The 69,203-nt window shown below is 50.4% G+C and overlaps 4 protein-coding genes, 2 long non-coding RNA genes and 1 other non-coding gene across 13 annotated transcripts in view; 5 read left to right on the forward strand and 2 right to left on the reverse strand.

The window, feature by feature from the left end:
* Window positions 1-5,626: 5,626 nt before the first annotated feature.
* On the reverse strand, window positions 5,627-16,198 carry RAB11B (RAB11B, member RAS oncogene family). The gene is made up of 5 exons (XM_033854444.2): window positions 16,021-16,198; window positions 8,821-9,016; window positions 7,763-7,956; window positions 7,331-7,411; window positions 5,627-6,672 (listed from the first exon to the last, which is right to left on the reverse strand). The coding sequence occupies exons 1-5, from the start codon at window positions 16,058-16,060 to the stop codon at window positions 6,527-6,529; spliced, it is 657 nt and encodes a 218-aa protein (XP_033710335.1). The 5' UTR covers window positions 16,061-16,198; the 3' UTR covers window positions 5,627-6,526.
* Window positions 16,199-20,922: 4,724 nt separating this feature from the next.
* On the forward strand, window positions 20,923-25,138 carry LOC141278391 (uncharacterized). Its single transcript, XR_012331101.1, has 3 exons — window positions 20,923-21,105; window positions 22,456-22,610; window positions 24,640-25,138. It is a non-coding gene; the product is annotated as an uncharacterized lncRNA (long non-coding RNA).
* Window positions 25,139-25,294: 156 nt separating this feature from the next.
* Window positions 25,295-30,881, reverse strand: ANGPTL4 (angiopoietin like 4). The gene is made up of 7 exons (XM_033854445.2): window positions 30,357-30,881; window positions 30,071-30,181; window positions 29,827-29,944; window positions 27,475-27,588; window positions 27,052-27,147; window positions 26,682-26,963; window positions 25,295-25,960 (listed from the first exon to the last, which is right to left on the reverse strand). The coding sequence occupies exons 1-7, from the start codon at window positions 30,690-30,692 to the stop codon at window positions 25,779-25,781; spliced, it is 1,239 nt and encodes a 412-aa protein (XP_033710336.1). The 5' UTR covers window positions 30,693-30,881; the 3' UTR covers window positions 25,295-25,778.
* Window positions 28,848-40,241, forward strand: LOC117311770 (uncharacterized). 2 transcript variants are annotated; one of them, XR_012331099.1, is made up of 4 exons: window positions 28,848-29,015; window positions 33,488-33,758; window positions 34,662-39,120; window positions 39,871-40,241. It is a non-coding gene; the product is annotated as an uncharacterized lncRNA (long non-coding RNA). The 2 variants fall into 2 exon arrangements; XR_012331100.1 differs by lacking the exon at window positions 34,662-39,120 and having other exon boundaries at window positions 28,861-29,015.
* A 2,699-nt stretch (window positions 40,242-42,940) lies between these two features.
* LOC101316448 (large ribosomal subunit protein eL20) lies at window positions 42,941-43,580 on the forward strand. Its single transcript, XM_019933030.3, has one exon. It carries the CDS (start codon window positions 42,975-42,977, stop codon window positions 43,503-43,505), a length of 531 nt encoding a protein of 176 aa, XP_019788589.1. The 5' UTR covers window positions 42,941-42,974; the 3' UTR covers window positions 43,506-43,580.
* Window positions 43,581-50,919: 7,339 nt separating this feature from the next.
* LOC117312024 (small nucleolar RNA SNORA40) lies at window positions 50,920-51,036 on the forward strand. The gene has a single exon (XR_004526202.1). It is a non-coding gene; the product is annotated as a small nucleolar RNA SNORA40 (small nucleolar RNA).
* A 9,947-nt stretch (window positions 51,037-60,983) lies between these two features.
* KANK3 (KN motif and ankyrin repeat domains 3) overlaps window positions 60,984-69,203 on the forward strand; it is a 13,256-nt gene continuing 5,036 nt past the window's right edge. For 2 of the 6 annotated variants that reach the window (XR_012331097.1, XM_073803296.1), the window contains exons 1-6: window positions 64,819-64,935; window positions 65,726-67,018; window positions 67,103-67,202; window positions 67,406-67,603; window positions 67,712-67,799; window positions 68,280-68,496. Coding sequence is in view for 5 of the 6 variants with exons in the window: in XM_073803296.1 (XP_073659397.1) it covers window positions 64,902-64,935; window positions 65,726-67,018; window positions 67,103-67,202; window positions 67,406-67,603; window positions 67,712-67,799; window positions 68,280-68,496 (1,930 nt within the window). In the remaining variant the exon portion in view is untranslated. Of the gene's footprint in view, window positions 61,122-61,206; window positions 64,312-64,818; window positions 64,936-65,725; window positions 67,019-67,102; window positions 67,203-67,405; window positions 67,604-67,711; window positions 67,800-68,279; window positions 68,497-68,784 lie in introns of those variants that run through there. The other 4 variants (XM_033854448.2, XM_073803297.1, XM_073803298.1 and 1 more) reach the window with 4 other exon arrangements.

Below are 69,203 nucleotides of genomic sequence, written 5' to 3' on the forward strand. Positions count from 1 at the left end.
ACAGTTTTTAAAAGGTTACCTATAGAGGGAAGGGGTAAAATAGAAGGGACAAAGATAGAAGCTAGACTTTTAAAACTGTACCTTGTTTTGGATATCTGACTTTACAACCATGTAAATATTTTATATAACTTTAAAACAAAATTTTAAATATAAGATATCCCTAAAAACAAAAATAAGATAAAACAAATTAACCTGTGTATCCAGTTGGTGACAAAACAACGCAGAGATGAACTAATGACTTTAAAACTCCACAGTTTGATTGTACATACCACTATATTGGTGGTGGTGGTGTTAAAATTGTTATTCTGAGCTTGTTGCACATTTAGTCTGGGATAAAGAAAAGGAGTGATTATGTTGGTGTCAAGAACTGAGCTTTTCAGAGGGAGTGAAGGAGGTACAGATGTAAGATTGATCACATTAAAGAAAAATCCTGTGGTCTTGAATTTGAATTGGGAGTATCATGATATATTTTATCTTTATAAAAAGCAAACATTTCCTACCTCTGTCCACTGAAAAAAAGTCTGAAACAAAGACCAACCTTCTTAATAAGCACCCCATAAGCCCAGATCGTGGTCTCTAAATACCATTTCCAGTTGAAAGAAGCCAGGAACACTGAGGAAAAATCTGATTCTGAGTCAGGGGCAGGAAATGTACAGGCAAAAATGGCACATCTTGATGTACCAGAAAGGGAGTTATCAAAGACATTACCTGGTGAGATAATGTCAATGGGAGCCAATAAGAAGCTTCCATTGGCCACAAACTGGACAATTTGATCCTCAATAAGGATAATGATTGCAGATCAAAATGCATCAAATGTTCAACTTTGTGCATTTGGGTTTTTAATTTTTTATCTTAAAATAATGTCAAATTTACATGAAAGTTGCAGAAAGAATGCAAGAGCTCCCATAAACACTTTGCCCAGATTCCCCAATTGTTAACATTTTTGAATCCTTTGAGTAAAAGATACACACATGGTGTCTCATTAACCCTTAATTCTTCAGTGTTTCTTTCTTTCTTTGAGGCAGGCGGGCTTCTCTCTAGTTGTGGCAAGTGGGCTCAGTAGTTGAGGTGCACGGGCTTAGTTGCCCCAAGGCATGTGGGATCTTAGTTCCCTGACCAGCGATCGAACCCGCATCCCCTGCATTGGAAGGCCGATTCTTAATCACTGGACCACCAGTGAAGTCCCTAGTGTTTCTTTCTTTTTTTTTTTTAACCGATTGGTTTTCTTAACTTTTTAAAATTTATTAATTAATTAATTTTTATTTTTGGCTGCGTCGTGTCTTCATTGCTCCCCTTGGGCTTTCTCTAGTTGTGGCGAGCAGGGGCTACTCTTCGTTGCGGTGCACGGGCTTCTCATTGCAGTGGCTTCTCTTGTTGCAGAGCACACAGGCTTCAGTAGTTGTGGCACGTGGGCTCAGTAGTTGTAGCTCGCAGACTGTAGAACGCAGGCTCAGTAGCTGTGGCGCACAGGCTTAGTTGCTCCACAGCATGGGGGAATCTTCCCAGACCAGGGCTTGAACCTGTTTCCCCTGCATTGGCAGGCGTATTCTTAACCACTGCACCACCAGAGAAGTCCCAGTTTATTCCTTTTTTTTTTTTTTTGCGGTACTCGGGCCTCTCACTGTTGTGGCCTCTCCCGCTGCAGAGCACAGGCTCCGGACGCGCAGGCTCAACGGCCATGGCTCACAGGCCCAGCTGCTCTGCGGCATGTGGGATCTTCCCGGACCGGAGCACGAACCGTGTCCCCTGCATCGGCAGGCGGACTCTCAACCACCGTGCCACCAGGGAAGCCCCCCAGTTTATTTCTTAAGTAAAGCACATTCTTCCACATAATCACAGTATGATCTTCAAAATCAGGAAATTAATATGGATCCAACATCACCAGGTAATTCCCAAATCCCATTCAGAGTTTCAGTAAAGTTCTTTAAATCTCCAGCATCCGTCCCAGGATCACATGTTGTATTTTGCTGTCTAATTCAGTCTCCTGCAGTCTGGAACAATTCCTCATTCTTTCCTTGTCTTTTATGACCTTGATATTTTTGGAGATTACTGGCTAGTTATTTTGTAGAAAGCCTCTCAATTTGCTTTTCTTTAATATTTCCTCATGACATGCATTTAGGACAGAAACCACAGAAGTGATGTTGTGTTCTCAGTGCATGTATCAGGAGGCAAAGAATGTTGATTTCTTCCACTACTTATAACCTACCCTAATTATATTAACCTGATTATGTTAAAACGGTGTCTTCCAGGGACTTCCCCTGAGGTCCAGTTGTTAAGACTTTCCCTTCCAATGCAGGGGGTGTGGGTTCCATCCCTGGTCAGGGAGCTAAGATCTCACATGCCTGGCGGCCAAAAAATCAAAACATAAAACGAAGCAATATTGTAACAAATTCAATAACGGCTTTAAAAATGGTCCACATCTGCAGTGGTTAAGAATCCACCTGCCAATGCAGAGGACAAGGGTTCAAGCCCTGGTCCGGGAAGTTCCCACATGCCACGGAGCAACAAAGCCCGTGCGCCACAGCTACTGAGCCTGCGCTCTAGAGCCCACGAGCCACAGCGACTGAAGCCCGCGTGCCTAGAGCCCGTGCTCAGCCAACGCACTGAGAAGCCCACGCACTGCAACGAAGAGTAGACCCCGCTCGCCGCAGCTAGAGAAAGTGCGCACGCAACAAGGAAGACCCAGCGCAGCCAAAAATAAATAAATAAATAAAATAAAAATGGTCCACATCAAAAATATATATATATTTTTAAATTAATTAATTAAATGGTGTCTTCCAGGTTTCTCCAGCATGAGTTCATGTTGCACTTATCGGTAAGTGCCTTATTGGAAGATACCATGAAACTGATTAAATATCTGCTCCTCAACAGACCTTCACCCACCAGATTTAATATTCATTGATGATTCTTGCCTGAATTAAATTTTGTTGCTGTTGTTAGCAAAGAGGGTTTTATTTTTATTTACAAGAATTCTGGAGGAGGATGGCTGCTGGCATTGATTTGGTCAAATGATATTAGATTACTAGATACTAGATTCTCTTGGCCTTTTTCTCATGTAGCTAGATGGCTGCTGTGGCTCCAGGCAGCACATCCTCAATGAAGGCAGGAAAAAGGGAGTGGCACGGAGGTGTCCACCATGTCTGTCTCTTCTATCAGATAATGGTTGCTAAATGATGATTGTTTTCTAATTCCATCTTTGGCACTTCCTTCCTTATTGGCTCAACAAGATGTTCCAGAGTGGTTTTTTCTTGAAATTTTACCGGCCCCAGTTCTGGACTCCACCCTTTCTCCAAGGAGCTTTCCTTCTGTTTAGTGGGGAATAATATTTAGAAACCAAGATCTGGGTGCCAGGTGGGCTCATTCCTACCACAGTATCATTATTTCTTTTTTTTTAAAGTTTTTTTTTTTTAAACAAATTTATTTATTTAATTTTGGCTGCTTGGGTCTTCGTTGCTGCGCGCAGGCTTTCTCTAGTTGCGGCTAGCGGGGACTACTCTTCTTTGTGGTGCGCGGGCTTCTCATTGCGGTGGCTTCTCTTGTTGCTCTAGGCACGGGCTCTAGGCATGCAGGCTTCAGTAGTTGTGCCTCACGGGGCTCTAGAGCGCAGGCTCAGCAGTTGTGGCGCACGGGCCTAGTTGCTCCGTGTCATGTGGGATCTTCCCGGACCAGGGCTCGAACCCGTGTCCCCTGCATTGGCAGGCGGATTCCTAACCTCTGCACCACCAGGGAAGGCCAGTGTCATTATTTCTTGCTTCTCTCATTGTAATATGTTACAATATGTCCCTATATTATCTTATGTCTTTAAACCCATGAGTGCACACCAATATCTCTAATTCGAATTCAACACCAAGGTTTATTTCAGCCCCTTTACATGTTTCTAAAGTCCTTCTGTGATGGTGAAAAACCTGGTTCCCGGGACTTCTCTGGTGGCGGGATCCAAGGAAGATCCCACATGCCGTGGAGCAACTAAGCCCGTGCGCCACAGCTACTGAGTCTGCGCTGTAGAGCCCACGAGCCACAACTACTGAAGCCCGCGCGCCTAGAGTCCGTGCTCCGCAACAAGAGAAGCCACTGCGATGAGAAGCCCCCACTCACCGCAACAAGAGAAAGCCCGTGTGCAGCAATGAAGACCCAACGCAGCCAAAAGTAAATAAAATAAATTTATATTAAAAAAAAAAGTGCCTGGCACAGAGAGAACACGCTGTGCTTAGTAAATCACTGAATGTAGAGTAATTGAAACAACATCGCTGTACTGTGACACCCAAGGGCACAGGGTCACATCATTCTTGTTCTCAGGTATGTGCCCCAGGGCTGGCCAATCACAGAGGCTCAAGAAAGGTTTGATTTTTTTTTTTTTTTTTTTTTTTTTTTGGCTACGCTGCAGGGCATCCGGGATCTTAGTTCCCCTAACCAGGGATGAACCCGTGCCCCCTGCAGTGGAAGCGCGGAGTCCTAACCACCGGACTACCAGGGAAGTCCCAGATTTCATCTTCTGGCTGCTTGAAACCCTTCAGGGTGCCTCACCACTTTTCCTGGCCCTCCCGACCTCTCCTTCCACCACCCACCCTCTCCAGGCCCTGCCCTGTCCAAACCCAGGGGAGTCAGCGCCCCCAAGGGCTGTTACGAACGGCTCCCGCCAGACCCCCAGCTCTCCCACCAACGTCCTTGGCCCAGGATACCCCTTTGGCCTGGACCACACACCCTGACTTACTCCACCCCCCTTTTCGGAACATTCCCTGTGGCTCTGAGCTCCTCGGGAGAGATGTATCTGGGCTCGCCCATCCCTCCAGGCAGGGCAGCCAGTGCCTGGAGGGCGTGCATCCCCCTCTCTGGTGGCTCTCCTAGGGGTCAAGGTCACAAGTGGCTTTAGCCAGAGGCTGGAGCTTCTAGAACAGCTGCCGGAACTCAGGTGAGAGGAAACACACATTGGGTCATGTGATCAGTGCAGGGTAGGGTGGAGGGCCCATATAGGCCTGGGGGGATGGCTATAAGCCTCCTCGGCAGTGGCAAGTGGCCCTCAAGCCAGCCCTGCCACCCGGACCAGCGGGAGAAGCTGGGTCCTGAGGAGGGGCAGAGCAACAGTTGCCCCCCGGCCTGTGCGCTTCTCCTCTATCACCAGTGTCCCCCCCCCCCCCCCCCCCCGCCACCGTGGGCCCTCCTCATAGGTCAGTCTGGGATGGAGGGAGCAGGGGTGGGACTGGCATCGCCAACCTCCCTGGGCAAGGTGACAGGTGAGGTGGTGGCTAGGTGGGTGGGCAGTGGATGAAAGCAGTGAACCCAACCGGGGGGGGCTGAGAACAGGGAGCAGCGGGCACAGCCCACCCCTTCCCAAGGGGCACCCTCTGGTCTTAGGGCTGGCTGTCCTAGGGCCAGGGAGTTTACCTGCCCAAGCCCTCGCCTTTCCTTCCTCCCTGCCACACGGGTAGCAAGAAGAAGGTCCACCCAACAACACCCTCACCCACCCCAGGACCCCCGTGGTCAGCTCAGGGTGCTCCGCGTTGTCCGCGGGGCGGGGGTGGGGGGTGGGGGGTGGGGCTGAGCCAGGGCTGCTGGAGCTTGCAGCGACGGACCCTGGCTCGGGAGCGCCGCCTGGTGGAGAGAAAGAAGACAAAGGCGCAGCGGCAGGTTTCTGTACAGGAAGTCGGATTATACATTTTAGTAACCGGGCGAGAGAAACGAGGCATCGGGGCAACAGTGCAGGGGCCACAGGAAGAATAAGAGATCGAGAGCTAGGGTTTGGCATAAATCTTACAAAGTGTATAAAGAATCTGTGTTTCTCTACAATAACAAAAAAACCAAAGGCTACAAGAGCGGTTGTATATACAAAACACGGAGATATTGCTTCACTTGCAAACAGGTTCCTGACCAGACAGGGAGACAAGACAGAGAGAAGGGCACAGGGAGGGGGTGGTGGGTGGAGAGCGCGCCGCGTGCAAAAAGGAGGGTAAGGTGGGGAGAGGGTCTTCTCCCAGCATAAATCTACAGGCAGGAGCTGGAGTTGCGCACGCACGGGAGAGGTCGAAGGCATGTGCGCTGCTGGCTGCGCGCGGGGGAGCGGGATGCCAAGAGCCAAGAGTGTCCGTCTGCCTGGCCCCTGGCGCCTTGCTCTTCGGGCTTCAGCCTGGAATGGGGCTCTGGGTGGGGACCAGGGGCCAGCTGGGCCAGCTGGCCAGAGAGGGAGGGCGGCGATGGCTCCCCGGAGGCTACCGTGGAAAACTGGAGAAGCCTGCTCGGTGTGCCCATCCTCTTGGCCTCTGGCCAGCCCGGTCCATCCTGCCACCCTCCCCTCCCCGCCCCGCTGAGATGCCCACTGGGACCCAAGGACAGCAGGTGCAGCAGCCGGGGCTTCTAGCTTTCCTTGGGCAGGACAGGAGATGCCGCTCAACTCCTGTTCTTCGTGCGGAGCTCGATGGGAGGGCAGGAGCCAGTCACAGAGGGGCGGAGGGGGTGGGCAGGGAGGACAGGGCAGTGAGGGGTGGGCAGAGGATGAGGACGTGCACGCACGCTGAGACCAGGCGCGGGGCGGTCACAGGTTCTGGCAGCACTGCAGCTTGTTGGGTTTCTGTCCGTCGGTGGTGGGTGGCACGCTGATGTCCACCACGTTGTTTCCGGGGGACTCGTCGTGCGCTGCGCGGTCCGCAATCTGCTTCTGTGACACGATGCGGTAGATCTCTGCGGTGGGCGGGGGCGGGGAGAACGACACAGGGTGAATGCACTGTGTGCCCCCAATCTCGGTTACCTCCCCCTCCCACAGGACTCATCTGGATGTCACCTCCTCACGGTAGCGCCCTGGATGCTGAGTTGGAACCCCTTCCAAAGGCTCCCACTGTGCCCTGTGCGCCCCCATCACGTCAGGGGGAGCCATGCCATGGGCTGGGCTCCTGGAGGCTCCCTGCCCATCCCCAATGCTGGCTGTGTACTCAGCAAGGGAAGGACCCATATCTGTTTGCAGATGTAAGTCCCAGCACAGGTATCGCATTCTTTAAGATCAGAGGCCCTCCTCCCTCAGGAGAAACTCCCAGAAGCCCAGCGGCTCTGGGACCCTGAGGCCACCTGCCTCCCCAGCTGACCCTGTGGGCTGTTCTCTAGTGAAGCCATGGCAGGGCCCATCTACGGGAGCTGGGCTGAGAGGGTCTCTGTGCCCTGAGTGCCAGCAGGGGTGGGATCTGGCCTCACGCTGTGGAAGGTGCCCTGTCTGTCCTCGTGTCCAGACTGAACAGCAGTTTTAAGGAAGGAAGGTTCAGGGGCTGCGTTCTGGAGCACGTGACCCGTGTGGCTGGTGCCCTTCCCACGCCCACCCTCTGTGATCCCAGCTGGGCCCTGTGACCACCTGTGAGAATGTTCTTGAAAGCTTCCTCTACGTTGGTGGAATCCAAGGCTGAGGTCTCAATGAAGGACAAGTTGTTCTTTTCTGAAAGAGAGAATATTTGCCCAGGTGAGTCAGCTGGTGGAAGCGGGGGAGGGTGGTCCCCTATACCCTCCTCTTGGGGACCGTGGCTGCCTGTCCGCTCACCTGGCCCAGGAAATGAAGGGCTGGGGCCGAAGGGGTAGGATGGAGATGCCCACCCCTGCAGCCATGGGCACGGCCAGGGAAGATGCACCTGGTGCAGGGGAGCTGCCTGCATTCCAGATGCTTCTCGGATGCTTCAGTCAGAGTCTTGCTCTCAGAAGTGTGGCACCTAGAGGCCCTGGCCAGAGCAGATGGCCCGGACTGACACCTAGCAGCCCTCTGGCCATGCCCTCTGGCCCGGCGTGCGCTCACCTGCGAAGGCGCGGGCCTCATCCGTGGGCACGGCCCGCAAGTGGCGCAGGTCGCTCTTGTTGCCCACCAGCATGATGACGATGTTGCTGTCGGCGTGGTCCCGCAGCTCCTTCAGCCAGCGCTCCACGTTCTCGTAAGTCAGGTGCTTGGCGATGTCATACACCAGCAGCGCACCCACGGCACCACGGTAGTACCTGCAGGGATGGGGGCAGGGCCCAGGCGTGAGCTGAGCCCGCGTCCCTGGGGGCCCCCCAGGCTCTGTGGGCAGTGGCTCCTTGGCCCGAGGGGTGGCCATCAGGGCCTCGAGGGAGGGGTGCGTGTCCTGAGGCCCCGGCTCCACTCCCCAGATTCAGCTCAGGAATGGGGAGGCCTAAGGAGGGAGGTTTGGGATCTGGGATCAGAAGACACCCACGGGATCAGCCATCAAAAGGGGAGGAGGAAAACAGTGACTATGCAGGGAAAGGGCAGAAGCTCTAATGCCTGCCGTGGCCCTGCCCGCCCAGAGCACCAAGGAAATGGATGGACGCACATCCACTCCAAGGGATCGAGGAGCCGAGAAGGTGACCAGGCCTTGGTGGAGGGATTCCAGAAGACAGCAAGTGACTGACAGGGAAGGGTCAGGAGTTGGGAGGGTCAGGGAAGAGGCAGTCGAGGGGGTCCTGATGGTGGGGTGGCACAGGAGGGCCAGGGGTGCCAGGGCTGCACCTGGAAAAGGCAGGCTGGGAACACGGCTGGGCAGGGCGGGCCGAGCAGGCAGGCTGGGGAGCGGGCAGAGCCTGATAACAGCCCTCACCGTGTAGCCAGCACCCGGCAACGCTGCAGTGCCTCAGTGGGACGCCAGGGGTCAGAGGGGCTGTGGGACATGCCCACCTGGGGTCACAGCCTGACCAAGCCTGGGCACTGGCCTTTCAGAGGGTCCCACAGCTCCTGGGGGTCTTGTCCCTCCACCCTGCGCCCCCTGCTCTCAGGTCTGTGCTCTCCCCTTCCCCCGCCCCCCCCCCCAGCCCAACTCCTACCCATCTTTTGGGGCCCTCGGCCTTCCCGGCCCCGCCACTCACGCCGAGGTGATGGCGCGGTAGCGCTCCTGGCCAGCGGTGTCCCAGATCTGTGCCTTAATGGTCTTGCCGTCCACCTGGATGCTGCGGGTGGCGAACTCCACGCCGATCGTGCTCTTGCTCTCCAGGTTGAACTCGTTGCGGGTGAAGCGCGACAGCAGGTTGCTCTTCCCCACGCCCGAGTCCCCGATGAGCACCACTGTGGGGGCGGGGAGGGATACGAGTGAGCCTCCCTGGGTCAGAGGGGGGCAGCGCCCCCGAGCCAAGACCCCACGCGCTGCCCACGTCCACCCACAGAACCTTCACAGTGGCGCTCCGGGTGCTGCAGACACGCGACAGCCAGTGACGGGGCAGACTTGGAGCTGTCCTGGGGCCACTGGCCCGAGGAACCACGCTTCCTGGTACAGAAGCGAATAGGGTCCTTCAGAGCAGGGTTGCCCCTGCTCTGATGGGACACAGGGATCCAGGCATCCCGGCAGAAGGCAGCTTGGGGATCCATCAACTCCCAAACCTCCAGAGTGCCCTGGTGACCTGGGCAGCCAGGCATGCCTGAGAAAGCCCCAGGGCTGGGTGACCTTGGGCAAGTCACTTAACGTCTCTGGGCTGCCTTTTCCACAGGTGTGAAAAGGGAGACAGTAACAAGAGCCACCTCAGGGAGGGGGACACGGGAATGCCTGGGATCAGAACTCAGCCAGCATCTCGTACGCTAAGACGGGGCGGGGGTGGGGGGGTCAGATCGTCCTGCAGGGAGGTGGGAACAAGGGCCCTCCTGAGCAGCGCAGGGCAGAGCAGGGCAGGCATAGGCGGGTCTTTCCCTCCATCCCTCCCTTTATTGAGCTTCCCGCCCCCACCTGAAGAAGCCCTGCCTCTAGCGGCCCAGCCGCTCCAAGCTCTAGGCTGGAGGGTCCTGGAGGGGCCCGGGCCTGGAGGGCTGTGCTCAGACCCAGGACACAATGGGGACTCGTGTCAGTGTGTGCATAGGTGTGTGTGCGGTGCAGAAGAAACAGCCTTTCTTTCCGACGTCCCAGCTGGAAACCACAGGGACCCCCAAGTGTGGGCCTTAGGCTCTGGTACCCCAGGGTGGCTCTGGCTCGTGGGGAGCCACGGGGGCTGCAGACTTGGTCACCCAAGGCCCCGATGTAAAGTTTTTCCTTGATGAGAACTTCTACGTGTACGTGTTCAGATTCCTGCTGCTTCTTACCACTTTCACTGCTCCCTGACCCCAGGCCATCATCACTCCCGTCACTCCCTGTTGCTGTGACAGCCTCCTCCCTGGTGCCCGCCCTTACATTTACTCTCAGCTTCAGCCAACAGGCTGTTTTCCTCTTGGCCGCCAGAGGGTGCCTGTGAGCACCCTGCGTGGGTCCCATCCCTCCTCTGCCTACAGCCTTCCAGGGCTCCCACCTCCAAAGTCCTTCTGGCAGCCCACAGGGCCGTGCATGACCTGCCCCGTCCCCTCCCTGCCCTCACCTCCTGCCTCTCTCTCCCTCGCTCACTCTGCTCCAGACACACAGGCCTCCCTGCAACGCTACCCTTTGCCTGGAGTGTTCTTCCCTGGGTACCCACCAGGTTCCTGCCCTCATCTACTCTGTGTGGCCCCTCGGATGGCACTTGATCGAGGAGGCTCCCTGCAGCCATCCTCTTAAAACCCCCCTCCCAGGACTTCGCTGGCGGTCCAGTGGTTAAGACTCCACACTTCCACCGCAGGGGGCCCAGGTTCGATCCCTGGTCGGGGAACTAGATCCCGCGCGCTGCAACTATGAGCTGGCATGCCGCAACTAAAGATCCCGAGATCCCGCACGCCGCAACTAAAACCCGGCACAGCCAAATAAATAAATATATTTTTAAAAACCCCAAAACCCACTCCCCCCAACACTCCCCATTCCCCTCCCCTACCTTTCCCCCATAGCTCTCCCTACCCTCTCACACTCACCAGGTTTCCCTTATAGATTTTTTTTTTGTCATTCTGCCTCGAGGGCAGCCATCTCAGACAGTCTGGTTCCCTGCTGTATCCCCAGGACCTGGTGCACTGCCCGGCGCACGGGACGCACCTGAGCAATGCCTGTCGAATGAACAAACGCCAAAGTGGCTGGCGGAGCTTCCCAGGCCCACCTCCCCCGACACTGGAAGATGGCCAGGACACCATCCTTGGGCCACAAGTAAGGAGGGGGCGGGCCAGGCAGCCCCCAGGACCCAGCACCCTCTCTGGACAGGCTGCTTTAGAGCCAAGAACAACAAGAACAGGAAGAACGTCCCGTGCCATCATCTCACATATGCATCACATGACCCATTTTACAGATGAGAAACTGAGGTGCAGACGGGGGAATGACCAGCTTAAGGCACGTGGTCACCAAAGGCAGAGCTGGGCTCTGAGTCCATGCATGACTGCAGGCTCACTCCCATCCCCCAACCAAGCGCAGCGACCAGCAGTTTGCCCAGGGCCACCCAGCTGGAGAGTGGTCCAGCCGGATGTGAACGCAGGTTTTCTGGATCCAGGGCTGAGCTCAGGGGTCTGGGTTCAGCTTCCTCCTCTCCCACCATCTGGGGTATCCTGAACCCCTAGAGTAGCTAGCAAACTCCTATTTGTCCTTCAAAATCCCTGGGTGCAGGCTTCTCCTCTTCTCCCAAACCACCACGTGGCCTAGCCCACAACATCTGTGATGACAGTGTCAGCGTCCTCCCCTGACACTGGGGGCACCCAGCATAAGAATGCCAAGTTGACTTCAGAGAAAGGTGGAAAGAGGTGAATGGACATGGGCCTGGGGCTGAGGGTCAAGGGCGCCCAGCCATGCCAGTGGGGCCATGACTGGACTGACTGTCCACACTCTCACCCTGTCACCTCGTGCCCATGGCAGCTGCAGGAAGCTGGCCAAAGCCAGGGAGGTCTGTACATACTTCTCATATCCTCAGGAACAGAACAGGAAATGAGGAGGAGGGTCCTTTTGGGCCCTTGCCTGTATCCTCCCCACCCTCTCACTCCCTTCCCAGCCCTGTCCAGCTGTCCAGCCTCGGGATCCCCTTTGCCACATCGGGGTTCTGCCCCGGCCCAGCCAACCATCTCCTCAGCCCTCAGGCCGGGCCCAGCCCTAAAGGCTTTGTTACGGAGCTCTCAGGGCCACCCCAGCGACAGATGTTCATGTTATCGTGTACAGCTGGAGACGCTCAATACAGAGTGACCAAGTTCCCTGGCCCAAGGTCACCCAGTGAGAACAGTGGAGGCCAGAGCAGAACAACGGCCACCAGCCGCTGCCCGGACAAATGGCGGGGAGGCGGGGCTGCCCCCGCGGTCCCTGGCACGCGGTGCCCAATGCAGAAGTGGCCAGCAGGGCAGCGGCCGGGCTGGTCCCGTGTGCAGGCTGGGAATGAGAATGGCATTGTCGAAGATACAAGTCATCTGTTGTCTCCGGGAAAGAAAGGGCCCTTGAGGACGCAGCCCCCAGCATTTCCACAGGAGTTGGTGGCATCACTGGCCGGGACACGGTCCCCCTGGGCACACCAGTTGGCTGGCAGAGCAGGCAAGCCCAGTTGGCAAAAACAAAGAGCTGGCAGCTCCTGGAAGCCCTTGGTCCTCGGGCCCGCCCCACGACAGCGTGGCACATCTGGGGCCCCCATTCTGACACTCAGGTCACCGAGTGGCCATTGGGGGCGCTCGGCTCCCCGACTCCAGGCAGAGCAGGGCTCCACCCCTCCCCCCAGGAGCTATTCCCCGGGGGAATCAGAGAGCAGAGGACAGGTGCCCCAAACCGGGGCACAGGCAGGGCCACCATTCATAATGGGGGGAGCTGGTGTGCTCGGGTCCCAGACCAGCCGGCCAGGTGTGAGGTCTGCTCAGGCTAGAGAGCCAGGAGGCTGCCTCGGGAGCACCTGGTGAGCACTGGGGCCGGCCTGTTCCCTGGGAGTGAGTGAGTGGTGGGAGCTCTGGGAAGGCCTTGGTGGCCCTTGGGGACCTAGCTGCTCGCACTGTGGCCCCTGCCGCCCAGTCCATCAGAGGAGAGTTTGGGGCGCCCCCGGGGATTGATCGGCAGGCTGGGAAAATGGCCCCTCGCTGAAAAGGATAAAATGTTAGCAGGATAAATGTGAGGATCTATAATTAGGTACAAATAAACAGCCTCACTCCTGGCGGGGGCGGGGGATGAGCAGGGAGGAAAACAAGCCACACGGGGACTGGGGGGGGGGTGGAACACCCACAGGGATCTGCTGGCCTCTGCTGGGGGGTCAGGAGAGCCAACCTGTGACGTGGCTGCCAAAAAAAGCAAGTCAGTGGTGGGAAGGCTAGAGAGGGGGCAGCCAGCGTCCCACGTGAGAGGTGTGGTCCCTCTGTGCCCAGGGCAGGGCCTGGGGAAGGTGACTGAAGCCTGGGGGAGGCTGGGCACGGGATGGGGGATGAGAGGATCACAGCCCCCCTCCACTCCTGAAGGACTCCCCGCACCAGGCAGCAGGGCTGGGGAGATGTACGGTGAGAGTACCGGTCCTTGTCAACCCTTCTGGTCCTTGTCAACCCTTCTGGCACAGCTGTGTCCTGGACACCTCTGTACTGCCTAGGCCTGACCCTCTGCAGGCCACGGGGTCTCAGGAGGGTCTGTGGGGTGCAGTGTATTCACGTTTCAGTCTACCTGCCATATTTATGGCCAGTGATGCCATGGTGGCGGCCTGCCTACCTGCTGGCTTCCTTCCTTCCTTCTATGAGTCAGAAAGAATTTCCTTTTCCTATTTAAGTGAGACAAAAACTGAGTGGATTTAAAAACAAATATTAGGGGACTTCCCTGGTGGCGCAGTGGTTAAGAATCCACCTGCCAATGCAGGGGACACAGGTTCAAGCCCTGGTCTGGGAAGATCCCACATGCCGCAGAGCAACTAAGCCCATGCACCACAACTACTGAGCCTGTGTGCCACAACTACTGAAGCCCATGCACCTAGAGCCTGTGCTCCACAACAAAAGAAGCCACTGCAATGAGAAGCACGCGCACTGTATCGAAGAGTAGCCCCCGCTCGCCACAACTAAAGAAAGCCCGCATGTGCACAGCAACAAAGACGCAACACAGACAAAAATTAAAAATAAATTTATAAAAACAAACAAACAAATATTAAAAGATAATAGAGGGTCCTCCAACAAGGCGTTACGTGTGAAAGTGAGTCAGAGGACCCGTTTGGTAAACACTGACCTTGTGAATTACACTTTCGCTTCTGACCTGGCTTGAGACAGTCAGCAGGGCACCTGCTCTACTCAGAAAAGGAGCCCAGTGGGAGAGGGCAGCGGGGCAGGCAGGCACCGCCCCCGCCCCCCCCCCCACACCAGCTGTGGTACTAGTGTTTCCAGGAAGAGGACTCCGGAGATGAATCCTGAGAAGCGCACAGCCTGCTCCCTTGCCCCTGACCCAATAACTGGACTTCTGGGAACATACTTCAAGGAAATAACCCAAAGGGCAAACGATGACTCGTGCAAACACTTGGAGCTGGGTTATTTACAACAGCAAACGGCTGAAAATAACAAGTGGGGAATGACCACGGAAACACTAGGAGGAACGCCCCCTGCCCTTGTAGTAACACATCCAGGTGGGTGCCAGCCAGGACCTGGGGAGCAGCTGCCTCAGGGTGGGCTGGGTAGAGACAGGCACCAGCTGCAGCAGGACTGGCGTCCAGTCCACCTATCATCCGTCCCCAAGGCCCTGACAGAGCTTCCTCTGCCTCTAAAGTGAGACCCCAAGGTTCAGTCGGCACAAGGGCCTGGGCCCAATGCCTGCCGACCACACAGCCTCACTTGGCAGCAACCTATCAGCCTGCAGGCAGCTCCTCGAGCCCATGGTGCTGTGTGACAACTCCAGACCTTTGCATGGGGACTCGTTCTGCCCAGAAACCTTTTACCATGTGGATATCCCAGGTAGGAAGTGCTCCATCCCATTTTCTACATTCCCAAGGTCCCCAGAACCCCAGACCCAACCAGGGATAATACCATAGACACACAGTGTCACACAGGCCACACTCCCAGGGATGGCCAAGCTCCCCCAACGAGGGAAAGATGTCAATGGCTGGCATGGGAAGCACACCCTCACGCAGCAGGCAGCATGGCAAAGGTGTCCTGTGTGCATCCAGGGGTTAGCTCTCAAGGGTGACCAATGCCAGCCAGGGAGCCCAGCACAGCAGCACAAGACCTGGCCAAAGCCTAGGGTGGCACAGAAGGTACTGGAAAGTCAGTGACCCCTAAGCTGCCTGACCTTCCTAGGCCTTACTTGAGGCTCCTAGAGTCCTCTGTTGCCTTGGCAGGGAAGATCCTCCAGCAGGTTGGAGGAGACCGTCTGACAACCCCAGTCCCAGATCTTGGCCACAAGCCCCCCCAGATACACTCCTTAAGTGGTCTGGGTTCAAATCTTGCTTTAATACTTAAACTGTCCCTCCAGTTTCCAGGTCCATAAAGAGAGATGCTGGATAATATAGATCTCACAGGGTTGTGCTGAGGATTTCAATGAATTCATGTGTGTAAAGTGCTTAGAAAAGTGCAGGTGCTTTGACAGCGCTCTCAAGAGCTCTAAGAGTTAAGACAATTATTGCTGTTAACCACCAGGCCTGGGTTCAGCACACACAGTCCCCCGCCACCACCCCAGGTGCCCCTACACGCAATTCCGACTCTGCTCCCCAATCCAGGGTAAACACCCCCACCCCTGCCACACACGCACCTCAACCCCCATTGTCCGCCCCTCCCTTCCAGGGCTCCGCCCCCAGATGCACTGCCACCAATCAAGACTGGCCCCTCCTACTCCATGAGAGCACCACCCCCACCCGCCCACCCTAGCCCACTTATTGGACACGCCCACCACATCCTAGCCCCGCCTCTAACGGACACGCCCCCATCACGAAGGGAGCTTTCCACCCAGCCCGGCCCGCCAAATGCTGGGGAGGCCCCGCCCCCTCTGAATGCCCCGCCCCTAACGGCCTCTCCCACTGCCCCGGGCCCCACCCCCCTGGGCCCTGGCCCCGCCTCGGAGCATCCCGGGCCCCCAAACCTCTCTGGACAGCCTGCCCCGCATGGCTGCGCATCTCGGCCCGAACTTGACCAAGCCCGGCCTGCACTGGCCATCCCGGCTGCCTGGCCTGCCAGGCCCCAAGTCTCGGGCTCCGGCCTGGGCCCAGAGGCCTGGAGCGCAGCCTGGGTGCTTGTCCGGCGCCTCGCCGCCGCCCGCTCGCCCGTCTGTGCCCCACCAACCGCACCTTTGAATAGGTAGTCGTACTCGTCGTCCCGAGTCCCCATTGTCCTGGCGCTTCCGGCGGGATTGGCGACTTCGCAGCCCCACCACAAACACCCGACGGGGGCGGAGCCGGCGCCGCGCAGAGTGGCGGCCGGATGGCCAATCAGCGATGGATGGCGTAGCGACCGGCACCCAGAGAAGCCAATAAGAGGCGGAATCAGAGCCCCCGGGGTGGGCGCCGCCGGAGATCCACCTTCTTCTCTCTCGGTCTCCTGGAGAAAGGCGGAAGGAATGCGGACCTTTATGAAGTGACGGCCTCGCCAGCCTATCACAGGCGAGATCTGGAAGGCGGGGCGGAAAAACTGGAAGAATGAAACGGATTGACGGAGAGAGTAGCCAATGAGGGGTTTGATTCAGGCAGTACCGGACCAGCAGAGGACCTGTCCGGGAGGGGAAATGGGGCTACGTCCAGGTAGTGTTACGCTATTTACCGTCCCGATGACGTCATAGGTCAATGCGCGCTGCTCTGCGGGCCGCCCACCCCCACCCCCACGCCCGCTGCCCCCAGAAATGGCAGTTTCTGGGGGAACATCTGAGTGGGGACTTTTTTAGCTTAGAGGTCTCCTCTCCTCTCTGGGTTGCAGTTTTCTCCCTCTGTAAAACGGGAGAAACTCACCTTATGGAATCTTTGGAGTATGACTAGATCGTTGACCTAAACACATACTAAATCAACCACCCACTGTCTGTCATTAAGTCTTTAACAAATATTTGTAAATCCTTACTCGGTGTCAGACTGTCTCCCCTTCTCTGTCCCCTTATCCTGTTTTATTCCACCCCCACCCCAAGGATTTATCCCTACTTGACATTAAAGTATGCATTTCTTTCTCGATCCTGTTAAAAAACAAACTTCTACTAAGTGTGAAGGTCTAATTGCCTTTATTAAAAGATTCATGAATCAAGCAGCATCTCATCTGTCAAGCAGAGATACTCCCAGAGGTTGTACAAAATGGAAGTCTTTTATAGAAAAGACGGTGAGACAAGAAGTCATGGACAATAGTGAAATGAAAGTTAATTCGGAGGAAAGTAAGCGTTCAGGTGAGGGCAGCTTCTCATTGGCTAAGCTGTGGTGTTTCCATTGGCTGGGCTTGTTGCTGGGAGGGAAGAAAATCTCTTCTCCAGTTTTAGTAAAGTAATTGCAGTTACTGTTTGGGAGTGCAAGGTACGTACATCTCTTCTGGTTGGGGTCTGTAATTGATGTCTTCCTGTTTGGGGTAACTGAGGAGTGGCAGAGCATAAGAGCTCCCTCTGCAAGACTTCCTGACTCCAGTTTTAGTTAAGGTTTCTTCTTTTAAATTTTCACAATCCTATTTAGTTTCTGTCCCCCACCAACAGAACATCAGCCGTGTGAGGGCAGGGGCTGTGTCTGTGGCAGTCGCTGCTGTGTCCTCAGTGGGCAATAAACGTTGTGTTTTGTTTTAAATTATTTATTTATTTATTTGGCCGCGCGGGTCTTAGTGTGGCACGTGGGATCTTCGTTGCGGCATGAGGGATCTAGTTTCCTGAACAGGGATCAGACCCAGGCCCCCTGCATTGGGAGTGCGGAGTCTTGACCACTGGACTACCAGGAAAGTCACAGAAATGTTTGATTAGTGATCATGTAAGTATAGCTCATGTGCTAATTATAATAATAATAATTATTGCCTCCTGGACCTCATCCTTGGGATGTCCATCAGGCATCCCAAACACAAATTTGGCCTCTTTTTCCCATATCCTCTCCTCCTCCTGTGACTCCATCCATTCACCCACATCATCAAAGCCAGAGGTGGTGGACTCCCCTCTCCTCCTCGTCCTTTACTCCCCTGCCCCTCTCTCCCAACCCCTCACTCAGTTGCCTTACTCTGTCCCTCCTCCCTCTTAAATTTCTGACCACTTCTCACCCTCACCACTGCCACCACCCCTATACTGGCCCTGTCATCACTTCACGGACCTGTGTAGTTTCCTGCTCCCAAAGCTCCCTGATCTGAGCTCACCTCACACAGTCTGTTCTTCCCATAGCAGCCACATGGAGTCTTTTATTTATTTATTTTTAAAATTAAATTAAAATTTTTTTGGCCACGCCGCATGGCTTGTGGGATTTTAGCTCCCCAGCGAGGGACTGAACCTGGGCCCTCAGCAATGAAAGAGCTGCATCCTAACCACTGGACCCCAGGCAATTCCTATTTATGTATTTTTAAATTGAAGTATAGGAACTTCCCTGGTGGCGCAGTGGTTAAGACTCTGCTCTCCCAGTGCGGGGGGCCCAAGTTTGATCCCTGGTCAGGGAGCTAGATCCCACATGCATGTCACAACCAAGAGTTTGTGTGCCACAACTGAGGAGCCTGTATGCTGCAACTAAGGAGCCCACATGCCACGACTAAGGAGCCTGCCTGCCTGCTGCAACTAAGACCCGGCATAACCAAATAAATAAATATATATTTTTAAATTGGGGGTGCTTCCCTGGTGGCACAGTGGTTAAGAATCCATCTGCCAATGCAGGGGACGCGGGTTCAAGTCCTGGTCTGGGAAGATCCCACATGCTGCGGAGCAACTAAGCCCGTGCGCCACAGCTACTGAGCCTGCGTACCACAGCTACTGAAGCCCGCGCACCTAGATCCTGTGCTGTGCAACAAGAGAAGCCACACAATGAGAAGCCCGTGCAGCACAACGAAGAGTAGCCCCCGCTCACTGAAACTAAAGAAAGCCCGTGCGCAGCAACGAAGACCCAACACAGCCAAAAATAAATAAATAATTTTTTTTTAAATTGAAGTATAGTTGATTTACAATGTGTTAGTTTCAGATGTACAGCAAAGTGATTCAGTGGCATATATATTCTTTTTCAGATTCTTTTCCATTATAGGTTATTACAAGATATTAAATATAGTTCCCTGTGCTATACAGTGGGCCCTTGTTGGCTATCTATTTTATTTATTTATATACTTTTAAAATTATTTATTTATTTATTTGACTACACCGGGTCTTAGTTGCGGTGTGCAGGATCTTCTTTGAGGCATGCGGGCTTTTAGTTGCGGCATGCGGGATCTAGTTTCCTGACCAGGGATCGAACCTGGGCCCCCTGCATTGGGAGCGCAGAGTCTTAACCACTGGACCACCAGGGAAGTCCCTGGTTATCTATTTTATATATAGTAGTGTGTATATGTTAATACCAAACTCCTAATTTATCCCCCCCACCCCCGAGAGTCTTTTAAAACATAAGTCAGGCCAGGCAATGCTCTATGGGCTGGAGATGCAGAGTTGAAGGAGACAAGTCCCAGCCCTTGGGGAGCTGACGTCTAGTGGAACAGGCAGACAAGAAGCAAGTAAACAACAGCACGCACAAGAAATTTCAGAGTGCAGTGAGCCCAGGAATAAACTGGGCTATGTGACAGCGGATCTACTTAGTTAAGGAGGCAGGGAAGGCATCCCGGAGGAGGTGGCATTTACACTGAGTCCGAGGGAGGGGGAGGAGGTGGTGGGAACAGCATTTTAGACAGACAAAACAAAGAAGTGAGAGAGAGCCCAATGGCTCTGAACAGCCAGGAGGCCACAGTGGCTGGAGAGTTGAGTCCAAGGGCCCAGAGATGAGCTTAGGGGAAAAGTTGAGGCAGTCTGGAAGCCAGTCCAGGGAGGACCCTAGTGGCCTTTGCACACTCCTGGGCTGTTGGCTTGAAGCCCAGCACATTCCCACCCAAACCCCCTCCCCACCCCACCCGCATTCACCACCCAAGCTTCTTGCCTCTCGCTGCAGCCAGGTGGGGCAATGCACTGGTTCTCCAGACAGGAGCCGTGCTTCCTTCCAAGGCAGCCAGGCTTTTGCTCTCAAACAGTGCTCTCCTGCTGCGGTGCCACACCCCTCCCCCATCTTTGTAGAATTTTTATCCTTTGAAAACTGACTCATGCGGGAGGGATGGATCGGGAGTTTGGGATTAGTAGATGCAAACTATCATACATAGAATGGATAAACAAGAAGGTCGGGGCTTCCCTGGTGGTCCAGTGGTTAAGACTTCGCCTTCCAATGCAGTGGGTGTGGGTTCCAACCCTGGTCAGGGAGCTAAGATCCCACATGCCTTGGGGCCAAAAAAACAAAACATAAAACAAGTAATATTGTAACAAATTCAATAAAGGCCTTAAAAAAACAACAAAAAAAAAAAACAAGAAGGTTCTACTATATAGCACAGGGAACTATATTCAATATCCTGTGATAAACCATAATGGAAAGAATACGAAAAAGAATTTATATATATGTATATATATATAAATTATACATATATATGTATAACTGAATCACTGTGCTGTACAGTAGAAATTAACACAACATTGTAGGGAATTCCCTGGCGGTCTAGCGGTTAGAACTTCGTGTTTTCATTGCCGAGGGCCTGGGTCCAATCGCTGGTCGGGTAACTAGGATCCCACAAGCCATATGGCCAAAAAAAACAAAACAAAAAGCCCCACAACATTGTAAATCAACTATACTTCAATAAAATAAATATTTTTTAAAAAAGTAAACCTTCTTAATAAACATTTTAAATAAGAAGAAAAAAAAAAAAACTGACTCAAAAGTGACCTCCACCATGAAGGCATTTCTCCTGTCTAGGTCATGTTGTTCCAGCGCCCATCCAGCATGGCTCACAGTAATGATAGTGTTAGTAATGATGGCTCACGTTTATGTTGTGTGCTCACCATGAGTCAGACACTACTCAGACTGCTTTTCATGTAATGCTACATGAAATCCTCACAGTACCTGGAGAACAGGAAGGGGTGGTGCGGATGGGAGGGTGGGGTACCAGACCATCCCTATTTTCCAGATGCAGGAGCTGAGGCCACAGAGCTTGAGTGTCCTGTCCTGGCCCCTCCGCAGGAGAGTGATATGGTTAAGGGCGCCAGCTCTGAAGTTGGCTGGGTCAGGATTCACTTCCTGGCTCTTGTTTGGTTCCCAGCCATGGTGGTTACTCTTTCTGTCATTCCCAGTGATGGAGGGGCAGGAAATGCTGTGTTGGAGGAGGAGGAGATAGCAGAAGAAGCAGCAGCATTGGAGCAATCAGCCCTGTTTGGCCGAACCTGAGAATAAAGAGTACGTAACTGGGAGGGCTCTGCCCCCACCTCAACAGACTGGACTCCCCACCAGTTCAGCCACAGTGGTCTCAAGGGAGACTCTCCAAGCCTGCCCGATACAGGACACCCCCAAACAAGGATCCTGGAGAGGGTCTGGCCTCCAAGTGTTGAGGAGATCGTCACCCATGCTCAGCCAGGGCCCCAGGGAAGCTAGTGTGTCCCCAACACAGAGGCTCTCCTCTAGTGAAAGAGGCCCCCACTACCTTCCCAAGGAACCCCTAGGAATATTGGAAAAATAGGTTCTCTATTAAAACAGCAGCTGGGGCTCAGGGCACAGGCAAACGTCCCAAACGTGCCCTATGATAATGCGCCATATGATAGGGGTGATAATCGTAAGCAGTGCATTAAATAACATTGAACCACATACTGTGAAAGTCCTACCTTTTTTCAATTCCTTTTTTCAATTTTTTTAAAATTATTTATTTATTTTTGGCTGCATTGGGTCTTTGTTGCCGTGCGCGGGCTTTCTCTAGTTGCGGCGAGAGGGGGCTACTCTTCGTTGCGGTGTGCAGGCTTCTCATTGCGGTGGCTTCTCTTGTTGTGGAGCACAGGCTCTAGGCGCGCGGGCTTCAGCAGCTGTGGCACACGGGCTCAGTAGTTGTGGCTCGCGGGCTCTAGAGTGCAGGGTCAATAGATGTGGCGCAGGGACTTAGTTGCTGTGTGGCATGTGGGATCTTCCCGGACCAGGGCTCGAACCCGTGTCTCCTGCATTGCCAGGCGGATTCTTAACCACTGTGCCACCAGGGAAGCCCTCAATTCCTTTTTTTTAATGAATTAAATTTTTTATTGAACTATAGTTGATTTACAATTTTGTGTTAGTTCCAGGTGTACAGCAAAGTAATTCAGTTATACACGCACACACACACACATATATATTCTTTTTCAGATTCTTTTCCTTTATAGTTTATTACAAAATATTGAGTAGAGTTCCCTGTGCTACACAGTACGTCCTTGTAGTTTATCTATTTTATATATACTTGTATGTATATGCAAATCCCAAACTCCTAATTTATCCCTCTCCCTTTTTTTTCAATTCTTGAAGACCTTTATTACCCATCAAGGAGAGAGGCTCACTCTCTCTTGCTCATATCTCTTCAACAATTATCTAATCCTCATCTCCCTTTTTGAGCTCAGACGAAGGATGAGAGCCTTTAGAAGGCAACAGGATCTCGTTAGGATTTTCTTCCCTACATACATTTCATTGTGAAATTTTTTAAACATTTAGAAAAATGGAAAGAATTGTACAGAGAATACCCAGACCCAGATCGCACTATTAACATTTTGCTTTATTGCATATCCATTCCTCTAGCCACCCGTCATCTAATTTTTTGATGCATTTCAAAGGAAGTTGAAGATTTAGGGGATCTAATGGACAGCATGGTGATTACAAGTAACACTGTATTGTGTACCTGAAAGCTGCTAAGAGGGTAGATCTTCAATGTTCTCACCACCAAAAAGGAAAAGGTAATTGTGTGATGTGATGGAGGCATTGGCTAATGCTAGGGTGCTTATCGTTTCACAGTATATGTGTATCAAGTCAACATGTCATACACCTTAAACTTACACAATGTTTTATTTTTTTTTAATTAATTTATTTTTGGCTGCATTGGGTCTTTGTTGCTGCACGCGGGCGTTCTCTAGTTGCAGTGAGCAGGGGCTACTCTTCGTTGCAGTGTGCAGGCTTCTCACTGCAGTGGCTTCTCTTGTTGTGGAACACGGGCTCTAGGTGCGTGGGCTTCAGTAGCTGTGGCTCGTGGGCTCTAGAACACAGGCTCAGTACGGGCTTAGTTGCTCCGCGGCATGTGGGATCTTCCCGGACCAATGATCCAACCCGTGTCCCCTGCATTGGCAGGCGGATTCTTAACCACTGCGCCATCAGAGAAGTCCTATTGTGTGTTAATCACATCTCAATAAAGCTGGAAAAAATTTAAAAAAACAAAATTGAAGACATCAGTTCACTGCACCTCTAAAACACTTCAGCATGCATACCATTAACTAGAATTCCATGTCTTTTTATGACTGTTGTAGCTTTTTTTTTAGGTGAAATTTACATACAATGAAATGCACAAATCTTAAGTGTATACTCACCTAGGCAAAGGTGAACACGGGAGTAACCCACCTCTACTGAGGTTCAGAACATCACCGTCACTTGGGAAAGTTCCCTTATATCCCTTCCGAGTCAATCCCTATCCCACCTCCCACCCTTCCAGAGGCAACCACTATTCGTTTATTGTGGGGTTTTTTTTTCACCATAGATCAGTTTTCTAGCTGGATTTTTTTTGGCCAGGTGGCGGGGCTTGTGGGATCTTAGTTGCCCCACCAGAGATTGAACCCACACTGACAGCAGTGAAAGCCATGGAGTCCTAACCACTGGACGGCCAGGGAATTCCCTCTAGCTGGAATTTGAAAGCATTTACATTGTTTTGTTTTCACCGAGTTTAGTTTTACTAACCTATTTATGGCAGGGTTTTCCACACACTGTAAGATATATGACTACATTTTTAGAAACTGGGTCAGTAAGTCCCTATATGCCTGGGGGTGAGCTGCTTTACATCTGTCATCTGGCGTAATTATTAACAACACCCCGCCTTTCACTCTCAACAGTGTCTCCAGTTTGGACCATCAATTATAGGTCACCTTCTCTGTAATGGGAGGGGCTTTGAAGGCAAGCTTGGTGCAGGCAGGGATCTTTCTGTTCACTAGAGTAGCCCAAGCACTTGGGACAGGGCCTGACCTGTAGTAGGTGCTCAAGAAATATTAGCTGAATTTTAGATACATATATATATATATATATTTTAATATCTATTTATTTTTGGCTGCGTCAGGTCTTAGTTGCGTCATGTGGGACCTTTCGTTGCAGCCAGCAGGCTTCTCTGTAGTTGTGTCACGCAGGCTCCAGAGTGCGCGGGCTCAGTAGTTGCAGCACACAGGCTCTCTAGTTGTGGCTCTCGGGCTTAGTTGCCCTGTGGCATGTGCAATCTTAGCTCCCTGACCAGGGATGGAACCTGCGTTCCCTGCATTGGAAGGTGGATTCTTAACCACTGGATCACCAGGGAAGTCCCAAGATACATATATATATATATACATACATATATATATATTTTAAAGCCAATTTAAAGGGAAACTTCTGCAGACATGGCCAAAAATGGGAAGAATTTACCCAAAACACTGCATTAATGTCACACAGTAGAGCTGGGTTGTCCAAGATGGTGGCCATTGGCCACTGTGGCTACTAAGCCCTTAAATACGGCCAGTCCAAACTGAGATGCGCCATAAGTGTGAAATCCATACTGAATTTGGAAGACTCAGTACAAAAAGCCACGTCAAATATCTCATCAATAACTTTTTTTTATCAATAACTTTTATATTGACCACATGTTGAAACAGTAATATTTTGGAAATATTGGGTTCAATGAAGTATATTCCTAAATTTTTTTTTTACTTTCTTGTAAAACTTTTCTTTTTTTTTTCTTTTTTAAAAATGTGGCTACAGGGCTTCCCTGGTGGCGCAGTGGTGGAGGGTCTGCCTGCCAATGCAGGGGACACGGGTTTGAGCCCTGGTCTGGGAAGATCCCACATGCCGCGGAGCAACTAGGCCCATGAGCCACAACTACTGAGCCTGCGCGTCTGGAGCCTGTGCTCCGTAACAAGGGAGGCCGCAACAGTGAGAGGCCCACGCACTGCGATGAAGAGTGGCCCCCGCTCGCCGCCAACTAGAGAAAGCCCTCGCACAGAAACGAAGACCCAACACAGCCAAAAATAAATAAATATTTAAAAAAATGTGGCTACAAAAAAAATTAAACACACAACTCACATCATATTTCTATCAGATGGCAGGACACTAAAAAGTTAATAGTGATTCATATGCCTAAGTATGGTCAGGAAGAGCTTCTTATTTTCTCTATTACCTGCTTCCAGAAGGACTGAATGAGGGTTTTATTTTGTAACTTTGAAAGTAAAAAATGAGATACACATCATGAAATCATAAGTGAAGGAAATTGAAATCAGCTGTCGGAGGTGGTAGGGATAACCAGCATTGCCCTCAAGAGCCCCGGAAGCATTCACCCTCCACCCTGGGAACATGTTTATGTGGACTTTGAAAACTGTCCACTTTTTAAAACAAAAACAAAGGACGAAAAGGAACGAAATGTTCTGAGGTTGTTTTTATTCCAAGAATTCCGTGGGCTCAGCCCAGATGCCGTCGGCGTGGGCTCGCCTATAGCACCCACACGCTACAGCACCACAAGGGCGCCCGGGGTCTACGGGAGTCCTGGTCCCCCAGCCAGTCAACGTGACTGAATCCGCCATCAAGGGCCGGCCTGGCTGCCCCCGAGTGGTCCCTCTGCGTCCCATACTCCTCGGGCGGGCGAGGAGTGGGCTTCAATGCCCCCATGTCCCACGCTTTCGGGGTCTGTGCCCTGCAGCCCTGCAGCTCTGTTCTTCTCAGAGGGCATTTCCTGCAGCCCCCCCACTCATCGCGGGGGCATCTCCAGTCGTGGACATCTTCTCTGTCCATGAGGTTTCAGGTGGCCCCTGCTTGGAGCCCCTGCCCAGGCAGGGAGTGGCCACATGCTGGGCCAGAATCAGAGTCCCTGTCCTCCAGGAGCCTGGGACCAGGCCCCAGCGAGGAGGCTAGGAGGCTGCTTCGGCCGCTGTGGGCTGGATCAGCATGGTGGTGGCCTGCAGCGGGTAGTAGCGGCCCCGCCAGGTCTTCCAGAAGATGCCCTTCTTAAGCTGCTGCCGCTGCCGCGGGATGGAATGGAAATACTGGCCATTAAGATTGGAGTGGCCGCAGGTACCGAACCACCAGCCACCTGCCGGGGTCAGAAAAAAGGGGACTTGGTTAGGCCCATGGGTCCTTGGGCCTCCACTGGGCCCGGGATGGGGATGAGGCTGGGTGTTGGATGTCACACACTTTAGATGAGATGTCTTTGGCAGTGGTTGTCAAACTGTGTTCTGAGGAACCCCAGGTTGTGACAAAGGCACCCCAGGGGCTCTGGGTACCCCCCTTCCTGGTAACTGCAGCTTTTATGTCTGTGACCCTGGCGAGTGACTTCTCCGCACCTGGCACATGGCAAACATTTATCAAAGCCTCTCTATGACTGTCATGCATCTCACTAGTTTATATTAGATTGAACCATATGAAATTAACCACTATTCCATCCTTCTTTGACCCACCAAAAGGCAGTTTCATATATTTCACTTCACAGGGCCCGGGCTCTGCCTCCGATTTCATTAGAACAAGATGGGGTCTGTCTCGATGGCTTTGCCACACACCAGCCACCATCCCACAAACGTCAACTCATCATATGTTCATAATAATCCTATGGCGTGGACGGTATGGTTATACCCATTTTGAAGATGGAGTAAGTGAGTGTTAAGTCAGTTGCCCAAGGGTATGCTGCACGTAAGGAGAAAAGTGGGGAGGGAATAGATGGAGTTGAAGGCAGGGGACGGATGCAGAAAGGTAGGGAGGGGAGGTCCCAGCTGTGTGGCAAAGGGCAAGACAAGGAGGGACAGAGCTTGCTTGCTCACCAGAGAGGCTCTTTGCACAGTTCTTGTCTCCGCGGAGGTCGTGGTCTTGGTCCCAAGTGGAGAAAGGCAGGGAGAGGCCGCTGGGTGAGAAGGCGGTGGCACCCAGTTTGCTGGCCACGGGCGCCGTGAGCTGCAGGCTGTAGGCTGTGTCTTCGCCACCCAGGTGGACAGGGAACTGCAATGACTCGGCATTGCCCTCCCAGTCCTGCAGCTGCACAGCCAGGCGGCTGCCACGCTCCCCCATGATGCGGTGCACCTTCTCCAGGCCCAGCCAGAACTCACCTACAGTGGGAAAGGCCCATCTGTGAGAACGACCCACCTCCGTGGCCCCCTCCTCCCCCTGTGCCTCTGGCCTGCAGGAAACACCCACCTTGGGGGTCTCCGAAGCCATCCTTGTAGGCGTCCCAGGGCTGGTTAAAGTCGACTGAGCCATCCTGGCGCCTCTGAATTACAGTCCAGCCTCCATCTGCCCAGAAAGGTGCAAAGTCACCAGGAGGATTTTTTTTACAAGAGACCCTGACTCCCCCATCTGGCTCCCAAACCCCAAACCACGTCTAAACCAAGGGAGAGCAATGTTCCTCTCATCCATCCCAGCAGGACTGGAGGAAGATGGTTAAAGGAGGAAGATGGGCTGGTCAGCAGGCGGAGGGCTCTGCCTGGATCTTTGTCCCAAGGATCCAGCAGGGAAGGAGAAAGCGGGGAGCAAGGGAGGGAGGGGGGGTGAGCTGCATTTGACAGAAAGACAACCGGGCCCATGATATTTGGGGTACCTGGGGGGCCAGAGCAGCCCTACCTGAGGTCATCTTGCAGTTAACCAGGAATGAGGAGGACCCCCGGGGCTGGATCTGGAACAATCCACTTTGCCTCTCTCCCTCTTCAAACAGCTCTTGGCAGTCCCTGGGCAGTCCTGCAGGGCAGACAAGGGTGGGGGGATTGAAGCAGAGAGCAGTCCTGGGGGTTCCAGGAAACAGGCATGTCTGGGGGCTGGGCAGCGGGTGACAGGGACGGGACGGGGCAATCTAGAGCTCATGACACACCCCCCACTTGCCTAAAGTCTTCCATAGCACCCCATGCCTTTCCTCGACACAGTCTACAAGGCACCCCAGGACTGGTTGCTATACCCATCCTCCCTCTCCTGCACTGCACACCCACCCTCTGGCCACATAGCCTTCCTGGTACCACACCCCCCTCCTGCCACAGGGACTTTGCACGTGCTACTGTTCTGAGACCCACTTCCCTCATGCCTTTCCTTGCCTCATATTAAAGGTCCCAGCTTCTGAAAGGGATCATGTCCCTGACCATCCCACCCAGACCAGGTTAGGGGCACTGAGGACTTCCTACTCCCCAACACTGGGGTCATCTGATGGTCTCTCTCCAACTCCCCACACTGAAGGAGGTCCATGAGGCTAGGGACAATGAATGGCTCTTTGCCCACCATCTGGCACCGGTGCCCAGGCTGATCCCAGCCCACAGCAGGTGTTTACTAAAGATGCCATGAAGGAATGACTGAAGGAGCTGGACCAGAGTGGGGATGGGGCAAGAACTGCGATAAACAGGAGGGGGTCTGCTTTGTCCAGTGGCGGGAGGGGAATCAGGCCTGGATGGGGCTTGGGGACACCACAGAGGCCCTGCCTGGGGTCCCAGGTATCAGAGAGGGAGGGGGAAGGATTGAGGAGGGAAGGAGGGAGGAGGGAGGAAAAAACGGAAGGATGGCCAGGGCACATCGGCAGACCGGGGAAGTCCCCGCCCCCAGCCCGTCCCATGCCCAGCCCAGCCCCAGCCCAGCCCCAGCCCAGCCCGGAAAGTAGGGGAAAGGTCGCAGGGGGAGGGGAAGGCTCAGGTCGCGGGGTGAATGTGTCCACACTGTGGGAGTGAGGGCGGGCCCGGATGACTGGAGGCATTTTCTGGGCCCTGAAGCAGCTCCCCTTTCCCCTACTTTCCTCTCTTCCAATCACAACAGGCAGCCCGCCAAACCACCAATGTGGCTTCCATTAACACCAGCTGTTTGTCTCCACAGCTCTGAACTTTCCCATACTTGGCAGGGGCGAGCCTGGAGTCCCCAGACCTACGCATGACCCCCCCCCCCCTCCCCATCACATTCCCCAGCCTGGATCTATGCCTGCGGGCCCCACCCAGAAGCCACTCATACCAGGGCTACGGTTTGGGAGGGTGTAATGGACCCTTCCTGGTTGGGGAGGGGAGGGAAAGTGGTGGGATGGGGAGGTGCCAGAGCCCTCAAGACTAGAGGGCGTGAAGCCAGCAACCAGCCCGAGGGTGTGAAGAGGGAGATCTGAACTTTCACCCAGTTGGCTGCAGACTGCTGCTGATGCCAAGGTGGGTGATGGGGTAGGAGGACCACAAGGAAGCCAGCCAGCTCTGGAGCAGTAGGACAGAGACACCGGGAGCTGGGAATCTGTGTCAGATACCTACAGACATGTTAGGAGATCTGGGGTGCATGGGGCATACACAATAAAGGAACCAGAACTTGGGGGGGGGCGTGGGAAGGGCTGATCTGGGACTTCCGGGCCAATAGAAGGTTGAGGGACGGAAGAGGTGTGTGAGTCAGGAGGCCTGGATTTGTAAGAGTTGCAAGAGTGATGCGTCTGGCCAAGGAGATGGGGGTTCCCTGCCCTAGCCTCCCCTCCTAGATCCACACTCTAAAAGCCCATGGTGGGTGGGTGTTGGCCAAACATCAGAACCTCTTCTCCCAGGCCGCCATTCTCTCTTCACCCAACGAGAGCTCCAGCCTCCAGCCTCCCTAGCTGGCACCCTTTCGTCCCCCATCCTGTCCCTCCTAGAAGGTTCCAACCTCCAGGAAGGTGACCCTGAGCTGTACCACCCCTTTTCCCACACCCCTGCAGCTCAAGTCCCCCTTGGACCCTGTTTCCCAGCCACCTGCTGCTCCACTTAGTGGCCCGTGGGAAATCCCAGTGGCTTGCTGGGAAGAAGGGTGGGGTGGCCCCGTGGGGCAGGGAGAGGACTGAGGAGGGGGTGTCCCAGTCATCCCTTCACCAGAGCCCCGTCAGCCCACAGGGACGCAGGGCCGGGGCCTCTCTCCTTCTCAGTAAGGTGGACCTGACAAGGGTGGGGGGCAAGAATAGTGGGGGTGTGGTTTCCGGAGAACAGCAAAGGTCTGGACACTCACTGTGCAAGCGGCTGATATTTTGAGCTGGGCCAGCAAGTTGGGCCATCTTGGGTAGCCTCTTCCTCCTGGCACGCTTGGCCACCCCGTGGCCCAGGTGCATGGGGGCCAAATGGCCCATCTGGGACAGGACAGGAGGAGGGGGTCAGGTCTGGCTGGCTCAGGCTGCTCGACCTGCTTAGCTCCACGTCCAGACCCATAGGTCCAACTTCAACCTCCCTCCCCACCTGGGGCAAGCATCGGGCACCTGGCTCTGCAGATTCTGGATTCTCAGGTGCTGCTTCTCCAGGTGCCGCTGCTGCTGGGCCACCTTCTGGAAGAGTTGCTGGATCCTGCTGTTCTGAGCCTTGAGCTGAGTCTGGGGAGAGTATAAAACCCTGGTGAGGATCTGGCCTTCCGCCGCCAACTTCTCCATTCATCCCCGGTCCTACTCCCAACTCTCCATCCTTTGAGGCCTGGGCAGAAGAGCCCAGGGAGTCCGGGATGCGCCCCCTCCCGTCCACACACTTCCAGGGCAGTAGGAGCGTACGTACCTGAAAGCTGCGGAGGGTCTCCGGGACTGCATCGCCGCCGGGAGGGACCAGATTCTCCGGGGCGAACGGAGGTGCGGCTGACCCCTCAGGATCCTTGCAGGCGGCCCCGCACGAGCCCAGACGCCGCTCCAGCTCGCCCAGCTGCCCACGGGTGCGCTCCACGTGCTCGCGTAGCCCGTTGCCGAGCTGCAGGAGCCCGTGCGCCAGCACATTCACCTCGTCCCAGGAGGCGAAGCGCGGCTTCTCGGGAGGCTCCGGGCGGCCCTGCGCGCTCAGCAGCCCGGCGGTGGCAGCGCACAGCACCAGGGCTGCTCCGGCTGTTGGCGCACAGCGCATCCTTCCGGGTGGTGTGGACGCCGGGACGCGGAGATCGGAGAGGCAGGGGTGAGGGGGCGCAAGGGGGACTCGGAGGTCGAGATGAGAGGGGTGGAGACGCGGGGGCCCTGGTGGAGACTCGCTTGGGTGCAGAAGCCAGAGAGCAAAGACTCGAATCACAGCTTGGCTTGTGCCCGCTACGCCCTCTATTATAAGCACAGTGCGGGAGTAGAAGGCGGAGCCTGGGAGGCGGGGCGCGTGGAGTTCCGGGGACGGGGCGTGGGGCCGGGGGTGGGGTTCAGTTGCTGGAGGCCGGGTAGTTTTGGGGGTGAGGGGTGCCCTGGGAGGTGCAAAACTCTGGCTCCTCCCACCAGGCCCGGACGTGCGTGGTCAGCCGTGCCTTCTCTGCTGACCGTGGGAGACGTGACTTCCTCTCCCCGCGGTCCCTTTCCAAGCGCCGGAATTTCGAGCCCCCCCCCCCCCAGCCCCCGCCGCGCCCAGTGGGGAAAAGGCGCTGGTGTCAGCGGGGACGGGGCGTGCGGGCTGCATTCCTGACCCCCTCCCCAAGTCAAAAGCTGGGGAAGAGGGTCCTGGTACGCTCAGTCCAGCAGAGCTAGGCGGAAACCCGGGACCCCTCAAACATCCCCGCCTCCGGAACGCCTCCCGGAGAGCATCCCAAGACCAGGCTGGTCTCCCGGGGAGACATCTCGGGCTTTCGCGCTCCTTCCCGCTCAAGGCTTGGTCGTTGCAGATGCGTTTGTGGGATTCTTTAACGTCCCTCATCCCACTCCGCACAACTTAGTGCCCAGGTGGCAGGGACCAGATTTGTCTTGTTCAGTCTCCAGCGGGTGCCTCTCTCCCCACTGCCCACTCTCTACCCTCAGGGTCTTCAGAGTGTTTGCCTGAATCAAAGCAGGAACCTTGGAACAGAAAGAGGGGATACATGGAAGGAAGGTCTCCCCATTCTCCCTCATTCATTCATTCATTCAATAAACAGTCCTCTGCTCTCCTACATGGAGTTCCCAGGCTGGTGGAGAGACCCTCGGGTAGGGAAAGAGTTGGGACAGAGGAAGAACTGAGTGAGGCTGTGAGGTGGACCACTTTCATTTCACAAGGCTAAGCATTTATTCAACAAACTTTTACCAAAGTTCTCCCCCTCCATTCCCACCAACTTCCCTATACCTTGCCTGAAAATTGAGGCTGGCATAGAAAACCTGCCTGCCAGGAAAAACCCAGGGCACGATGGCTCAGAGAACAGGCAAGAAAAACAGAGTTGACTCAGCAGGGCTCCGAGCCAGCTCAGCCTCTGGAATCCAACACTGTGTGCCCCATACACTTGGCTGGGCCAGATGCCAGGATAGCAGATCCCGGCAGCAGTGACAGGCAGGTGGGAAGGGCACAGAGGAAAACCTTGGCAAGGAATAGATCCAGATAGCCACCATCTGACCTGGCAGCCGGCCTGTCCAGCCCCCAGCCCCTGGCCTCCTTCTGAGTGGGGGACATAGCTATCCAAGAGTGAGCTCTCCTCCTCCCTGGCTTCTTGCACTGAGAAAAATGATCAATTACCTTCCCAACCTGAAGGCCTCTTTCTGATCCACTCTGAAGGAGCTTCTACCTCTGTGCTGTGTTTCAGAGGGCACAAAGTACACCCAAGCCTCTTAGAGGCACCTGCAGTGAGCAGGCTACAAAAGAATTTGTCCAGGGACCCAGAGCTGGCCCTGGATTATATCTTAAAAAACTGCTCTGTGGAATATATTTCTGACCCAGCAATAACATATCACCATGATCAATTGTTTCTTTGGTACCTGCTGTGTGCTGGTTACTATGCTGGGTCCATAATGGTGGGCAAGATGCCCCCTCCACCCAATGTAGGCTACTCTGGGTGAAGTAAATGGTATTAGAAAGGTGACATGCGGGCTGGAGTCTCTCATCAGAAAGCGAAGCAGTAAAATTGACTTTTTTTTTTTTGTCTGTCTGTGGGCAGCTGAAAGGAAAATCCCTGCCTTTGGGAAATTTCAGTCTGGAGCAGGACACAGTCTCATGAACAGTGTCTTTCCATCTGTATGTATCTCTAGGACCTAATTACTGGGGACCCCTCAGTCCCTCTCTACTAGTCTTCAATCATTGGGGCTTCTGGTGGGTTGTATGGGAGGAGCTGATCTGTCATTGGAGGGGCTGTGTATAAAAAAGTAGCAGCAGAGACTTCCCTGGTGGTGCAGTGGTTAAGACTCCATGCTCCCAATGCAGGGGGCCCGGGTTTGATCCCTGGTCCGGGAACTAGATCCCACATGCATGCCGCAACTAGGAGTTTGCGTGCCATAACTAAGGAGCCACGTGCCACAACTAAGATCTGACACAACCAAATAAATAAATAAATAATAAATAAATAATGAAGTGTACAACTCAAGTAAAAAAAAAAGTTGTGCACTATTGTGTACTTGTTATATGCCAGGAATTGTTCTAAAGTGATTATATATTCCCTTAATCCCAATAACAACTGCAAATGAAGCAGATACTGTTATTCTATCTTATAAATGAGGATGCAGTGAAAGACAGGTTAAGTACTTGTCCAAGTTCTCACAGTTATCTAGAAAGAGCTAGGATTTGAAACCAGCCTGCCTGACTCACAGCTCTGCTCTTAGCAGCCATGCTACCTTTATTCATAATAGCGCAGTGATCCTTGCTTCCTGATATTTGCACTCTTGTGTAGTTCCTCTCCATCATATAACCAAGAGGATATTGTTGAAATGACAATGTGTGTGACTTCTGAGGTTAGGTTATAAAAAACATGTGACTTCCTTCTTGTTCTTGATTAGCTCACTTGCTCCGGGAGAAGCCAGCCACCATACTGTGAGGACACTCAAGCAACGCTTTGGAGAGATCTGCAAGGTGAGGAACTGAGGCCTCCACCCAACAACCAGCATCAGCTTGTCTGCCACACAAGGGAGCTATCTTGGAAGCAGATCCTCCAGCCCCAGTCAAGCTTTCAGATGATGTAGCCTCACTTGGCATCTGTTAGCAACCTCATGAGACTCCAAGCCAGAACCACCCAGCTAAGCTGCTCCCAAACTCCTGACCCACAGAAAAGTAAGAAATAATAAATGTGTCTTGTTGTTTTAAGCCACTCATTCTGCAGCTAATACAGTAGCCAACATTTAAGTAGTGCCCACCCTGCACTTGGCATTATTTTATGTATTTTATATATATTCATTCACTTAATATATCCTGTAAGGTCTCTATTTTAAAGAAGGGGAAACAGAGGTACAGAGAGATCACATAGTCTGAGAGAGGAGGTGTGGGGGGAATAAAGTTTCCCAGGAAGACTAGGATTATTATTGAGCTTAAACCTGCTCCAACCATGCTTTATTTTGAGTTCTGCCAGTGGCGGACATGGAGTGCAACTGATGCTGCTCCCATGAGTTGCAATCCCGTCTCCTGCTCAAATTTGCACAGAAGCCAAGCCCCCTCTGCCAGCTCTGCTCTCCCACCCACCCCATCCCTCACCCTTTTTTTTTTTTTTGGCTCAGCCGGGTCTTCGTTGCTGCACATGGGATCTTTTTAGTTGCAGCATGCAGACTTCTTAGTTGCAGCATGCATGCAGGCTCTAGTTCCCCGACCAGGGATCGAACCCTGGCCCCCTGCATTGGGAGCATGGAGTCTTACCCACTGGACCACCAGGGAAGTCTCCCTCACCCATGTTTTAGGCACAGATCCTGCATGATCCTATGCTGGACCCCACAGGCCAAACTCCACCTGAAGATACGCTTGGTTTGTTCTGCCCAGAATTTTGAGTATCAGGAGATTTCTAATGAAAATCCGGAATTTCTGCTTCTCTTGAAAAACTGGAAGGTCCAACAGGAGTGGTCTGCAGTCCTGCTTGTTTGCAACGGTCCAAAGCTGAAGGGGAGCTGCCCTCTTTGGCCAAGGGAAGCCCTCCCGCCCCATCACTGCTGTGCGACACAGGCCATTCCATGTTCTGTTTTTTTGCAGATCCTTTAAGCCTCTGATCATTGCCTTTGGGCTGGTGTTTTTCTGTTGCCAGTGCCAGCCTCAGACCAGGACAAGAGGGACCTCTATTATGGCACTGCAGTTTGGAGGGTGAATGCCTCCACCAGGCAAGGAGTTGTGGGAGCAATGGGTATATTTACTGGAGCCCATAGACTTCCTTTAAGACCATTGAGTTTCCATTTGGGCTGGTGGAAAAGTTCTGGAACTAGGTAGAAGTTGTACAACATTGTATGTGTACTTAATGCCACTGAATTGTATTCATTAAAATGGTTAAACTTTTTCTATTATGTATGTTTTACCACAATTTAAAAACTCTAATCTAAAAAAAACCCAAATCTTATTAAAACAAAAAAGAAATAATAAATTTGGATCTGACCTTTCATATTGTTTTGAAGGTATATTTTAAAAACTGGGAGGATAGAACATATTTTATTATTTAACAGCATTAGTGTATCAGTTTTCCTTTTTTTTTTTTAGAAATCAGGAGCATATTTTTTTTTAAAGCTGTGGTTTTTCTTTTTTTTTTTTTTGAAGATGTTGGGGGTAGGAGTTTATTAATTAATTTATTTATTTTTGCTGTGTTGGGTTTTCGTTTCTGTGTGAGGGCTTTCTCTAGTTGTGGCAAGAGGGGGCCACTCTTCATCGCGGTGCGTGGGCCTCTCACTATCGTGGCCTCTCTTGTTGCGGAGCACAGGCTCCAGACGTGCAGGCTCAGTAGTTGTGGCTCACGGGCCTAGTTGCTCCGCGGCATGTGGGATCCTCCTAGACCAGGGCTCGAACCCGTGTCCCCTGCATTAGCAGGCAGATTCTCAACCACTGCACCACCAGGGAAGCCCAATCAGTTTTCTTTTGCTGTGTAACAAACATTCCCCAAACTTAGTGGCTCAAAACCACATCCAGTGGACTCAGCTGAGCAGTTCTTTTCCCTGGTGATCCTCCCTCACATAAAGGAAGAGAGGCATATATATATATATTACACACAAATATATATATATATATATATTCCATATATATTTCTCTTCTCTGTCTCTCTCTGTCTCTCTCTCTATATATATATATGTATGCAAGATTTAATTATAAGGTAGTACCTAGTTCAGTGTATAACATTCTCAGGATTTGTAACACTTACATGAACAGACAGAAAAAATATTTTCCACTTATTATGTGTAAAGATGAGTTGCTATTTTTCTGATGCCCATTCTGATACAACTACTTTTCATGTCAAATATTTACTGTGCCCAAATGTATTCGATTAAAATCATTACTCTGTGAAATAAATAAAACAGAGATGATTCTTGTACAAAAGAGAGAGGAGTAGGGCTTCCCTGGTGGCGCAGTGGTTGAGAGTCCGCCTGCCGATGCAGGGGACACGGGTTCGTGCCCCGGTCCGGGAAGATCCCACATGCCGCAGAGCGGCTGGGCGCGTGAGCCATGGCCGTTGAGCCTGCGCGTCCGAAGCCTGTGCTCCGCAACGGGAGAGGCCACAGCAGTGAGAGGCCCGCGTACCGAAAAAAAAAAAAAAAAAAAAAAAGAGAGGAGGAGAGAGAGAGAGAGAAACATTTATATACAGAGAGACACATGTAAATACATATAATATGCACACACACCTATTATACAGATGCACATATATAATGCACACATATACATGTATATATAAAATACACATAGAAAAAAGATAATCACACACACTTTTGTGTGTGTGAATGATTTGAGGGTATGCTGCAGACATGATTAGTGCTTTTACTAAGAACAAGGCCTTTCACTTACGTAACTGCAGCACAGATAGCAACTTGAGGAAGTTTGAGCCTGACATATTGCTGTTATCTAATCTTCAGTCCAGATTCCAGTTTCATCATGTCCTTTACAGCTGTTTTCTCCCCCTCTGGGGTCCCATCCAGGATCACATGGTGCAATTACTTGTTGTGTCTCCTTAGTCCTCCATAATCTGGACCCGTTCCTCAATCATTCTTTGTCCTTCACGACATTGACTTTTTAAAAATTGTTGATTTACAATGTTGTGTTAGTTTCAGGTGTACAGCAAAGTGAATCAGTTATACATATACGTATATCCACTCTTTTTTTGATTCTTTTCTCATATAGGTCATTACAGAGTATTGAGTAGAGTTCCCTGTGCTATACAGTAGGTTCTTACTAGTTATCTATTTTATATATAGTAGTGTGTATATGTCAATCCCAATCTCCCAATTTATCCCTCTTCCATTCCCCCTTGGTAACCATAAGTTTGTTTTCCACATCTGTGACTCTATTTCTGTTTTGTAAATAAGTTCATTTGTACCTTTTTTTCTTTTTTTTTGGCCACACCTTGCGACATGCGTTACTTCCCCGACCAGGGATTGAACCCATGGCCCTTGCAGTGGAATGTGGGGTCTTAACACAGAACCACTAGGAAAGCCCTGTACCATTTTTTTTGACATATTGACTTTTTTGAAATGCACACACTAGTTATTGGTAGAATGTTCCTCACTTTGCATTTGTCTGATGCTTCCTCCTCATTACTATGCATTTTTTGGCAGTGATATTGTGACCTCCGGGCATAGTACCAGGGGGCAAATCTGTTTGCCCATATTAGCACCGTTAATTGTGATTTTTAAAAATTTATTCTTGGGACTTCCCTGGTGGTTCAGTGGTTAAGAATCCTCCTGCCAATGCAGGGGACACGGGTTCGATCCCTGGTCTGAGAAGATCCTACATGCCACAGAGCAACTAAGCCCGAGCGCCACAACAACGGAGCCCACGTGCTGCAACTACTGGAGCCCGCGGGCCTAGAGCCCGTGCTCTGCAACAAGAGAAGCCACCGCAGTGAGAAGCCCTCGCACCACAACGAAGAGTAGCCCCCACTTGCCACAACTAGAGAAAGCCCGCGCTCAGCAACGAACACCCAATGCAGAAAAAAAAAAATTCTTTCATTGAGACATCATTGACAATATTATATTAGTTTCAGATGTACAACATAACGATTCGATATTTATATACATTGCCAAATGATCACCACAATAAGTCTAGTTAACATCCATCATCATACAGAGTTACAAAATTTCTTTCCTTGGGAATTCCCTGGTGGTCCAGTGGTTAGGATTCTGTGGTTTCACTGCTGAGGGCCTGGGCTTAATCCCTGGTCACAGAATTAAGACCCTGCAAGCTACACGGAGCGGCCAAAAAATAAAAATTATTTTCTTATGATGAGAGCTTTTAAGATTTACTCTTAGCCACTTTTGAATATATAATAGTATTATTAATTATAGTTGCCATGCTGTATGTTACAACCCCAGGACTTCCTTATTTTATAACTGGAAGTTTGTATCTTTTGACCTAATTTTGATTATTTTAAGCATTTTTATTTTTTACATTTATTTTGTTGAAGTATAGTTAACTTACAATGTTAATTTCTGCTGTACAGCAAAGTGATTCAGTTATATGTATATATACATTCTTTTTCATATTCTTTTCCATTATGGTTTATCACAGGATATTGAACATAGTTCCTTGTGCTATACAGTAGGACCTTGTGTTTTTTTCTCTTTGTTTGTTTGTTTTGCGGTACGCGGGCCTCTCACTGTTGTGGCCTCTCCCGTTGCGGAGCACAGGCTCTGGACGCGCAGGCTCAGTGGCCATGGCTCACGGGCCCAGCCGCTCCGTGGGTGCTTCCCGGACCAGGGCACGAACCCGTGTCCCCTGCATCGGCAGGCGGACTCTCAACCACTGCGCCACCAGGGAAGCCCAGGACCTTGTTTTTTATCCTTCCTATATATAATAGTTTGCATCTGCTAATCCCAAACTCCCAGTCCTTCCCTGTCCCACCCCTCCTCCCCCTTGGCAACCACAAGTCCGTTCTCTATGTCTGTTTAACCACTTAACTTTAATATTGGATGATCAGTGCTGTAATGGGGAAGCACAGGGGCCTAGAAGAGGTCAGAGAAGGGACCTATCCCAGCAGGTAAGGCTTTTTGGGCAGGGGCCCTGGGGCTGAGGAACAGTAAGATTATCCAGATGAAAAGGATATGGACTGGGTGACCCAGATTGGGGAAGAGCATGAATAATGCATTGTAGCGTGGGATATGTGACTGATTCTTCCCAGACGAGCCCAGAGGGACATTGTATGTGGACATCCCAAAACAAGGCTGCTGGCCCCCCAGGAGTGGCCCCCGCCACCCCTGGCAACTGCCCATGCCCTTTCCTGTCAGCCTTTAGTCACATCAGGTCATCAGGAGAGGTCAGTTTTAGGGCAGGAGCCTCAGAATCTCAGAGCAGAAAGAATGACTCAGATTCTGGGCTGGGGCTCCAGAAAGGAATGGAGTGGCCTCTGCCCAAGACACTCTCCCCATCGCCACCCGTCTCCCAGAGTCCTCCCAGCCTGGGAGCTTGCGTGTGTGTGAACCTGCCGCCTTTGGACACCAGGGCAAACAGCCCTGAACTCACTAGGGTAAGAATAATAATTATAACAGTGCACATTAATTTAGCACTCACCTTTATCCCATTAGGCACGTGCATAGTCTATGTTTTATCACCCTTTAATCAGCCTTGAAAACGAAAGCATTCTTTTCCCTTTTGGACTGATAGGAAAACTGTGATGTTCTGAGATGTTCACATACTTGGCCAAAGACAGACAGCTTAGAAAGGCCAAGATTTCAACCTAGTTCTCTCTAGTTCCAAACTAATGAATCTTTTTTTTTTTAATCCTGTCTGTTTTTGTAAGTTACAATTTTGAATGGGGAAGGCATTTGCATTGTGCCAAAACCCAAAACTCTAAAAATCATAGCTGGAGGACTTCCCTGGTGGTCCAGTGGCTAAGACTCCCAATGCAGGGGCCTGGGCTCACTCCCTGGTCAGGGAACTAGATCCCACATGCCGCAACTAAGAGTTCGTATGCTGCAACTAAAGATCCCGCATGCGGCAACGAAGACCTGGCTCAGCCAAACAAACAAATAAATATTTTTTTAAAAAAGAGAATATTAATTTTAAAAATAAATAAAATAAAAACCATAGCTGGAGAAGTCTCCCTTTTCCTAATTGTGTGTCCACCTAAAACTTTGTTTGAGAATGTTTATCCAGGTTTATTCATAATCACTTTTGAAGTTTTTTTGTATGTCTAAACATTTTCCTTTTCAAAATTGTTATGGACTGAATGTTTGTGTTCCCCTAAAATTCATTATGTGGAAACCCTAATCCCCAGGTATGATGGTCTTTGGAGGTGGAGCCTTTGGGAGATGATTAGGTCATGAGGACGGGACTCCCATGATGGGATTGGTGCCCTTAGAAAGAGAGGCAGAAGAGAGCTTTCTCTCCCTCTCCACCATATGAGAATACAGCGAGAAGGTGGCCATCTGCAAGCCAGGAAGAGAGTTGTCCCCAGGAACCGAATATACCAGCACCTTGATTTTGGACTTCCCAGCCTCCGGAACTGTGAGAAATAAATTTCTGTGTTTAAGCCACCCAGCCTGTGGCATTTTGTTATAGCAGCCCAAGAGGACTAAGACAAAAATGGTGGGGAAAGCATCTTGGCAGTATATTGTAGTGTAATTGACATACCATAATCTGCACATATTTCAGGTGCACAATCTAATCAACTCTGACCTATGTAAACACCTGTGAATCTATCACCATAATCAAGGTAATGGAAATCTCTATCACACCCAGAAGCTTCCTTGTGCCTCTTAAGAACCTCTCCCACTGGCTCCTCCCACCTTCCCCAGGTAACCATGACCTGCTTTCCGTCACTACAGGTAAGTTTGCATTTCCTAGAATTTTATATAAATGGAATCACATAGAGTACATAGAATGTACTCCTTTCTTGCCTGCTTTTTTTTTTTACTTAACACAATTATTTTGAGATTCATCTCTGTTGGAGTGTGTATCAATAGTATATTTATTTTTAACGTTGATATGGATAAACCACAGTTTCTGTATACATTCATCTGTTGAAGGACATTGGGGTTGTTCCAGTCTTTGTTTATTAAAAATAAAGCTGTTATCGACATTCACATACACTTTTTTTTTCAATTTTTTAAAATTGCAGTATAGTTGATTCACAATGTTGTGTTAATTTCTGCTGTACCGCAAAGTGATTCTGCTATACATATATATACATTCTTTTTTAGGTTCTTTTCCATTGTGGTTTATCAGAGAATATTGAATATAGTTCCCTGTGCTATGCAATAGGACCTTGTTGCTTACCCATCCTATATATAATAGTTTGCATCTGTTCATCCCAAACTCCCAATCCCTCTCTCCCCCATCCCCCCTCCCTCTTGGCAACCACAAGTCTGTTCTCTGTGTCTGTGAGTCTGTTTCTATTTCATAGATAAGTTTATTTGTGCCATATTTTAGATTTCACATGTAAGTGATATCATATGGTATTTGTCTTTCTCTTTCTGACTTACTTCACTTTGTATGATAATCTCTAGTTGCATCCAATGTCACAGACAAGTTTTTGATGGGAGAGTGCTTTCATTTCTCTTGGAGGAAATTTTTTTAAATAAATTTATTTATTTATTTTTGCCTGCGTTGGGCCTTCGTTGTTGTGCGCAACTTTCTCTAGTTGCGGTGAGCAGGGGCTACTCTTCACTGCAGTGCGCAGGCTTCTCATTGTGGTGGCTTCTCTTGTTGCAGAGCATGGGTTCTAGGTGCACAGGCTTCAGTAGTTGTGGCATGCAGGCTCAGTAGTTGTGGCACACAGGCTTAGTTGCTCCGTGGCACGTGGGATTGTCCCCGACCAGGGCTCAAACCCATGTCCCCTACATTAGCAGGCGGATTCTTAACCACTGCTCCACCAGGGAAGTACGGAAAATTTTTTTTTTTTTTTTTTTTTTTTTTTTTTTGCGGTACACGGGCCTTTCACTGTTGTGGCCTCTCCCGTTGCGGAGCACAGGCTCTGGACGCGCAGGCTCAGCAGCCAATGGCTCACGGGCCCAGCTGCTCCGCGGCATGTAGGATCTTCCCGGACCAGGGCACGAACCCGTGTACCCTGCATCGGCAGGCGGACTCTCAACCACTGCGCCACCAGGGAAGCCCCGGAAAATTTTTTTAATTAAAAATTTTAATTTCAATCTCCCTAACACTCTTGTCCCCTATCTGTCCAGTTCCCCTCACTCATACCCAAAATCACTGTCAATAGTTTCTCCTCTGTCATTCTTGCATTTATTTATACAGATATAAGCAATTTTCCCCACTATCTTTACACAGAAGATAGCATGTCACATGCACTGTTTTGTATCTTTTTTCACTTGACATAAATCTCAGAGCTCTTATCAGCCCATAGAAGGTTCCTCATTTTTTATATAGTAGCTGAATAGTATTCCATTTATACTTGTACTGTATTTAACCAGGTCCCTATTAAGGGACCTGGTTAAGGGACCTGCGTTGTCCCTAATCCTTTGCTATTACAAACCATACACTCATGAATAACCTTGCAGACTGTCATTTTGTACATGTGCAATTATACCTGGAGAAAGAATTTCCCAAAGTGGAATTACTAGGTCAAAAGGGATATATATACGTAATTTTGATGAATTTTACCAAATTGCCCTCCATGGAGTTGGGCCAGTATACACTGGCACCAACAATGAGAGACCACTTATGAGAGCACTTATTTTCTCTCAGCATTGTCAATAAATTACCTTATTAAACTTTGGAGTTTTGCCACTCTGATACGTGGAAAACAGCACCTCACATAGTTTAAATTTTCATCTGTCTTAGTATGAGATGACCTTTTCAGATGCTTAATAGCCATTTGTATTTCCTTTGCCCTATTAAAAAAATTCTTGTGTTGTTCTTTCTGTTATTGATTTCTACGAGGCAGATTAAGTCTTTGTGATATGAATTGCAAGCTTTTTTCTCAGCTCTTCATTTGTCTCTGACTTTGCTTTAAATATTTTTTGCCATACAGAAATTTTATGTGTGTATGAGAGAGAGCAAACTAATCAGTTTTTAAACATGTCTTCTAGAGTGCAGGAGAAGGGATAGAATAGGAGTTTGGGATTAACAGATACACACTACTATATATAAAATAGATAACCAACAAGGACCTGCTGTATAGCACAGGGAACTATATACAATATCTTGTAATAATTTATAGTGGAAAAGAATCTGTAAAAGAATATATATATAAATGTATATGTGTACATTTATATATACAAATGTATATGTATTCATATATATGTATCACTGAGTTACTTTTCTGTAACCTGAAACTAACACTACATTGTAAATCAACTATAATTCAATTAAAAAAATAAAGACCAGCTTTTCGAGGCTGGCGGCGAGCGTGGGTAGGGCGCTATGAAGGCCTCGGGCACGCTTCGAGAATACAAGGTGGTGGGGCGCTGCCTGCCGACCCCCAAGTGCCGCACGCCGCCCCTCTGTCGCATGCGGATCTTTGCGCCTAACCGTGTTGTTGCCAAGTCCCGCTTCTGGTACTTTGTATCTCAGCTGAATAAGATGAAGAAGTCTTCAGGGGAAATTGTCTACTGTGGACAGGTGTTTGAAAAATCTCCCCTGCGGGTGAAGAACTTCGGCATCTGGCTGCGCTATGACTCCCGCAGTGGCACCCACAACATGTACCGGGAGTACCGGGACCTGACCACAGCCGGTGCTGTCACCCAGTGCTACCGAGACATGGGCGCCCGGCACCGTGCCCGGGCCCACTCGATCCAGATCATGAAGGTGGAGGAGATCGCAGCCAGCAAGTGCCGCCGACCAGCAGTCAAGCAATTCTACGACTCCAAGATCAAATTCCCACTGCCCCACCGGGTCCTCCGTCGCCAGCACAAGCCACGCTTCACCACCAAGAGGCCCAACACCTTCTTTTAGATGCAGGACCTCCCTGTCCCCAGGTCTGCCCAAATAAAACTCGCTGGGAAAACAAAAAAAATAAAATAAAATAAAGACCAGGGCTTCCCTGGTGGCGCAGTGGTTGAGAGTCCGCCTGCCGATGCAGGGAATGCGGGTTCGTGCCCCGGTCCGGGAAGATCCCACATGCCGCGGAGCGGCTGTGCCCGTGAGCCATGGCCGCTGAGCCTGCGTGTCCGGAGCATGTGCTCCGCAACGGGAGAGGCCACAACAGTGAGAGGCCCGCGTACCGCTAAAAATAAAATAAAATAAAATAAAAATAATAATAAAATAAAAAATAAAGACCAAAAAAAAAGTCTTCTAGGTTTTGTCACATAAAATCCTTATTGCAAGATAAAATTCTCCCTTTTTTTCCTTGCAGAACATTTATGGTTTTGTTTTCATGCTTAGTTATTTGAAATTACAACATCTTAATGAATCAGTTACACCACTTCCCTAACCAATGACTTACTGTAACAGTGATTGGCTGACAGTCTGGAAACAACCTAAGTGTTCCAACATGAAGGAACAGCCATCAAGTGCAACAAGATTTCAAATTGCAAACTATTTCAAGGAAGTACTTAGTGACCTAGGAAAAATATAGGATGTGTTAAACAAGAAATCCAAACTGTGTATCCAGTAGCGTTCCAATATTTCTTCCGTTCCTGTTTTTTAGCTGAAGTGCAGTTAATCTACAACGTTGTGTTAGTTTCAAGTGTACAGCAAAGTGTTTCAGTTCCAATGTTTCTTTTTAAACGTGTTTATGAGAAAAGAGGCTGGCGAGAAACAGAGAAATGGACTAATAATCTCAGGCAGGGTTTCTGTGAGAACATTCATTTATTCATTAAGATAATTGTTGATGCCCAGATCACAAAAAGGAGGCAGCTCTGCATCTCTTACTGGCAGTGCCCATCACCACCAATGAAGTCACTGTGCTGAAAAATCGAACTTGAACCTAAAAAATTCTCTAGAATGTCCAAAATCCAAAATTGCAGCAATGAGGTACCTGTGGCCGTCAAGCACTTGAAACGTGGCCATTCCAAGTTGACATGTGATGTGCTCTAGATGTAAACAACACACCAGATTTGGAAGAGTTGGTTAAAAAAAAAAAGTGTTAAAATATCTAAGTTTTTAATATTCATTGCATGTTGAAATCATCAAGTTTTGGATATGTTAGGTTAAAATTAACTGGTCAAAATAAAGAGAAAGACAAATACCGTATGACATCACTTGTATGTGGAATCTAAAATATGACACAAATGAACCTATCTACGAAACAGAAACACTCACAGACATAGAGAACAGACTTGTGGTTACCAAGGGGGAGGGGCTGGGGGAGGGAAGGATTGGGAGTTTGGGATTAGCAGATGCAAACTATTATATACAGGATGGCTAAACAACAAGGTCCTACTGTATAGCACAGGGAACTATATTCAATATCCTGTGATAAACCATAATGGAAAAGAATATGAAAAAGAATGTATATATATGTATAATGAATCACTTTGCTGTACAGCAGTAATTAACACAACATTATAAATCAACTATATTTGGGAATTCCCTGGCGGTCCAGTGGTTAGGACTCTGTGCTTCCACTGCAGGGGGCAAGAGTTCCATCCCTTGGGGGCAAGTGGTGCAGCTCAAAAAATTTAAAAATAGATAAAGAAACAAATAAATAAATCAACTATACTTCAATACAAGTAATTATAAAAAATGATTAAAATAAATTTCATCTTCTTTGTTTTTGTGTTTAAAGTGGCTACTAGAAAAATTTAAATTGCACGTCATTCATATTTGTGGCTCACATTATATTTTTGGTTTTTTGTTTGTTTTTTTGTTTTTGCGATACGCGGGCCTCTCACTGTTGTGGCCTCTCCCGTTGCAGAGCACAGGCTCCGGACGCGCAGGCTCAGCGGCCATGGCTCACGGGCACAGCCGCTCCGCGGCATGTGGGATCTTCCCAGACCGGGGCACGAACCCTTGTCCCCTGCATCGGCAGGCGGACGCTCAACCACTGCGCCACCAGGGAAGCCCCACATTATATTTTTATTAGACAGCATTGGTCTAGATCTAGATAACAAATTTTACAAAATATGGAAGACGGAGAACATCTTAAATGACACCACAGGTGTGCAGTCAGCTAAATCCAAACTGTGAGAGGATAAATCTTTTTCTTTCTAACAAGTCAATTGCAAATAAATAAATAAGAAATAAAAAATAAAGAGCTGGTGAGAAAATTTTTAGATCAAAAGAGATTTTAAAACATTTTGACCAAATGCAATGTATGGATATTTAAATATCTTTATTCAAAACATCTCTAAAATAATAAAACAAAAGATAAAACAAATTATAACATTTATGAGACAACTAGAAATTTGAACACTTACTGGACATTTGACGATAATAAGTTTTTAAAGTATAATAATGCTATTATGGGTATTTTAAAAAGAAATGATTCCCAAAACAAAAAAGTCCGTATCTCCTAGAATGCACGCTCAAATATTTACAGGTGAGGGACCATCTAGGATTTGCTTCAAAATAATCCAGGGACTTCCCTGGTGGCACAGTGGTTAAGAATCCATCTGCCAATGCAGGGGACACAGGTTTGAGCCCTGGTCCGGGAAGATCCCACATGCTGTGGAGCAACTAAGCGCTGTCTGCGTGCAGCAATGAAGGCCCAATGCAACCAAAAATAAATTAATAAGTTTATTTTTTTTAAGTTGTATGTGATTTCACCAAAATAACACTTAAAAAAAAACAAGAACAAAAACAAAGTAATCCAGATGGGAGGAAGTGGGAACCTGGGAGGAGATGAAACAAGACTGAGTTGATAACTGGTGTTCATGTTATACAATCTACTTTTTTTTTCATTGCGGAAAAATATACATCAAATAAAATTTGCCATTTGAAGTATTCTGAAGTGTACAGTTTAGTGGCATCAAGTACATTTTGCTACTATTTTTGGTTTAAAATTCTCCAAAATCAGTAGTTGTAGCCCGGGGGCTCAATTGGGATCTTAGTGGGATCTTACTTAGTTCCCGGACCAGGGATCAAACCCTCATCCCCTGCATTGTAAGGCGGACTCTTTACCACTGGACCACTAGGGAAGTCCCCCAATTTTTTCCCCCACTATTTATTTATTTGGCTGTGCCGGGTTTTAGTTGTGGCATCAGGGATCTAGTTCCCTGACCAGGGATCCAACCCGGGCCCCCTGCACTGGGAGCGCAGGGTCTTAACCACTGGACCACCAGGGAAGTCCCTGGTAGATCCAATTTTGATGGGCTAGCGCAGCAATTTTTATTTCTTTCTTTAGTTTCTTAATTTTCTATGATGAATATGCTAATTTTAAAAAAATATTTATTTATTTAGGCTGCGCCAAGTCTTAGTTGTGGCATGAGGGATCTTTCGTTGCGGCATGCATGTGGGATCAACTTCCCTGACCAAGGGATACAACCCCGGCCCCCCGCATTGGGAGCGCAGAGTCTCACCCACTGGACCACCAGGGAAATCCCATGAATGTGCTAATTTTAAGAAAGTATTTTTGTAACAATAAGAAAAAGCTAGAGATTGCCTCTTTCCTTCCTTCTTTCCTCCCTCCCTCCCTCCTTTCTTTCTATCTTTGCTTTCTTTCTCTCTCTCCTTTCTTTCTTTCTCTCTCTTTCTCTTTTCTCCTTCTCTCTCTCTTTTCTTCCTTCCTTCCTTCCTTTCTTTTAAAAATTTTCTGAAGAATAATTCTTACCCGAAGTGGCCTCCTGGTGGCGAATCAGAGAGCAGCTCACGCGCGTTCCTTTCCGCTGTCACGGGCTCCCGGGAGGGAAGGAAAGTGCCCGTGGCTGCTGAGCGCCCCCTGTGCGCGATTCCTGAGGGCCGAGGGGCCCCCCAGAAGTGGCCTCGAGGTCTTGTCCTAGAAGATGAAGGATTCAAAGGAGGAGGCAAAGGGAGATGTGGAGGTGATGAGTAGCAACTTTCCTCTTACTCCCTCCTCCCCGCCCCCAACTTCCTCCTCCTTTCAGGCCATCTCTTTTACTTACCAGCAATTCATCCGTTCATCAATGAACTGAGCGCCTACTGTGTGCCAGGCCCTTTTTTTTTTTTTTTTTTTTCCCGGTACGCGGGCCTCTCACTGTTGTGGCCTCTCCCGTTGCGGAGCACAGGTTCCGGACGCGCAGGCTCAGCGACCATGGCTCACGGGCCCAGCCGCTCTGCAGCATGTGGAATCCTCCCAGACCAGGGCTCGAACCCGTGTCCCCTGCATCGGCAGGCGGACCCTCAACCACTGCGCCACCAGGGAAGCCCCAGGCCCCTTTTTAAGCACCGGGGACAAAGGCCTTGCCCTAATGGAGCTGGCACAATGGCTGTGTGAAAGAGACACAGTAAACAAATAAAGAAAATATATAGCATGTTACGTGGTGATAAGTACTAAAAAGAAAAATAAATCGAAGAAGGGAGATACAGAATGGGGGGATGTTGGCAATTTAAACTAGAGTGGTCAGGAACTGTCTCACTGGGTGTGTGAGTAGTGAAGTGAAGGATGTGAAGAGGTCAGTCAGGCAAATATCAGGGGGAAGGGCATTCTAGGAGGAGGGAATAGCCAGTGCAAAGGCCCTGAGGTTCCTGAGGCAGGAATGTGCCTGATGAGTTCGAGGAACACTAAGAAGTTCGGGTTGGCGGTGGGGGGCTGGGGGCAGAATCAGACAGAGAAAAAAATACGCAAATGTGGCAACAGGTTAGCATTTGCTGTAAGGAAGACACACACACATCTAGGTGTGTATATATAGAGAGAGAGGTATAGATATAGATACACATTTTCTTTCTGAACCTTTTTTGAGCCGGTTACAGACATGACTCTTTCTTATTCCTAAATACTTCAATTTATATTTCCTGAGAAAAAGGGCCTTCTCCTATGGAGGGTTTCTCTACCTTATTGACACCGAGGCTGGATAATTCTCTGCTGTAGAGGGCTGTCCTACACTGCAGGATTTTTAGCCTCCCTGGCCTCCACCCACTAGGTGTCAGCAGCACACACACCCTGGCTGTGACGGCCAAAAATGTCTTCATACATTACATAAATGTCCCCTGGATGACAGACAGTGCCCCTCCCCCAACCAGTGGAGAACCATTGCTTATATAACTACAGTATAATGATCACAATCAGGAAATTTAATACTGATCTAATCTTGCTACCTGAACTACAGATATTCAAATGTTATCAAAGGTTCAATAATGTCTTTCTTAGTAATTTTTATTTTCTGGTCTCTGGTCCAATCCAGGATCACACATTGCAGACAAATGTCATGCCTGGAATGTCCTTTCTCCTTTCCTTGTCTTTCATGACATTGACTTTAAAAAAAAATTTTATTGAAGTATAGTTGATTTACAATGTTGTGTTAATTTCTGCTGCACGGCAAAGTGATTCAGTGTTATATATATATATATATATATTTATATATATATATATATATATATTCTTTCATATTCTTTTCCATTGTGGTTTATCACAGAATATTGAATATAGTTCCCTGTGCTATACAGTAGGACCTTGTTTTTACCCATCCTGTATAAAATAGTTTGCATCTGCTAATCCCAAACTCCCAATCCTTCCTTCCCCCACCTCCCTCCCCCTTGGCGACCACAAGTCTGTTCTCTATGTCTGTGAGGCTGTTTCTGTTTTGTAGATAAGTTCATTTGTGTGGTATTTTAGATTCCACATATAAGTGGTATCATATGGTACTTGTCTTTCCCTTTGTGACTTACTATGCTTAGTATGATAAACTCTAGGTCCATCCATGTTGTTGCAAATGGCATTATTTAATTCTTTTTTATGGCTGAGTAGTATTCCATTGTATTTATATATACCACATCTTCTTTATCCATTCATCTGTTGATGGACACTTAGGTTGTTTCCATGTCTTGGCTATTGTAAATAGTGCTGCTATGAACATTGGGGTGAATGTATCTTTTTGAATTAGAGTTTTGTCTGGATATATGCCCAGTAGTGGGATTGCTGGATCATATGGTAGCTCTATTTTTAGTTTTTTGAGGATCCTCCATACTGTTCTCCATAGTGGCTGTATCAATTTACATTCCCACCAACAGTGTAGGAGGGTTCCCTTTTCTCCACACCCTCTCCAGCATTTGTTATTTGTAGACTTTTTGACATTGACATTTTTGAAGGTCATAGGCCAGTCGTTTTGTAGAACGTCCCTGTCTGGGACATTGGGGACATTGCATTTGTCTGATTTTCCTCATGAATAGATTCAGGTTAAGCATCTATGGAAGAAATACCACAGAAGTGATGGTGTGTCCTTCTCTATGCAGTATATTAGGATTTGATTTGTCCATTTGCCCCATTCCTGGTCATTTTAACTATGATCACTTGATGAAGCATTATCTCTCTGTTTCTCCTCTGTGAAGTGATAACTTTTTCCTCTGTCATGAATGTGTATTTTATGGGTGGTTACACTGAAACTACACAAATATCCTGTTTCCTCACGGAACTTTCACTGACTATCTCATCCATTGAGGATTCTGGCCTGAATCAACTGTCCTGATTTTAATAATTTTTTTCATATCTATTTAATTAATTTATTTATTTGGTTGTGCCAGGTCTTAGTTGTGGCATGCGAACTCTGTTGCAGCATGCACACGGCATGTAGTTCCCTGACCAGGGATCGAACCCAGGTCCCCTACATTGGGAGCGCAGAGTCTTAACCTCTGTGCCACCAGGGAAGTCCCTTAATAACTGCTTTAAATAGATACTGAACAGGCTGAAAAGGTTGCTTCTAACATACATGTGAAGTGGGAAGAGTAACAATGAAATGCACATCCATGTAAATTTCAACCAGGCTCAGAAAGAGATACATCCGCATATGTGAAACCCCAGCACGTTCCTGCCTGGGGATAAACATGGATTGTTCAAAGCTGGGGATGGGCGTGGGGGGCAGGAGGGCAGCAGGGAGGCCTGGGATGGTGGGGTCTTTGAGTAACTAGATGGGGAGACGGATAAATTCCAGAACTACTCAGGTGGTGAAACTAATAGGATGTGGACGGACCAGTTAGATTTTGAGCCTGGGGAGGAGGGTGGAGGGCGAAGCGGGGGACTGGGCAGAAGGAGATGCTGCCCTTTGAGACCCTCAACTGGGGCTGATGAGCCCTCAGGGCTGGGGATGTGAGTGTTGAAGGGCAGACACAGACTCTCTGGGACAGCTGGACATTCCAGACCAGGGCAGGGCTGCTCCGGAGTTTCCAGTAGGCCCTTGAACTGGCAAAGGAGCTGAAGGTGGCTCCCAAGAGGCTCACGTGCGTCATGGAGTGGCCAGGAGACTAGCTCTCCTCTCCTTTGGCTCAAGCCTCAGCCTGGGATAGGGTGGAACAGAGAAGGGTCATGTGTTCTACCATCAATGGTCTTAGGAATCTGGAGGAAAACAAAAGGTTATTTAAGAGATCTAATCCTCTTTTGAGACCCAGAACACATTGTTCGGTATGAGTTTTGATACAGATAAGAAGGAACATGATACTTAAAACAGATTCAAGTGATGGGGGTGTATTGGTAAACAAAGATTGCTTCTGGCACTGTAGAGTTGATAATTTGAAAGCTTAAGATATGAGGGAAATTATCAGATACATTCATTTAATGTTCTATTTTTATTTTTTATTTATTTATTTTTTGTGGTAAGCGGGCCTCTCACTGCTGTGGCCTCTCCCGCAGGCCCAGCGGCCATGGCTCAGGGGCCTAGCCGCTCCGCGGCATGTGGGATCTTCCCGGACTGGGGCACAAACCCGCGTCCCCTGCATCGGCAGGCGGACTCCCAACCACTGCGCCACCAGGGAAGCCCCTAGTGCTCTATTTTTAATGTTGATATGAAACGAAGATGGCTTTTTAAAAATTTTATTTATTTTGTTTATTTTTTTGGCTGCGTCAGGTCTTAGTTGTGGCTCGCGGGGTCTTCATTGAGGTGTGCGGGAACTTTCTTTGCAGCAAAGGGCTCTTTTTGTTGTGGCACATGGGCTTCTCTCTGGTTGTGGTGCACGGGCTTCTCTCTGGTTGTGGTGAGCCGGCCCCAGGGCTCTGTAATTTGCTGCACACGGGCTCTCTCGTTGAGGTGCGCGAGCTCGGTAGTTGTGGCCTGGAGGCTTAGTTGCCCTGCGGCATGTGGGATCTTAGTTCCTCGACCAGGGATCGAACCGGAGTCCCTGCATTGTAAGGTGGATTCTTTACCACTGGACCACCAGGGAAGTCCCTGAAATGGCTTTTTCATTAAGGCTTTTACCTTCAGAACACAGTGTCTGGACTTTAAAAAGTTATTGGCACATCCCATCCCAAAGATCTGTACTGTTCTAGGGTGTGATAGCTTAGAAGTGAGTATAATTTGAACATAATGCCTTTTTAGAGTGTCAAATTCAGAACCAGGCAGATCCATCTCCTGACCCTAACCGTGGTCCTAAAGTAACTTGCTTGAGGAAATTGGATCCCAAAGATTACAGGTGGGGAATTTTGAAGTGTGTCCATATTCCATTGGAGAGCAAAGAAGCCCAACTAAAAGAATTGTGGACCAACTGACATGACAACTGTGGACTGAGCAAAACTTCTTTTTGAAAGGGCTGTCTTATCTTGAAGATTATGACTTTGGAGGCACTAAGGTGATTGGCAGGGGAAAGAATCAGAACACGTGAAATTCCTTAAAAAATTATTGACAAATAATTTTGCCTATGTTACACATTTAAAAAAAAAAACCTTTACACTTTGTGCAAAAAAAAAAAAAGAGAGAGAGAGAGATCAAAGATAATTGCATCTTTCCCCTTCATCCACCCAATCAAAGTGCCTTCTCCCTGTTACATACTTCCACACTAGCTGGAGAGGCTGGGACATTCTTCCAATGCTGCTCGGATATCCTTGGTCCACATGGAGTCCAAATTCACCTTTCATTCCTTTCATTCAGCAAACAAGTATTTATAGAGCACCTTCTGTGTGCCAAGCATTGTTTGAGGCTCTGGGGACCAGGCAGTGTAGAAGACAGACAGAAAAGTTCTGGCTCATATGGGACTGACATTCCAGTGAGGAACAGATAGACATGTATAAGAAGGTGATAAGTGCTAGGGAAAATAATTAGTGCAGGCCAAAGAGGTGTCTTGAGTGGAGAAAGCGTGGGAAGGTGGCCAGGGGAGCCTCATTGTGATATTTGAACAGAGATCAAAAGAGGTGAGGCAGAAGCTGTGTGGACATCTATGGGAAGAGCATTCCAGGAAGATGGAGCAGCAGGTGCAAAGGCCCTGAGGCAGAACTGTGCCTAGTGGAGCAGAAGGAGTGAGCAGGAGAGTGAGTGGGAGGAGAGAGGAAGTCAAGAGGTGATAGAAACGGGTCATGCAGGGCATTGTGGGCCACTCTAAGGATTTTAGTTCTTACATTCTGTGAGATGGGAGCCATGAGAGGGTTTGTACAGAGGAGGGATAATGCCTATGCCCCCAAACTGGTCCCTCCATCTTTCGACCTGGTTATAGTTCCACCCAGGCTGAAGCCCTGTCTTTCTCACCTCCCAAGTCTCACCTCCATCTGGCTCCCCTTCCACCTCCAGCTCCATCTCTCTCTCACATCCCCATTTTTATCTCGTTCAGTGTTTCTAGGAAAGATAGGACACAACAAATGAACACAAATACACAATACCAATAGCATTCCAATATGGTGAAAGCATCCAAGTAGGAAAAGATAAGAAACAGAGCTTCTATCTACAAAAGCAGCCATCTTTGGGACTTCCCTGGTGGTCCAGTGGGTAAGACTCCACACTCCCGATGCAGGGGGCCTGGGTTCGATCCCTGGTTGGGGAACTAGGTCCCACATGCATGCCGCAATTCAGATTCCACATGCCGCAACTAAAGATTCCATGTGCAGCAACTAAGACTCAGCGCAGCCTAAATAAATAAATATTAAAAAGAAAAAAGCAGCCATCTTTCTCCCCCAAAGAGAATAACCTTAAGGAGGAGGGTGTGGTCTGTTTCAAGAAAACTCTAAAACTTTACTAGGAGGTTAAAATAAGACTTGGATTAATTAACTGATATGTCATGTTTATGGATGAAATGACTGAATTTTATTTTATAATGTCAATTATATCTAAATTAATATACAGGTTTTGTTTTGTTTTGTTTTTTGGTTGCATTGGGTTTTAGTTGCAGCACGTGTTGAGGCATGTGGGCTTCTCTCTAGTTGTGGCGTGCAAGCTTTGTCTCTCTAGTTGTGGTGCGCAGGCTCCAGAGCACGTGGGCTCTGTATTTTGCGGCAGGCGGGCTCTCTCATTGAGGCGCGGGAGCTCAGTAGATGAGGCATGCGGGCTTGCCCCTCTGCTGTGGGATCTTAGTTCCCCAACAAGGGATCGAACCCACGTCCCCTGTATTGGAAGGCGGATTCTTAATCACTGGACCACCAGGGAAGTCCCTCTCATCAGACTTTTGAGAGCAATGCTTTAATGCAAGAAGAAAATGGAGTGACATGTTTAAAGATATTTTAGCAAAGAAAATGGGAGCCAAGGATTTTATATCCAGCAAAATTGACTTTCACATATAAAGGATATAGACTGTTATCAACATGTGAGAGCTAAGGGAAGATGGTTTGCATGAGGTCTTGAGGATTCCATTTCAGATAAACAAATGTCTAGAAAGACATGTGTTTATGACTGCAAAGAGTGTGAAACATAACATTACTTGTAAACCTAAGACCGAAGGGCACTAAACAAAGAAGGGTGACGTATGTAATGGATAAATGTTCTCTCAGTGTAGATGCAGTACAAATATATCCATATGATGGCAAAAGGGGAGAGTATATGCAAGAGATACTTTAAAACAGTTTTAGTAACATATCGATGGTAGTATTTGCATTGTTTTTTGAGACCACTGTGTGAGCAGTGTTCATTAAAGCAAATGAATGATTCTGAGACATTGTAATTATGTTTTCATCTGTGTTCTTAAGAACCAGGATTTTTATGGAAGAAAGAAGAAACAGATAGTATTAGTATCCTATTGCTGCTGTAACAAATTACCACAAATTTAGTGGCTCAAAACATTAATTGATTATCTTACAGTCCTGGAGTTCAAAAGTCCAACATGGGTCTCACCAGGCTAAAAATCCAGGTGTCCTCAGGGTGGCATTCCTTCTGGAGTCTCTTGGGGAGAGTCCATATCCCTGACTTTTCTAGCTTCTAGAGGCCACCTGCAATCCTCAGCTGGTGGCCCCCCTTCCAGCAATCACAACACTCTCACCTCTGCTTCTGTCTTCACATCTCTTTCTCTGACTCTGACCCTCCTGCCAACAATTATAAGGACTTTTACGATGACATTGGGCCCACTGGAGAATCCAGGACAATCTCCCCATCTCAAGATTCTTAACATAATCACATCTGCAAGTCCCTTTTGCCATGTAAGGTACCATTTTCATAGGTGGCAGAGGTTAGTATATGGACATCTTTGGGGAGATGTTATTCTACCAACCAGAGAGAGGTTGAGTAAAAATCATGTAGTCCTGAAATTGAACTGGAAATATGAGAATGAATTCATAAAGTATTGTACATAATAGAATATGGACATATATATCATATGTATATGCATAAATGTACATGATAATATATTACATACACATTATAATATATTATATACAGATTATATCATGACATATAATTGTGTGTTATATTATAGGACAATATATTATATGTTCTCTCTGTATTATATATACAGATATTATATAATATATATATTCCCCTCCTTTTAGCTCTTTTTTTTTTTTTTTTTTTTTTTTTTTTGCGGTACACGGGCCTCTCACCGCTGTGGTCTCTCCCCAGGCCCAGCGGCCATAACTCACAGGCCCAGCCGCTCCGCAGCACGCGGGATCCTCCCGGACCAGGTCACGAACCCATGTCCCCTGCATCGGCAGGTGGACTCCCAACAACTGTGCCACCAGGGAAGCCCCCTTTTAGCTCTTTTGACCAAGAAAGTCTAGACACATGGCCAACCCAATAGCAAATGAGCATTTCTAACACCCAAATGAATATAATTTTGCCACCAAAAAAAGCCCCCAGAGTTTCTGGCTGATGCCAGGTCTGGGACAGGAAATGTCCAAGATGTGCCTGGAACATCTGGTCATAGGAGACAGCAAGAAAACTATCAGAGTTGCTCCAAAAAGTTCCAACCAGTAGAGGCTCCCACTGGCCAGGTGGGCCCACCAGTGAGGATAAAGGATTGGAGCACAACATATTTAAATCCATAAGCTCATAACTACTTAAAGAAATAGCCAGCCTATAATTATTAGAGAAATGTAAACCAAAACTACAATGAGGTGTCACCTCACACTGGTCAGAATGACCATCATCAAAAAGTCTACAAATAGGGTTTCCCTGGTGGCTCAGTGGTTAAGAATCCGTCTGCCAATGCAGGGGACACGACTTTGAGCCCCGGTCCAGGAAGATCCCACACGCCGCGGAGCAACCCTGCGCCACAGTTACTGAGCCTGGGCTCTAGAGCCTGAAAGTCACAACTACTGAAGCCCGTGCGCCTAGAGCCCATGCTCGGCAATAAGAGAAGCCACCACCCACCGCAACGAAGAGTAGTCCCCCGCTCACCGCAACTAGAGAAAGCCTGTGTGCAGCAATGAAGACAAAAGGCAGCCAAAAAAAAAAAAAAAAAAAGTCTACAAATAATAAACTCCGGAGAGGGTGTGGAGAAAAGGGAACCCTCCTACACTGCTGGTGAGAATGTAAATTGGTGCAGCCACTATGGAGAACAGTATGGAGGTTCCTAAAAAAACTAAAAATAGGTTTATCATGTGATCCAGCAGTCCTGGGAATATATCTGGAAAAGACGAAAACTCTAATTCAAAAAAGATACATGTGGGACTTCCCTGGTGGTCCAGTTGTTAAGAATCCGTCTTGCAATGCAGGGGACACCCATTCGATCCCTGGTGGGGAACTAAGATCCCACCTGCCGTGAGGCAACTAAGCCTGCACGCCACAACAACAGAGCCTGCACACTGCAACTACTGAGCCTGCACACCACAAGGAAAGATCCCACATGCCACAACTAAGACCCAATGAAGCCAAAAAATAAAAAATAAATAAATATTAAAAGGAAAAAAACCCAAAAGATACATGCACCTCAATGTTCATAGCAGTACTATTTACAGTAGCCAAGACATGGAAGCATACTAAGTGTCCATCAACAGATGAATGGATAAAAATGTGGTATATATATGCAATGGAATATTACTCAGCCATAAAAAAGAATGATATATTGCCATTTGCAGCAACACGGATGGACCTAGAGATTATCATACTAATTGAAATAAATTAGACAGAGAAATACAAATATTATATGATATCACATATGTGGAATCTAAAAAAATAATACAAATGAACTTATTTACAAAACAGAAACAGACTCACAGACATAGAAAACAAACTTTTCTATGGAAAGGGAGGAGTGAATTAGGAGTTTGAGGTTAACAGATACACACTGCTATACATAAGATGGATAAACAACAAGGACTTACTGTATAGTACAGGGAACTATATTCAATGTCTTGTAAAAACCTGTAATGAAGAAGAATCTCGGGAATTCTCTGCTGGTCCAGTTGTTAGGACTCCCCACTTTCATTGCCAAAGGTGTGGGTTCAATCCCTGGTCTGTGAACTAAGGTCCCACAAACCTTGCAGCGTGGTTAAAAAAAAAAAAAAAACGACTGAGAAAGAATATATATATACTCTTCATTGTGGTGCATGTGGGTTTGCTGTCCACCAGAAGCTAACACAATATTGTAAATCAACTATGCTTCAATCAAAAAAAGAACCAGCCTAATTTATCACTTTCAGAGGATTATGGGGGAATTAATTCACTATTTAGGTAAGTAGTCTCTAAAGGGAAAGAATCAAGCACTCCTACATGAATGTGCCACTAGGTAACCACTAGGTAACCAAATGGAACCTAAGGGAAACATCTGCAAGGGAAGAATTTTAGCTAATAAACAAGGACGAAATTCGAGGAGGAGGACATCGCTATTCTGCATTCACCACCAAGTTAGTTCTCAATGGCTGCTGGCCTCATGCAAGGAGAGACAAAGAGTGTGAGCCTGATGTTGATGGGACGAACAGCACCCACAATCGGGCCAAAGGCATCAAACCCTAGTCTAATCCCAGTTCTGGAAACAACTGCAAATTTGCCTGGAAGATGAAGGACAGAGAACCATGCCAGCGTGCACCACGAGGATGGGATCAGAACCACCCAGACCGTGGGAAACAGCCTGCGTTGTGCAATCGATTTATTGCAAGGCAGGGAAGGGATAGAGGGGAACCCATGAATTAAGAGACTTAAAAGATAAATATATATATATATATATTTTGCATGTGCAAGACTAAACCACAGTGTCTAGAGATTCAAACTTCCATGATAAACTATTCAGAAATGCCAGGCAGTTACTATCACACAAGTCACAACAGTGGTTCCTTTGCGGAGCGAGGAGGCACTGTGATTGGGATGCAGCCTGTTGGAGGGGCTTCTGGGGTCGCTGGTGACATGCTCTTTGTTGACCTGGGTGGGGGTTAAAATGATGTTTGCCTTCCAGCTGAGCTTCTCACACTCAGCGCTATCAACATTCAGGCCAGATGATTCTTGGTTGTGGGAGAATACCCCGTACATTGCGGGATGTTTAGCAACATCCCTGGCCTCCACCCACTAGAGACCAAGGACAGCCCTTCCCCCCACTCCATCCTGACAATCAACATGTCTCCAGTTATTGCTGAATATCTCCCAAGGGACAAAATCGCCCCTGGTTGAGAACTGCCCCTTAGGAACTCCTTAAGTTATACATTTATTTTTATGTGGTTTCTTGGATCTAGCTTTCTGTGTATGTGTGCATTTTTAAATTTTTTTAATTTAATTTTTATTTCATATTACAGTAGAGTCGATTTACAATGTTGTGTTAGTTTCAGGTATACAGCAAAGTGATTCAGTTATACATATACACGTATCCATTCTTTTCCAGATTCTTTTCCCATATAGTTTATTACAGAATATTGAGTAGCATTCCCTGTGCTATACAGGGTAGGTCCTTGTTGCTTATCTATTTTATACGTAGTAGTGTGTATATGTTAATCCCAAACTCCTAATTTATCCCTTCCCCCCCACCTTTCCCATTTGGTAACCATAAGTTTGTTTTTGAAGACTGTGAGTCTGTTTCTGTTTTTGTTGTTGTTTTAATATTTATTTATTTATTTGGCTGAGCCTGGTCTTTAGTTGTGGCACACAGAATCTTCGTTGCCGCCTGCAGGATCTTCATTGAGGACTGTGGGATTTTTTTCTTTTTTTTAATTGCGGCATGTGGGAACTTTTAGTTGTGATGTGTGGGATCTAGTTCCCTGACCAGGGATCAAACCCGGGCCCCCTGCATTGGGAGCGTGGAGTCTTGACTGCTGAACCAACAGGGAAGTCCCTGTTTCTGTTTTGTAATGCATTTTATTTTATTTAAAAAATTTTTTTTAATTCCACTATAGTTTTTATGGGGGAAACTTGACAGGATTCTACAGTTTATTGGGAAGGAAAAAAAAAAAGACAGTGAAAATAGCCCAGGAATTTTGCAAAAAGTGGAGTATCAGATATTAAAATATATTCTAAAGTACTGTAGTTAAAACAGAGTGACACTGGGACAAATAGAGAGATGAATCTTTGGAATAAAGTAACTTGCCTCCAATGGGCCCCATTTTATCAGATAAAGTCTGAGCTGCTTCAGACACACCCTTCTGCCTGTCCCTCCGGCTCCCCTCCCACCAACATCTTGACTTAGTCAAAGTTCACCATATCTTCCTTTGCATGTGCATTTTCTCCTGTCTGGAGTACATTTCCTTAAGTGTCATCCCTACAGGCTGTCTCCCCAGATCCTCTACGACAATGATGTGTCCTCTTTTCTCTTCCCATAGACTCCAGCTCCCATCCCTGTTACCCCCTGACCATAAACCATAGCTTGAAAATCTGTCTCCTCCTCTCAGCTTTGAGGCCCAGGATGGCAGGGTTTATGTTCCCCTCAAGGACCTGCACAGTGCCTGGAACACCGTAGGTGCTCAATAAATGCTAAATTAATAGGGGAAAAATCTGTAGATTCACTTTCGATCATAATATTTTCCAAATGGGTTAAAGAGTTCAATGTAATTTCAAATCATTCTTTAAACAAACATTTTTTAAAAATTTTATTGAGGTAGCACTTCCCTGGTGGTTAAGAATCCGCCTGCCAATGCAGGGGACACGGGTTCGAGCCCTGGTCCCGGAATATCCCACATGCCATGGAGCAACAAAGCCTGTGCGCCACAACTACTGAGCCTGCGCTCTAGAGCCCGCGTGCCGCAACTACTAAAGCCCGCACGCCTAGAGCCCGTGCTCCGCAACAAGAGAAGCCACCGCAATGAGAAGCCGGTGCACTGCAATGAAGAATAGCCCCCACTTGCCGCAACTAGAGAAAGCTCGCGTACAGCAACAAAGAGCCAACACAGCCAAAAATAAATAACTAAATTTATTTTTTAAAAAATTTATTGAGGTATAGTTGATTTACAATGTTGTGTTAATTTCTGCTGCACGGCAAAGTGATTCATATATATATATATATATTCTTTTTCATATTCTTTTCTATTATGGTTTATCACAGGATATTGAAATAGTTCCCTGTGCTATATAGTACAACCTTGTTGTTTACCCATTCTATATATAACAGTTTGCACCTGCTAATCCCAAACTCCCAATCCTTCCCTCCCCCACCCCTCCTCCCCCTTGGCAACCACTAAGTCTGCTCTCTATGTCTGTGAGTCTGTTTCTTCAACAAACATTTATTAAGTACCTACTGTGTGCTTGGGGCACTGGATGAAACAGTGTCCAAAATCAATCAGTTCCCTGTCCTTATGGGGAGACAGATGGCAAACAAAGAAACAAATAAATAATAGATTGTTTTCAGATATTGAAAGTATATAGCTATTAGATTCATAAAACAGAGTGACTGGAAAGATAGTGGCTGGAGAAGGTCCACATTAGGCCTTTAGGGGACTGGAACACACAGGTTGAGCCCCCAAAGGTAGGAGAAGGTGGCCAAGTGAACAGGTGCAGGGAAGAACAGTTCAGGAAGATTGAGCAGCATGCGCAAAGGCGCTGCGGTGGGAAAGATCCAGGGTCCAGGTCCCTCACCCAGACACTGGGACAGGAGCGTCAGCTTCCACGCAAGGTATCTTCCAAATACACAAATCCCACCGGGTAACTGTCATGCTTAGAGTGTTCCCGAGGCTCCCTGTCCCCTGTGGATCATATCGAAGCCCTTTAGCCCTGAGCTGGGCACCACTCGGCCTCTGCTCTCCCCACTACGGACCCGAACGCCCTCAAGGGCAGTCACTCCAGGCCCCACCCCAAGCCACTCCCCACACTCTCAGCGCCGGGACAGTGCGGTCCACCTCGCCTCACCATTGGACAGTTTCGGAGAGCATGGAACGCTGGTTGGCTGACGTGGCCGTCAGTTAGGGTCAAGGCCTTGATAACCGGTCCCCGAGCTTCGAGGGGGCGGGCTCGGGTGCGGGCGCGGCTGCGGCTGCGGCTTCAGGTAAAGCGCCAGCTTTCGGGGCACCGATGGGGTCCTGGGGGGATCAGGGTACGCAGCGGGACGGGGCGCTGCGCTTCTAGCCCCTTTGCGGGCTCAGCGCGCTGCGACGGGGCGGGCGCTGTGTCCTCTGGCTGGGACCCCTCCCACACTGGGAGTCCCGGGTGGGCGGCGAGCAGAGTCGGGGGGCTCCGGATTCTTGCGGTCTCCTACTTCCCGCCCTTCAGGAGCGAAGTGGGGGGCTTTGTTCGCCCCCTGGCGCCGCAACCGACTTCGGGATGCTTTCACAGAGTCGCTCCTGGACAGCTTGGGGACCCGGGTCCATTCCCTCGCGCTGGACCTGAGTGTGTGTGTGTGTGTGTGTGTGTGATGGGGGGTGATTCGGAAACGGTGTTGGGGGGAGGGACGGATGGCCCCCGGGCGGGCAGACAATGGACAACGGATGGAACCGCCCGGCGGCGTTTCCTGTAGGAAACTGCTCTGTCTCCGTGAGGCCGTCCTGAGGGGACAGGGAGGTGGGGGGTGCTGACCTCAGGACCTCCCCCTCCCCCCATCATCAGCCTCCACTCCCACTTCAGGGGTCTGAGAGTCCCGTCCCAAAGTTACGGGGTGCCACCACCCAGAGCCTCAGTCCGGGAAGACGCCCCCTCCCCAAGACCGGGATCTGCACTGCCCGCCTCGTATCCCACCCCTCAGGTTTTGTGAGCACAGCTCTGAGTCCCAAAATAGTCCCTGGGGCGGGAGTGGGGGCGTGTGGCGTCGGCTCTGACGGCCTAATAAGGGGGTCTCAGGCAGAGGATCCGGATCTAAGCTTGCCAGCTCGGGCAGGGAGCGGAAGAGAGGGGAGGGCAGTTGCACGCCTCCACTCCGGTGAGGCTGCAGCCCCTGGAGCCGCCACGGTTTGGGCCTGCTCTTCCCATCGGGGACACACGCAGGGGACAGGCAGGAGGGCTGTTTATAGAAAGCCGTCAAGTGGAGGGGTCAATGCAGAAACACTGGCAAAGCTGCAGGGTTCAAATCCTGCTTCTGCCCATGTCCGACTTTGGCTGGGTCACTTAATCCCTGTGTCTCAGTTTCTCCATCTGCACAATAGGGGGAAAGAATAACCTACCTCAAAGGGTTTACCTAGGATTTTTTTTAAGTTACCCATAAATTGCTTAGAATAGAGGCTAGCCCATAGTAAATGGCAAAAGTCATTGGCATATTTTTATTTACCATTCTTGGGGCATCCACCCATTTTTCAGGTCAGTCTCTGGGTCTGGCGGCTCCAGCTGGTTTGGGTCTTAGGAATGACTCACAGCTGTTTTTTTTGAATTCCCAGGGTCTCAGATTTGGGTGTAACCAGGTCCCCGGAGTGGGGGGGCTGACCCCACGGAGTCACACGGCCAGCTGTGTGTGAGGCAAGCCCAGACCCCTAAGCCCCAGCCCAGGTTTTTTCCATGACCCAGCTCTTCCCTGGCAGTTTCCTGAAAACAAGTCCTGAGAGGCACTGGTTGTCCTCCGTGTTGCCCTGCTGGCCGGCCCCTTACAGCCAGTGTGAGGGGACGGGAAACAGCTGCTTCAGGACTGGAAGTTCCCCGTCACTCTCCCTCCTTGGGGTGGGTTAGGGGAGGTGTCAGGGACCCAGGCTGGACAGAGTGGTGAGTGGGAGGGTTCCCCCAGCTGTGGAGAAGAATGAGTCCGGTAGACCAATGGGTGCTCAGTTGCTGGTGGGTATTAGGCACGCAGGTGGTCATCCGGAGTGCAAGAGACCAGAAGGGGTGACTGGGAAGGTTACCAGGTGGTTAGCACAGATGGGCAGTAGGTCAGGAAGAGTACAGATCGGGTCTGGCAGGCACCTGCTGGTGGAGGGCTGGGCAGACAAGAGGTCCCCGCCAGAAGATGAAAGCCCAGCCTGAGGGCATTTCCCATAGGCAATTGACTTAACTGCTTTATGCCTTCATTTCCCCCATCTGGAAAAGGGGGAAACATCCTACCTTGCAGGATTATACTTGTGGGGGGGGTTACATTTAGTCAGGCCAGGCATAGAGTAGGCACTCGATAGAAACTGCTTTCCCTTCCCTCAGGGTTTTTCACGTGAGCTCTTCAAAGCCCCATCTTTCCTGCCCTATACTCTCTGAATCAAATTTCTGGACTCAATATTTGTCCTTGTTAAATATCACATTATTAGATGTGGCCCAATCTCCCCAGTTTCTTAGAGCCTCCATCACATCACCTGAAGTGTCTGTATCCCTTTAGCCCTAAGCATAGCCACAGCTCCGAGTTTTTTGTTTGTTTGTTTGTTTTTCTTGTTTTTGGCCTCAACACCTGGCACGGCTTGTGCGATCTTAGTTCCCTGACCAGGGATTGTACCCGGGCCCTCAGCGGTGAAAGCACCGAATCCCAACCACTGGACGACCAGGGAATTCCCTAGCCACAGCGCTGACAACCTGGGTGCTTGTGGTTCCACTACAATCTCTTACAAGCCAAGGGCAGAGCCCTGTGGCGCTCCAGTAGAGACATCCCAGGAAGACTGGTATCCATTGATTTGCATCCTTTGTGCATCTGGCCCACAGCTCTCCATCATTCCTAAAGGATCTCACAAGTGACCCTGGTATAAATTCAGATGTACATGAGCCCTCGAAGGGCTTCCAACCTTCGCCTTCCTCTTCTGAATGTTCACACTCCACCCCTTTGAGCATCAATTTCTTTCTTTCTTTTTTTTTTTGGTACGCGGGCCTCTCACTGTTGTGGCCTCTCCTGCTGCGGAGCACAGGCTCCGGACGTGCAGGCTCAGAGGCCATGGCTCACGGGCCCAGCCGCTCTGCGGCATGTGGGATCTTCCCGGACCGGGGCACGAACCCGCGTCCCCTGCACCGGCAGGCGGACTCTCAACCACTGCGCCACCAGGGTAGCCCTCAATTTCTAATTTTCCCCAGGGACCGAAGAAAACTCAGCAGGTCTGGAATGCACCTCACCCTGCCCCCGCCCCGGCTGCTCTCATTCTCTTGATCATCCTCTTTTTCTTTTTCTTTTTTTTTTTTTTGCCACGCCATGTGGCATGCAGGATCCTAGTTCCCCAACCAGGGATCGAACCCTTGCCCTTGCCGTGGAAGCACGGATTCCTAACCACTGGACCACCAGGGAGTTCCCCTCTCTTCTCCTTTTGATGCCCTTCCTGCCTCCTCCTGCCCAGCAGGCTGAGGCCTGGCATGTGAGGGTCCCCACAGTCATTCATTCCAAACTTTCTTTTTTTATATATAAATTTATTTATTTAATTTATTTATCTTTGGCTGCGTTGGGTCTTCATTGCTGCACGTGAGCTCTCTTTAGTTGCGGTGAGCGGGGGCTACTCTTCATTGCGGTGTGCGGGCTTCTCATTGCGGTGGCTTCTCTTGTTTCAGAGCACGGGCTCTAGGCGCACAGGCTTCAGTAGTTGTGGCACAAGGGCTCAGTAGTTGTGGCTCATGGGGTCTAGAGCACAGGCTCAGTAGCTGTGGTGCACGGGCTTAATTGCTTCGCGGCATGTGGGATCTTCCTGGACCAGGGCTTGAACCTGTGTCCCCTGCATTGGCAGGCGGATTCTTAACCACTGCGCCGCCAGGGAAGTCCCCATTCCAAACTTTCAAGGCCACTTGAGGGAGGAGGGAGGAGAGGGCCTGTGTGTGGGGGTGTTGGGGTGGTGGTGGAGACGACCTCTTGGGTCCGTTTACTCACTCAGAGTCCGGACTGACCCCAGAGGCACAGCCAGAGGGACAGGGCCCAGCCCCACTCTCACCCCCTCTGGGGGCTACTCCAGGAAACATGGCCAAGTTTGCCCTGAATCAGAACCTGCCTGGTAAGTGTGCAAAATGGGCTTTGCATGTGTACAGATCCACACTTGGCACCCAGATGCAGACACAGCCCTGCAGCTCCCTCCTTTGCAGAGTGGCCAGAGGGCCCTTTATAAAGGTGGATAATATCATGGCTTAAAATCTCCCTCTGGTGCCCTGTCACAGGTGGAATAAAACTCCATCTCCTCATGGTGGCCCAGAAGGTTCCCCACAATCTGGTCCGAGCCCACCTCTTCTACTCCTCTACCCCCTCCCTTCCTTCACTCTGCTCTGCACATCCTCACCTCCACTGGCTCTTACTCAGGCCCACCCTGGTCATTCCACCCCAGGGCCTCTGCATGGGCTGTTTTCTTTTAGGAACCTCCTGTCTCAGCTGCTTCCTCCCCCTCATTCAGGGCTCAGCTTGTAAGTCCCCTCCTCAGGAAATCTGCCCTGACAGCCAGAGCCCACGTCTGTCAGTTATTCTCTATTTCATCTTGGAATTATTATTATTGCCCTAAGCACCATTTGGAACGATTGTGTTTATCTGTCTCCTATAAGAGGGCAGGGATGCTTGTCTTGTTCACTGCTATGTCCGCAGCACCTAGAAAAGTGCTTGGTACATAGTAGGTGCTCAATTAACGCGTGAACCCTCGACTTTTTGGGAGCAGAGAGGCGTTTAAGCCTTGGGTGTGCAATCCAGGTGTGCAGGGTTTGGTGCAGGTGGAGTCGTGCACGCGTGTCGTGGGGCAGTGGGGACGCGTTCTCCGGGTCTCTCCGGCTTAACGCCCCTCCACGCCCCTGTCATGCCCACAGACCTGGGCGGCCCTCGCCTGTGCCCCAGCGTGACTGGGGGAGCTCGCAGCCCGAGTTCGCCCTACTCAGTGGAGACGCCCTATGGCTTCCACCTGGACCTGGACTTCCTCAAGTATGTGGAGGAGCTGGAGCGCGGCCCCGCCGCCCGCCGCGCCCCGGGCCCGCAGCCTGCGCGCCGCACCCGCGCGCCACGGGCCGGCCTCGCAGGCGCGCGCAGCCCAGGCGCCTGGACATCCTGCGAGTCCCTGGCCAGTGACGATGGCGGAGCACCGGGCGCTCTCTCCCCGGGCGCACCGTCGGGGCTCATGCTGCTGCCGCTATCGCCGCGCGCACCCGTGCGCAATCCGCGCGTCGAGCACACGCTCCTGGAGACCAGCCGGCGGTTGGAGCTAGCGCAGGCGCACGAGTGCGTGCCCAGCCCCGGCCGCACGATCCCGCGCAGCCCGCGCGGGTCCGGCCACAGCAGTCCCGCCCCCAACCCGGCCCTGGCCTCGCCCGGCCCCGCGCAACTGCAGCTGGTGCGCGAGCAGATGGCAGCGGCGCTGAGGCGCCTGCGCGAGCTCGAGGAGCAGGCGCGCGCGCTGCCCGAGCTGCAGGAGCAGGTGCGCGCGCTGCGCGCCGAGAAGGCGCGGTTGTTTGCCGGGCGCCGGCAGCCCGAGCCCGACGGGGAGGCCGAGGCGCGCCCGGACAAGCTTGCTCAGCTGCGGCGGCTCACCGAGCGCCTGGCCACCTCTGAGCGCGGCGTTCGCGCCAGGGCCAGCCCCGGGGCTGATGGCCCCGACGGGTCGGCTTCTAGCCTCAGTGAGGGTGCGCTGCAGGTCCTCGATGGGGCGCCCCAGACGCGGGATACAGGCACCCAGACCGTGCCGGAGACTCAAGAGGCTGGAGCCCAGGCGTTGCCGGAGACCCAGGAGGCCGGCGTGGGGGCAGCTCCCGAGACCCTGGAGGCGGAAGTGTGGGTGACGGAGGCTCTGCTGGGGCTGCCCGCGGCCGCCGAGCGCGAGCTGGAGCTGCTTCGCGCCAGCCTGGAGCATCAGCGCGGGGTGAGCGAGCTCCTGCGGGGTCGCCTGTGCGAGCTGGAGGAGGCCCGCGAGGCTGCCGAGGAGGCACAGGCAGCCGAGGAGGCACAGGCAGCGGTGGCGGCCCAGCCCCAGCCGTGCGAGGCTGCCACCCAGACCCCGTGGGGTTGTGCCGAGAGGGCCACGCAGACCGAGCCCGCTGTGGAGGCCCCTGCCCCGACGCAGGAGAACCTGCCCGGACCCACGGATGGGGACAGGGCAGTGGCACCCGCGGGTGAGTCCCCTCCCCGTCCCTCGCTGAGCCCTGGTTTGCTGGCCACCGAATTCTAACTCACTGTCTTCATCTGATCTCCGCCAGGCACTCTCAAATCCATTATGAAGAGGAGAGACGGTACACCTGGCGCCCAACCCAGCCCCGGACCCAAGAGCCTGCAGTTTGTTGGGGTCCTCAACGGAGAGTGAGCACTTTCCCCCTCCCCATGGCAGCATCTTCTGGGACTGGAATGGGGTTTGAATCCCAGCTCTGCCCCTCGCTCGCGGCGTGGTCTTGGCAAGCCTCAGTGTCCTCATCTGTAAGATGGGAACAGCCACTCCCACCTCGCAGGACTCCAGAATGAGCCCCCAGGGGAGGCTCAGCAGATGCCTCTCACCCTGCCCCCAGATACGAGAGCTCATCCAGCGAGGGCGACAGCGACAGCGAGGACGGCGCTGCCGAGCTCCCGAGGAGCAGTTCGTCGGGCTCAGGAGACGACAGCGGCGGGGGATCCGACTCCGGGACCCATGGCCCTCCCAGCGGCGGGGAGGCCCGGGACCCCGAGCCGGAGGCAGAGCCAGAGCCTCAGCCGGGCGCGCAGGGGAGGTGAGCAGCGCCGCGGACACGTAATAGGAACGGCTGCTCTCTTTCCCGTCTCCCCACTCCCCATCCCAACCGCTCCTTGGCCTCTCCCTGTCTGCGTCTCCTCGGCAGTAGGTGCGAGCTGAGCCCGCGTTTGAGGGAGGCGTGCGCAGCGCTGCAACGGCAGCTGAGCCGGCCCCGCGGAGTCGCCCGCGACAGTGTGAGTGCGGGGAGAGGCCTTCGCAGGAGTCATAGGCCCGCCAGGGACCTCCTCTGACGCCTACCTAGGGAAGAGCATCGGGGTCTTTAGAGTTAGGAGGGTCCCAAGTTCCGTCACCTCGCGCCAGGGCCCTGCACGGATCCCAAGCTCTCCAAAGGGCTCTTCGCCCCAGGACAGGGCTGATCTTTCCCTGATTTCCTAAAAGGGGTCCGCCCCAAGCCCCAGCCCCACTCCCGGACTCCCCAAAGACAAGCGCTCACCGCCTTCCGCCACTTCAGCTTCTTCCCCAGGCTCTTCCTCAGAAGGGGAGCATCCCAGCCCCCTCGAGCCGGATACCCACACTAACTGCACTCCCTCCTCGAAAGGGGTGTGGCCCTAGGAGTGACCATCCTCCCCTGCCTGGGTTCCCAGTCCCGCCCCCACACCCTCCCTGCCACCCCTTCCTGGACCCTCGCCGAAGTCTTTCCCCCGTCCTGGCAGGGCGCGGCGCGCCTGGTGGCCCAGGAGTGGTTTCGAGTGTCGAGCCAGCGGCGCTCTCAAGCGGAGCCCGTGGCCGGGGTGCTGGGCGCGGTGGTGCGCCTGGGACGTGAGCTGCTGGAACACGTGGTGAACCTGACGGATGGCAACGGGAACACAGCCCTGCACTACAGCGTGTCCCATGGGAACCTGGCCATCGCGAGCTTGCTGCTGGATACAGGTTAGCATTGAGGAGGGGTGGGGAGGGCACCAGGGAATAGGGAGCCAGGGAAGGGAGAATCTGGGCAGGTCCTGGCTGGGAGGACCTAGAGAAGGATGCAGAGAAGGGCTGGCCAGGCAGAGGGCACCACTGGCCCTTCTCTGGAGGTTACATGACCCGTTGTGGATAGATTGACCTCTCTGAGCTGTGAGCTCTGCCCTGACCTGCCTCTCACTTTGCAGGAGGAGGGTATTCTGGGCTTTGGGATTGGGTAGACCTAAATGTAGAGAAATTACTTCATTTCACCAGCTTTAGCTTCCTCCTTTGTGAAACGGGGGATACAGCGCCTCCCTCCCTGGGCAATTGTGATAACACACACGTAGAACAGCACGAGGCACGCAGGTCAGTCAATGGTCCCCCTGCCTTCTGTCCCTGAATCTCCAGCCTTGGCGTTCACCTTGTTCCTGAGCCCCAGTATCCATCCACTGCCTCTTCAGCCTCCAGGGGAGGTACTGACTGGTCAGGGCTGTGACTGCCTCCCGGGCTGGGACACTGGGCCTGCAGTCCTCCACCACCAGGTCCTGCGTTGGCCCCATCTCACACACATTTCTATCATCTGTCTCAACGTTTCCCCCTCTGGAGCAGAGAGACACACATCCAGGTGTTGCTGAGTCCACAGACATATATTGAGAGCCTTCCAGGCACCAGTGCAGTGCCAGGATGGGGGT

Source organism: Tursiops truncatus, chromosome 3, assembly GCF_011762595.2.
Source record: "Tursiops truncatus isolate mTurTru1 chromosome 3, mTurTru1.mat.Y, whole genome shotgun sequence".
Classification (NCBI taxonomy): Eukaryota; Metazoa; Chordata; class Mammalia; order Artiodactyla; family Delphinidae; genus Tursiops; species Tursiops truncatus.

Bases quoted from the DNA above. Each gene is read 5' to 3' on its own strand.
- ANGPTL4 (XM_033854445.2), bottom strand. From the start codon at position 30,692: ATGCGCTGTGCGCCAACAGCCGGAGCAGCCCTGGTGCTGTGCGCTGCC. The intron at 29,945-30,070 runs GTGCCCGATGCT...GTCCTGTCCCAG, and splicing joins TCCAGAATCTGCAGAGCCAG to ATGGGCCATTTGGCCCCCAT. The intron at 25,961-26,681 runs GTGAGCAAGCAA...TGACCCCGGCAG, and splicing joins CTGTGCAAAGAGCCTCTCTG to GTGGCTGGTGGTTCGGTACC.
- LOC101316448 (XM_019933030.3), top strand. From the start codon at position 42,975: ATGAAGGCCTCGGGCACGCTTCGAGAATACAAGGTGGTGGGGCGCTGC.
- RAB11B (XM_033854444.2), bottom strand. From the start codon at position 16,060: ATGGGGACTCGGGACGACGAGTACGACTACCTATTCAAAG. The intron at 9,017-16,020 runs GTGCGGTTGGTG...CCGCCCCCACAG, and splicing joins GTACGACTACCTATTCAAAG to TGGTGCTCATCGGGGACTCG. The intron at 6,673-7,330 runs GTGGTCACAGGG...CGCCCACCGCAG, and splicing joins TTTCAAGAACATTCTCACAG to AGATCTACCGCATCGTGTCA.